The 72,089-nt window shown below is 34.2% G+C and overlaps 1 protein-coding gene across 1 annotated transcript; it reads left to right on the top strand.

Moving 5' to 3' along the window:
- The first annotated feature begins 20,139 nt into the window (after positions 1–20,139).
- Positions 20,140–56,229, top strand: LOC149562112 (gamma-secretase subunit). Its single transcript, XM_089825657.1, has 2 exons — positions 20,140–20,428; positions 55,977–56,229. Exons 1-2 carry the CDS (start codon positions 20,266–20,268, stop codon positions 56,132–56,134), a joined length of 321 nt encoding a protein of 106 aa, XP_089681783.1. The 5' UTR covers positions 20,140–20,265; the 3' UTR covers positions 56,135–56,229.
- The last annotated feature ends 15,860 nt before the right edge of the window (positions 56,230–72,089 follow it).

Here is a 72,089-nt window from a genome sequence, read left to right as displayed (position 1 = left end):
AGAGATTTTTTTGAATTTCTTACATTTTTGGAAAACTCTCTAATTTTTAGTAGGGTTCTCTTCTTTTCATTTCTATTTTTGAATCTGAAATCATAACAAACAAGTCCAATCTTGTTGACTAGGTCAAAATCAAAGAGTAAAAATGAGAGCATTTATGATTAACTTGCACTTTCTTTGCATGCACTTGGTTGGAAGATAAATTGAATTTTTGAGGCAAATCACCACTTTTTATTACAGATTTTTATGTTATTTCACACTAACTTTTGGTGCTAACAAGTTGTGATTACAGGTTGCCATCCTTATGAAAAAAATTTTGAAACATTATATAAAAAGAACGCATGTCAAAGCTTCAAATGCACAAGGGCTACTAACATTGTTTACAGGGCTACCCAAAGCATAAAAACTCAAAATTTTTTGCTTTTTTGTTTTCATGTGTGGCATTGACTAATTGTTCATTTTTCATAGGCACATAAAACTTTTGATTGGAGTCTTTTGGTAATAGGAGAGTATGCTCTTCACCCTTGTGGTGAATCAGAAATCTTGACTTGCCATTTGGTTTCAAAAGCAAGGGGTAACTAAATCTTCTTGGAATTTTTGGGAGAAAATGATTGGAATAGGAGAGTATGCTCTTCACCCTTGTGGTGAACCAAAAATCTTGACTTCTAAAAGTTGATCCACTTTGTGTAGTTAGAATCCTTTTGAGGGCCTGCTCTTGGACAACTTGAGAGGAACGACCCAAGTGGGGACAAGCCAATTACCTGGCTCTTCCAACCCACTATAAACTCAAAGCTACCAAAGACACAAAACTTTGGTAGACGTAGTGTTTGTCTTCGCCTAGTGTGATCACTTATGGGATTTCAACCATAGGAAGTTCACTAGGCAAGAATGCTTAAGGTACTCTTGTGATCGCGAGATCAGTTACTCATCGCAAAGTGAGGTGTCCCGTAATTGGGAGCAAGAGGAACACTATGAATAGAAGCCCTGTCTAAACACCCTAAGTTAGTAACTACCATTTTTAGCCGCTCAACTTCTTGGTGCAAGGATTGATCCTAGTGGACTACCCGGATCACCCCAAGATTTACACTCACCATATGTGTTCCCTTGGTTGTGCTTATGGCACTTCCATGACAAAGCCAATATCTCTTGTGGGCAGCCACTTGGTGTGAGGCGAAGGAGCATCAAGTGTGGGCCAAGTTGTTGAGTAATGAACCATGTCCTTTAGGTAGATATTGCTTGATGTGTTCTCGAATGTGCTAGACCTATGAAAATCTTTTGAACATACACATGATGATAGTTATACGACTTTCTTTTAAGACCTCACATATGCTTGTATCATGCAAGGTTGCTTTGTCCCTTGCTTGATTGTTTGAAGACTATTCCATGTGTCACTATCTTGCTTGGAAATAAATTGCTCTTTGAACATAAAATTTGCTATGGTATCAACTATTGTCAAACTTTGTCAACCAAGTCAAAGCATCAAGTCTTAACATTTTTCTTGTGTTGCTTGCTAAGGGGAGTCTCATCATTTGACTTTGATTTGCTATGTCTCTAGTTTTTGAACATGCTTAAAGTGGCTCTTTGGTCTTAATGCTCTTGGTTTTTTGTCTTCATGGTCTATGTTTTCTTGCTAGTTATTCTTTTGCTGAAATGGTTGCCTTGATTTCTTGACTACACTCTTGGGTTGGGAAAGTTGTTCACTTGTCACCCTGCTCGCTCTATTTATTTGGCTATTTGGGCATCTTGCCTAGCTATTGACTTGAGTCATTCATGTCGTAAGTTTCTTGGACATATTGTTTGACAAGTCACTTTAATCTCTCTCTACTATCTTGGCAAGTGAACACTCTACCTCCTATAGTTTCAACATCAAGTTATCTTCTAGACTATTTTATGCTTGGCTTTGCATCTAAAACTATGGGATCTAAACCTTGTGCTACCAAACTTCAATTGAATCTAGATGATCATGATATCCTCCATGTCACTGAAGAGTTTCAAGATCTATATGTGCAATATAAAGAACTAGATGATCTTTCTTACCTTCATCTCTCTAAGCGCATGATGGAAATGAAGTCTAAACTTGAGAAAAGGTTAGCAGAGAAGATTGCATCATTACATGAATCTTACTTAAGGTCTTTACATGCATGTGAGTCACCTTCTTTGAGGTCATCCTCTTCTTCTAGGTCTACATGCTCTACTTCAAGACATCAAATGTCTTCATCTTCTAGACCTAAAGACCTCTTTAGAGAACAAGCAAGTGATACCTCCTTTGAGCCTATGCTAAAATTTCATGATGGACCTATCTTTGACCAAGATAATGATGAAGACATGGATGTATGCCATTCACTTGAGAAACAACAAGAAGCTCCTAGACATATTTTTGAGAGGACTTTTACTCCCTTGGAACATTCTTATGATGACATTTTGCAAACACTTCTTGAAACTAAGCTCATCATGTTGCCTAAGTCTAGCTCCCATGGAAATCCTTTCTTGGATGCTTATTGTGCTTATCATCAACATAATGAGCATAGTACTTTAGATTGCATTGAGCTAAAACATAAAATCCAAGATCTTATTGATAATGGAATTATTGATACCTCTAGCGACTCATGTGCTGAGGATACTTCTCTTGAGCAAGATTACATTGATGAACCTATGTCTAGTAGTGGTTCCATTACATCTTCCACTTCTTCCAACACTCATGCATCTCCCAACACGTCAAAGCTTTCCAACATGCCTCCATCAAATAAAGAACCTAATGCTTTCCACATTGACTACATGTATCCTCAAGGGCTACCTCTAAAAGAAACTCAAGCTAACCTTCACTTGGCTGCAAACCTTTTCCGTGCTACTAATCATAAACATCCTCAACCTTCATACACTACTATGCCTAATCCAAGCACTACTCCATTCACTCTTCATTCTCCCTTGTCCTTAGAAGTGGCTCCATGTCAAGAGGACTCTCAAAAAGAAAAATCTATAAATGTCAAGAAAGATCAAGATCAAGCACCCTTTCATCTCTTTCAAGATTTTTCCCCTCCATATTCTATATCTTATCCACCTCCTAAGTATGATGAAAACACAACTTCCATTATCTCCCTTGAGCTTACTGAAAATTATGAGAAAAGTTCTCTTCCTATGCTATCCAAAGCTACTTGTCAAGATCAAAGCATCCCCTTGTGTTCTACTTCTCCATATCCACTTCAAAATTGTGCTCAAGCTTCAAGTGCTACTATTAAAAATGTTGTTCCTATCAAAGGTACTTATGAGTCTATTGATGACTTTGACCATGTTGCTCATTCTAAAGATGTTGATATCCCTTCCCACTATCCCTTTGCATCTTCTAAATCTATCCTTGGTCCTTATCCATCTAAGCTAAATCATTCAAACCTTCCATCCATACTGGGGCCTTATGTTCCTCCATCTCCTACATTCACTCCTAGCTCATTCCCTAGGTCTCCTATAATACCTCAAGATCAACAAAGACACTCATCCTTGATGACTTTTCACCCATCTATACATATAAACCAGTCATATCATCCTTATTCATCCACAAATCCCAAGTCCTTTGGAAGTGAGAATAAACATAAGAATCCATTGAAAAATGAAGATCACTATGTCCCATCTAATCGACATGTGAATGCTAAGAAGGAGAATGCACAAAAGAGACCACAAAGGTCCAATATTAAAAGAGCTAAATCAAAGAAAATATGGGTTCCTAAACCCATTATTGAAGAAATGTGTTTTGAAGTATCCAAAGGAAAATCTAAAGCTATATGGATTCCCAAGTCTCTTTTAGAAGACTTGAATATTGAAAATATTTCAAAGTTGACATTCAAGCTTCCAAAGGCTTCTATTCCATCTTCTTCCAAAAATCTACCTAAAAATATTCCAAAGCCTTCCACTCCACTTTTTTCCAAATCTCTTCTACCACCTCATACATCTAAACCTCAAGCTACTACATCCATGATTCCTCCATTGTTCCAATACCCTTCAAGGTGTGTGTCAATGTTGATCTTGTCCAATATTTTAGCTACCCACATGAAATCCTCTAAAGCTTACACTTACTTTCTATACATGAACTATTATCCTCAATATATTCTTCCTACTACCATTTCTCTTTCATCAGCCTATCAGCATCTTTGAGCATAACTTTATATGGTCTTGGCTTATCATGACTTATCTTTCCTATAGGAGCATTATCTACATTCAAAAAGCTTGAGCTCTTTCTAAAAATTCAAAAAAAAGAAGAAGAAAAAATAGAAAAAATCAAAAAAATGAAAATGTGTCTTGGTGAAAACCACTTCTTGTGGGACCTTGGTAGCAAAAGTAAAGAGAAATAAATTTATCCTATGGTGAAAACTACTTCTTGTGGCACCTTGGATAAGTACTATGATGAAAACCTGGCAAACAGGCATCATGCGTAATTCTTCCACCATCCATCTATCCCCTCTTCTCTCTTTGATCTTCACAATGTTAAGCTATCTTTGCATATTGGCTATCTTATCCATGAGATTCTCTATTTGTGCTTTCTCATTCCCTCATAGCCTCCATCTTGAGCTTTATTTTTATTGCTCTATCCCATCGCTATCCTATCTAGTTGACCCCTTGGTCTTGATAATAATAAATGAAACATGGTTCTCATAGGTCTCTTGACATGGCTACTCTTTTGGACTACACACTTCATGCTATCTCACTTGTTGGCTTCATTGCTTATCTTACATGCTATCTTTCTCATTACTTCCATTGCTTATCCAAAATATGCTTCATACGACTATTTCACCTCTTTCCCTAGCTTGGGTACTCTTAAGGAGTCAGTCCTTGAGGATCACTTTCACTTGCTTCATACTCTTTTTTCATCCATCTTTGCTTATCTACGGGCTCGTTGTTCCATCATATCCTATACCTTGCCAGACATTGGGAGAAAATGATGTGATCTTGCTTGAGAACTAGTGATATCTAAAACCTTCTAAAAAAATCCAAAAAATCATATATGATGCTGAAAAAATCCTAAAAATGAGAAAATGTCCTGAAAAAATGATCATCTTATTGAAAACCTAGCAATAGGTGCTTTGATGTATCACCAAAAAAATAAAAAATACAAAAATACAAAAAAAATGAAAAAAGTCCCGAAAAAATCTGTCAAGTGGTGAAAACCTGGAAATAGGTGCTACTTGAAACCCTCGAACCTATGTCTATCAGTCTCAATCATCCACTTCGCTACACATTTCCTGGCTTGGAATTGTTTCTTGTCCTCATCTCGGGGGCATAGCTACTTAGCCTATTGAGGTATTCTTGTGCATTAGGGTTTCTTTGACAACTCACAAAACGGTGTTTCTCAACACTTCTCCCACCTTGACATCAAGTGTTTTTCAACACTTTTCAGATAGTTTACCTACGGTCTCTGATGTCGCGATATTTCTCACTATCAGAATCAAGTCTTGAAGAAATGGCCAAGTGACTTGCACACACGCACTTTAACACTTAAATGACTGAGCTATGCTGATCTTTATCTACTTTGTGTGTTGTCTATGATGATTTCTTTGCCATGTGTTCCCTCCCTAATAGTCTTTCAAGGATGTCATTGACTAGAAGACTGGGGGCATGGGACATATTTTCTTGATTTTTGCTTGTGGGTATACTTTTGTTTTTCTATAGTGTTGTAAGCATTTATGCTGGTCCTATTCAACACGTTGACTTACAAATGTATCATCCTTGACTATTTTGCAAGACCGCACTCAGGGTTTATCCTGGTGCTTATGCCTTGATACAAGTGTAATCTTGCTAAATTAAACTTAGGGAATCTAATCGTGTAGTTATCTTGACTTACATGTCTCTGATCCTTAGATTGCATTTCCACATACCTATCTAATATCGATCATATTCATATCCTCATAGTTATACTAGTGATGGTTGTATGATCTCATGATGTCCCTAATCAATGCTCAATGATGAAACTAAGAGTCTAAATGTTATGCACTTCTTGCTGGTAAACCACTTTACATATTAGCTTGCATTTTAGGTTCATTTTCTAGCTTAGTCTTGCATTCTTGCATATGGGGAGAGCTCTCTCTTCATCTTTTTGTGGACATATCAGCTAACTCCTTTCATATATTTCTTTATTTTCTTCTTGTTCATGTCCTTTACCTTCTTAATCTTTCACTTCATCTCTTTTCTATCTTATCATCACATTATATAAAGTTTTGACCTCTTAAATAATTTCAACGTCCTAGATTCATTTTCGGGATCGAAATCCAAATTTGAGTTCATCTTGATGGTCAAAATTGTCTTTTAAAATTCTACTTTCTTTTGAGCAGTTAGTTGACCTTTTGAGGTCTAATCTCTGAATCATCACTGGGGCATCTTCATTTCTTCATGTCTTCATCATTTCCATACTTCATATCTACTTCAATTCACTGTTTCATGTCTAAAATCACCTTTCTACTCGTTTCGACCTAATTTTTATGCCATATCCTTTAAAGTCAACTCCAGTCAAACTGGGGCATTTTATCAATTTTTTTTATAGTCATTCTTGGGTTCTAATCATCTATCTGTCATCTTGGACATTGCTATATTCTAATTTTCTCATGTCTAGCCAGTTTTTGCATCCCCTTACCTCATTTCAATTTCGATCCCGAGGGGGCAGAAATACTCTATCACTGATTGCTACAACTATCTATTTCTTAGGAGCATTTGTTTGATCTTCTCACTTGTTCTCGATCTATTCACTTTGCCAGATGTTAGAATTATTTTCGGATCCTAACATCATCTTCCTAATGTTCAGTACTACTACTATCAGGCTGTGCATTCAAGACTTGCTATCTATTTCTGCATTTCATTCTTTGGAATTAGATATCTATATCTATCATCACCTACTTGGATTTGATTTTCTTTAATATAATGTGTTCCCAAATCGATCATGCATTAGTCAAAGAGGGGCAAATGTAATCACCTAAAAATGGTCATCTAGACTATTAGCCCCCTTCTCAGCATTTTGGCTAAATTAATTTAATCATTTACCTAAGCCAAATTGCTAATAATCAATTTATTTGATTATAAGCTATAGTTTGACTATGCTATCCTAAGTTCATTATTTGATTAAAAGAACATGTCCCCTTTTAATTAAATAAAAGACCCCATTCTTCTAACCCACTTAAAGTGCACACATAAAGTCCTTTTTCTATTTTGCAATTAAAAGAAAAGGCTTTGTGACTTTTGTCTTATATGACAAGTCAACTTATATTCTATTAGTTGATTTGTGTGTGCACATGGATCACTCCTCTTTTCAAATTCCACCATTGACCATCCACCATCTTCATCTTGATCTCTACCGTCTGTACAACTTTAAAAGGGAGAGAGCTTTCCCCCTCAATCAATCCACATTTTGAATATTGTTATGTTGTAGGTTTTCTAACAGGTTTCTTTGGAGCTTTGTGGAGAACTTCTATTTCTTGTCTACATTCTCTCATCCATGGCATCATGGCATTCTAGCTTAGCTTAGCTTTCATTTTTACATGTAGCTTAATCTCACATAGCTTAATAATGGTATTGTAACACTCTTATACATGTTTTAGCATAGCTCCAGTTTGCATCTCATTCTAGCTTAATTTTCATTTGCATTGCATTCTTGAGGAACTCCTTGGGACATTTGCATTCTTGCATCTTGTCTTTGGAACCTCCCATTGCATGGTTTACTAGCAAGAAGAGTATCTCTAAGGCTCATCTGAGAGCCCTTGAACTTGAAATACACTCTCTTGCACTCCGTGGATAGGGAGCTCTAAGCCGGCATCCGAACATTCTGAACTCATGGAATCGTTTGGATAGAAGGGTTTAGAGTGGGACACTTTCGAGTGTACACCATCTAAACTGGTAAAGTGCCAATAAAAAATTCACATGCTATAGAGTATTCAAATATTTCACAAAATAAGAACCGCTAAAAATTTAATATTTTTCTTTCATAATATAGTTTTGGTGATAAGTATTTCAAGACACTAAAAAATAATGAACCAATCTTTTATAACCTAACATTCAACATAGTATTTTCCATTTATGATAGCTTGCTTCAATAATATACTCTATGTTGAATATTTGTAATACCAATAAAAATGTAACTTTATACTTTAGGTATGATATCCACCAAATATAATTTTGACATATTGATTTAATAATAACTCTAGAAGTAAAGTGCATAGGCTTGGTCTAATATATAGAGCATAATATTGATACAAATACCAAAACATAAGTCACAGATAATAAAATGTATGCCCAAATATTATTGTTGCACCCAAATGAATATATACAACACCTAAATACCAATACACCATTAATTCAAAACAAGGTCTCCTTCATATGGTCCAATGATAAGAATCAAAATGAAAATGTAAGGCTATGACATTCAAATATATATTAATAATACTAAGTGGTCCACACATTTAATTAGTCCTTTCACTAGACCTTTGGTCGAGTCTTTTTGTTCCTAAGAGTCTTTATCCAAATATTAAATATCATTTTTTTTTGTTTCTTTATGTCATCTATAGTAAACAACTATATGTATTCAGTGTCTCTTAAACATTTTAAGCATATATTCTCGCAACAATAGATTTTTGAATGATAATAGTATTGTTGCTAATATAAGTTTAATTATAATTTTCAACATTGGAATATGAAGCCACTAATATCTTGAATAGAGTAATCTTTATTCACCAAGAATCCTTCAAATTTTTAAAAAACTCTATGATTGATACCTCTTTTCTATAATGTGTCTTTGACATACAGGCTAGTAGGAAAGCCAACTTTGATACCACTGTAATATCCCCAATGGATATATATTTCCCTCCAAATTTTTCAAAAGTTATCTTAGAAATCTAAGTAGATAATTTCATGCAATATATTTCAAATCAACTAGCAAAATATCCAAATGAAAATAAATTGAAATGTATAATACAACTAAATCTTTTCAACAATGACAAAATCTAATGGTAGTTATAGAAATTATAGCAAGACTAGATATCCAACCATCTTTCTTTTTGATGCTTCAATTAATGTTTTTAATAATAAAGTAACATATCAAAATTTACTTAATTTTTATAGTCACTCTATTAATAAACTATTTAATATTCTAACACTAAATGAATAACCAAAAGGACTTCAAAAACTATATATGATAGTTCAATGGAAAGCTCTTGATGGGACACTCCAAGTCCAATATTGAAATGCCAATTTTGTTTGAATCTTGCTAAGTTACTATAAATAGTAAGTATCTGGAACCCACATTTAATCAACTTTGATTGGTTTGAAACAATAATTACCTACATAAAATCTTATTGGGGTCCTTGTAAAGTCCTAGTTAGCTCATATGATCAAGGAAAAAAGGGCTAACAACACATTTTGAATAAATGATCTAGAAAAGGGGACATTACAAGTTTCAAGTTCAAGGCCATAAACATTAAGGGTGCAAATAGTATCATAGGGTTTGGGAGATAGAATAAATTATATGATTGAAGAATAAATAGAGTCCAACACAATTATAAAGAATGACTCACCTTCATTTTAAATAAGATTGAAGGGATAAATGACCTATATTTAAATTTATTTGTTTATTAAGTGTAATTATAAAGTTAGATACAATCTATACTGAGAACAACTAAGGTAGGTGCTAAAAATTTATGAAATTATAAACTATTTAGGTTCTCACAATTTACAATGGTACATTATTTTAGTTGTAGGTGTAGATATATGTTATTCTTAGTGGTATTCAATGCAAACACAATTATTTTTAAAAGTGGTGAAAACATAAACATCCATGACCCACAAATGTAAAAACCATCCACATTCATTGATCTTGAATTCATTGCTCATCACATGTTTATCATTTTATCATGCTTTCATTTAGGAATAGCCTCATGAGTCTTTGTAAAGATTGCCCTTGCAATACCAATGCCATGTCAGCAATCTCCATAAAATGTGAAAAAATCAACATGAGTCAAAGTTTTAGGAATATTGACCAGTCAACAGTAGTTGATTAACTATCATTAAATATAACATAAATGATACATATACATATATGCTCAAATCTAAAATAAACTATAACTTCATTACCAGAATACCATGATGTACTGATTATGTTGACCATTTTGACAGAAGCTCCATAACCTCTCCAAGAACTCAAGGGTGAGAATATTGTAGGAGTGCTTTACCACCCTACCACAAAGCTGTTAAACTTCCCCAGAATCTTTCCTAAAATGAAAGATACCCAACCCGACAACAAGGAAGACTAACCAGGTAAAACCAAGAGAAGTAATGGAATTGTGCAATACATTATTTATAACATAGTCATAAAATCTCCATCCATCCCAAAAGGTAACATAATGCACTCATGCAATAGAAAATCAAATGAACACATTCACAGTTTCTCAATATGCACTATCTACACATAGGAATTTACATAAGTTATTTCAATAAAATATGCATTCCTTAAGAGTTATCATACTACAACATTCATAGCATGTGAAATATTTGAGTTGTACGACAATTTTTGAGTATTGTCCCACCATAAATCTCAAGCTTCTCATAAAATTATTGGACAATAAATAAGAAGGATTCATATCATTCTTTCCTGATTTATCAGATGGAAGCATGCTTTTAATTTCCTAAATCACTAGGAACTTTCATCCATTTTGAACAACATTATTCCAAAGTAAAAACGTATGCAAGATTTAAGCATTAACCAAACATATAATCATAGACATTCACTGTTCATCAACTTAAACTTAATACAATAGGATATAATATGTCCAAAATTAAGTTATCAGATAAATGCATCTTTATCCTAGTGACATCTCACTAATTTGGTATAGTATATGTCTGAACATTCACAAGTAAACAATTAAAGTATTGATTCAAAATTATACAACAACAGGGTAACCACTCAAGAAAAAGAAAATTTCGAAGAATGGTTATTACATTTCAAGACAAAACTAAATTTAGTCCAATCAAGAAGTCAAGAACATTACATGTTCAACAATGTTCAAATTTTTATAGTAGGGAAGTTTCATTTCAATTTATGATCAATCAGAGTAAATTTTGTCTTGACTTTGTCAATGAATAAGGAGCACTTTTAAAAAAAACAACAGCCTGACACTTAAAGCCACAAGGGAAATGGTGGAATAAATTTCCCATGTTTGCAGTTTAAGCAGTCAACGATTTGAATGAAATCTAACTTTCAAGTATTTCCCATCAAAATCTAAGTAATTATGGTGAGTGTAAATTTAGTAACTAATATGGAATAAAACTATTGCTCAATGTCACCTATAGAATTCACTCACACCATTGGAAACCATCTTTATCTGGCACAACTAAGACTACAATTGCTCAATGGTCCAATTCTTGCATTAGTATCCACAAATTATTGAAGACATTCAACCGTACACCAATGTCTTTAAGAAGGTTGAGATGATCATCACCTTATTGATTGCAACAGATAAGGAAAATAGAGCCTTTTGAGCTTGCTCCATCACAATAGAAAGGTTTCATTAATTTTGAGTTGGAAAGAAAGATGATTGAGGATGAGGCCAATAAGGGATTACACCTCAAGACCCTTAATGACTCAAAAAGGGAGACATTCACCAATTGAAAGAGGAAAACACAAAAACCAATGCTCACAAAGAAGGAATAGAAGAATATCTACTTGATTACCAAGGATATATGCAAGCTAATGATAGAGAATGATCACAATCAAGACAAGCTATGGAAAATGGAAGGTTCATTAAATATATCAAAGGTTCACTGCAGAGCACAATGACCACAAATATTTGACCAAAACCCCCCTTTACCCTGTCAATCACATTTCCTCAAAAATCTCTACTGCCATATGATCAAAACCCATTTTATGCATGTCCTTAGATCATTGACATCCACAACAACACATTTCTCTGAGGCATTTTGTCATACAAGTCATGCACCTTGTCTATGCTTCCACATTTTGCATACGCGTGAGATTAAGTTTCTCGAGAACATAGAGTTGTAATAATTAAAAATGCGTAGAGCTTGCACAACTATATGTCAGCCAGGAATCCCAAACAGAACTATATTAGATGACTGATACTTCAATATATACCATTTTGTGTAGAAACTGAAACAAAGTCAAATGGTGTGGAGGCTAACAATTAAAAGTAATGAGATAAAAATTATAAAGAAATGGAATTTAGAAAAGCCTTAATTTGGATGAAGATTTATATTGGATTTGCATAATTAGGAATGGTGTGATAATGTCCCGACTGTGTTAAGTAAAAAATCTGATCACCGTAAGGCATACAAATATGTTTATATGTTGTTGTTTTTCTAAACATACAATTAATTTTTTTTTTTCAAGGAAGGTTTGGCTCTCCTTCCTTCTCTTAGTGGCAAAATGATTAGGAATGACATGGCTAAGTAATCATTTACGGAATTCAAAACATCTTAACAGAGTACAATCAGATGAAAGACACCCAACTAAAACTATATATGGATGCAGATTCACATTTAAGTTTCCACAACAATGACTCTGACTCAATAACAATTAATATTTCAACAGTGTACTTTGAGAAAATTTAAAGAAAAGGCACCTAGATTATTTTTCAGTGCCTTCCAAGATCTTGTGACTAATGTATCTCCAAATTCCCCTTCCCATGTTACTGCCTTTTCCTTAACAGAGAAATTGCAGAGCTCTAGAGAACCCAACAGAAGAGCCATCAGGATAATTGAAAAGATGAAAACTGATTCCAAGCAGATGAGATAAAATTTAAGATTCAAGTGATTGGAGGGTCTGAGCACCCCCTTTTCACTGTCCGCTTCACTCTTTTTTAGCTCCCTTTGAAAACCGTTGCAGATAATACATTGGAACTAACAAAAATAAATTTTTACCAATATGTAGAATTGGTTAATTAAAATATAGGTGGAATTGCAATACCGAATTACTTGGTAACTGAAAGAGTGGGTTGTGACACTCTTATTGAGCTCAAATTGAAGAAGGTTGTCTAAGCCTTGTTATGTTAACCCCATTCACCAAGAGAGACTAATAATTAGTATGCTAGAGAGAGCTTTGGTGTTCAAAATACAAATGCATACAAGAGCCTTACAATGTTTCCTTTAATGAATAATCTTTTGTTCTCACATGGAGAGAGGAAGATGGGGCATTCAATGCATCCAACAAAATTATGGAATTGGTTGATGAGAGAGGGGGACACTATCATAATGGATTGTTGTATGAAAAGTTCTTCACTACAATAGACCATGTGATGGGATATGCACTTTGGGTTTATATCGTGCACAAAATATTGTTAAACAAGAAAACATGGACGTCATGCAAAGAGATATCGACAAGCTCCCTACTACTATGACCATTGGTGTATGTAATATTAATGAGGAAGAAAATAAAACAAAATACCAAAAGGTTTAGAGGTTATTTAGAAAAGGAGTAGAAAATGAAAACAATTTGAATGCATTTAAAACATATATTGGTTTTGTAGGCAATATATTTGGTCTAGAACTAATTGGGAGTCTTATAACAATTGATAATGAGTGACATTTCTATCGCATGTAATGAATTTGATGTATTTGTTTTTTATTTATAAAAGAAGGGAGTTGTCCACAAGCACTTATCCTTATAAAAACTAATATAATTTTAAATTTATTATGTACTTTGATTTATTTTAGTCCATCCTTCTTATTTTGTACTAAAGTAAAGAATGTGATTCACATATTAACAAACTTCAAGGGATATATAAAGCTTTAAAAATGTTTTTTTTTTTGTAACATCAAAATATTAATTATATTTGAAAAATATGAAAACATTAGAGATATTAGATTTTCACACATAATGCTCTTGTTTTCAGTTTTGATTGTGTGAGCATTTTTTAACATCAATGTTTTAAGATACACTTTTTAATCTAAGTAGTAAAAAAAGATAATGAAACATTCTCCCTAATATCTTAACAATTTTAACTAATTGTTTCTAAGATTACTATTTTAAAAGATTATATAATTAAGAAGTTAATTTATAAACTTTATAAAATTCAATTTTGTAAAAGATTTCACAAGTACATAATTTTTTTGTAATTCATCTTAGAATTTTAGAATTTCAATTAGGCAAGAGTGGGAGGCTACTCCTAGTTAGTTCCTACCAAGGCAGAATACTTATGCATTCATGTCAATCCAAATATGACATTAGCACCAACCAATCAAATCCAAGAATTTAAAAGATTATATGAGATTTCAAATGTTTATATCTTTTTTTAATTTTTTATTATTTTATAAATCACATTTTTCATCCATTCTATTGGTCCATACTATTTTTAATGGGGGAGAAAATTATTTTTTTTCAACAAAAAACATAAATATTTTCTAACAACTTCATCTTGCATTAATGAATGTATTAATTATAACTTTATCTTTTTCACATTTGTGACAAGTTGATAAGATTTTATTTTTTCAATAATTTTATCTTCCACCTCACATAACATGTCTAATCAATATTAATTATCATAATCTATTAAATATTTTTAATTTCTTATTAGTTCTTGCCAAGACAGAAATACTTATGCATTCATGTCAATCCAAATATGACATTAACACTAACCAATCAAATCCAAGAATTTAAAAGATTATATGAGATTTCAAATGTTTATATCTTTTTTTGATTTTATGTTATTTTATAAATCACATTTTTCATCCATTCTATTGGTCCATACTATTTTTGGTGGGGGAGAAAATTAAATTTTTTAAACAAAAAATACAACTATTTTCTAACAACCTCATCTTGCATTAATAAATGTATTAATTATAACTTTTATCTTTTCCACATTTGTGACAAGTTGATAAGATTTTATTTTTTCAATCATTTTATCTTTCACCTCACACCACATGTCTAATCAACATTAATTATCACAATCTATTAAATATTTTAAATTTCTTATTTTAAATATATTTATTATTAGTTTTACATTGATGTTTATTTTTGACTATTTGATATAACTTGTTCCTAAAATTTCATGTAATGCATAAGTTCAAATTATACTTTTATATATATATAACTAATAAATATGTCTTTTTAATATAATTTCAATATGTTATATTTTTGTATTTGAATTTCTAATTTTTTTAAAACTTTGTTTATTTTAATAAAAGTAGTTAAATTATTACTATTATTTTACTTTAATAAAAATAAATTAAATAATATTAATTCTTAATTATATTTTATAATAGTGTTTGTAATATGTATAATTGATAAGTGTTACAATTTTTAAATTATATTATTATTTATTATTAATATTTTTTATTTAAACAATTTATCATTTAGTTTAAATACATTTAAAACTTAAATATATATTTTAATATTAAATTAATAATTATATTTTATATCAAAAAACATATTAAAGAAATAACCACAAAATATAAATAATTCAATTTTAAAAGATATATAAATTATTATTAGATTTTTATAAACTATGTATTCAAATTAAATAGTTATATTTTATTTCTTATTTATTACATCATATTTATTCATCAACATCAAATTTATATGTATTACATCTATTTATTATTTACAAATGTACATATTAAATTATATAGATATTATTTCATAATTAAAAATTACTTAATTTTATGAAAATTTTGGAAATACAAAACATTAAATAGTAAACCTTCTCTAATTGTGTAAAATTAAACAATTAATTTTACTTATAAAATATTTTTATATTTCAATACATTTCATTTTTTCTTTTAAAAATGTGAATTTTAATATAAAAATTAAATTCTTAGTTTCATTAATTAAAATATAATATATTTTAATTTTTTATTATAATCATGATTTTATTTTGACTATTTGTTTTATTAAGAAAAATAATTATATTTAATTCCATCTCTTTCTCTCCCTCTCCCTCTCTCTCTCTCTCTCACACACACACACATACAAAACTTATGTTGGTATCACTCTATTTTACTATTTTATCTCTCTTCCTCTTCCTCTTCCTCCTCTATATTATCTATCTTTTTTTCCTCTGCATATATGTTTAGGTTGTTATTATTGTATACTACTATTTATCTCTATCTATATCTCTATCTTAGTTTTAGTCCAATGCTAATGATTAAAAATAGCGAGTTCCATTTGATAATCAAGATGAGAATAATACATAGTTGGGGGAGTTATTCCAACTACTCATGGTTGTCTAGTAGCATGCATGTTATGCTTAAACATATAATGCAATACTCCAAATGCTTCATCACTTCTTCAAGTTCTATATTTCAAATATTGGTATGGATATCTTTCCTCATTGCACATAATTTAAGTTGTCAATGTAGAAGGTGCAAATTTGTCTAAAGCATATGTATTGATCGTAGTATGATATTAAGTACATACTACCATATTGGGGACTTTGGCCTCTTATTCTTGGGCTTAAATGCCCAAAGATATAATAATATTGCACAAGAACTTAACAACAAAATATGAGCCATCCTATCAGATCACAAACACATTTCTAGAACAAGAATTTAACAACAAAATATGAGCAATCCTATCAGATCACAAGTGCATTTTTAGGCAAAAATTAATACATTCATAATGTTAATTTAGATTCTCACTCATCTACACCTCTACAACCATTATGTGTTAGGCAGGAACTATGACACATTGCGTCTCTTGTTTTAAATATATTTATTATTAATTTTACATTGATGTTTAATTTTGACTATTTGATATAACTTGTTCCTAAAACTTCATCTTATGCATAAGTTCAAATATATATATATATATATATATATATATATATATATATATATATATATATATATATATATATATATATATATATATATATATATATATATATATATATATCTTTTTAATATAATTTCAATCTGTTATATCTTTGTATTTGAATTTCTTATTTTTTTTAAATTTTGTTTTTTTAATAAAAGTAGTTAAATTATTACTATTATTTTGCTTTTATAAAAATAAATTAAACAATATTATTTTTTAATTATATTTTATAATAGTGTTTGTAATATGTATAATTCATAAGTGTTACCATTTTTAAATTATATTATTTATTATTATTAATATTTTTTATTTAAACAATTTATCATTTAGTTTAAATACATTTAAAACTTATATATATATTTTAATATTAAATTAATAATTATATTTTATATCAAAAAACATACTAAAGAAATAACATAAAATACAAATAATTCAATTCTAAAAAATATATAAATTATTATTAGATTTTTATAAACTATGTATTAAAATTAAATAGTTATATTTTATTTCTTATTTATTACATCATATTTATTTATCAACATCAAATTTACATGTATTACATCTATTTATTATTTACAAATGTACATATTAAATTATATAGATATTATTTCATAATTAAAAATTATTTAATTTTATTTAAATTTTGAAAATACAAAACATTGAATAGTAAACCTTCTCTAATTGTGTAAAATTAAACAATTAGTTTTATTTACAAAATATTTTTATATATCAATACATTTCATTTTTCTTATAGAAATGTGAATTTTAATATACAAATTAAATTCTTAATTTCATTAATTAAAATATAATATATTTTAATTTTTTATTATAACCATGATTTTATTTTGACTATTTGTTTTATTAAGAAAAATAATTATATTTAATTCATTCTCTCTCTCTCTCTCTCACACACACACACACACACACACACACACACACACAACTTATGTTGGTATCACTCTATCTTACTATTTTATCTCTCTTCCTCTTCCTCTTCCTCTTCCTCCTCTATATTATCTATCCTTTTTTCCTCTGCATATATGTTTAGGTTGTTATTGTTGTATACTATTATTTATCTCTATCTATAACTCCATCTTAGTTTTTGTCCAATGCTAATGATTAAAAATAGTGAGTTCCATTTGATAATCAAGATGAGAATAATACATAGTTGGGGGAGTTATTTCAACTACTCATGGTTGTCTAGTAGCATGCATGGTATGCTTAAACATATAATGCAATACTCCAAATGCTTCATCACTTCTTCAAGTTCTATATTTCAAATACTGGTATGGATATCTTTCCTCATTGCACATAATTTAAGTTGTTAATGTAGAAGGTGCAAATTTGTCTAAAGCATATGTATTGATCGTAGTATGATATTAAGTACGTACTACCATATTGGGGACTTTGGCCTCTTATTCTTGGGCTTAAATGCCCAAAGATATAATAATATTGCACAAGAACTTAACAACAAAATATGAGCCATCCTATCAGATCACAAACACATTTCTAGAACGAGAATTTAACAACAAAATATGAGCAATCCTATCAGATCACAAGTGTATTTCTAGGCAAAAATTAATACATTCATAATGTTAATTTAGATTCTCACTCATCTACACCTCTACAACCATTATGTGTTAGGCAGGAACTATGACGCATTGCGTCTCTTGTTTTAAATATATTTATTATTAGTTTTACATTGATGTTTAATTTTGACTATTTGATATAACTTGTTCTTAAAACTTCATGTTATGCATAAGTTCAAATTTTATATATATATATATATATGTCTTTTTAATATAATTTCAATATGTTATATCTTTGTATTTGAATTTCTAATTTTTTTTAAATTTTGTTTTTTAATAAAAGTAGTTAAATTATTACTATTATTTTGCTTTTATAAAAATAAATTAAACAATATTATTTTTTAATTATATTTTATAATAGTGTTTGTAATATGTATAATTCATAAGTGCTACCATTTTTAAATTATATTATTTATTATTATTAATATTTTTTATTTAAATAATTTATCATTTAGTTTAAATACATTTAAAACTTAAATATATATTTTAATATTAAATTAATAATTATATTTTATATCAAAAAACACACTAAGAAATAACCATAAAATACAAATAATTCAATTCTAAAAAATATATAAATTATTATTAGATTTTTATAAACTATGTATTAAAATTATAATAGTTATATTTTATTTCTTATTTATTACATCATATTTATTCATCAACATCAAATTTACATGTATTACATCTATTTATTATTTACAAATGTACATATTAAATTATATAGATATTATTTCATAATTAAAAATTATTTAATTTTATTTAAATTTTGAAAATACAAACATTGAATAGTAAACCTTCTCTAATTGTGTAAAATTAAACAATTAGTTTTATTTATAAAATAATTTTATATTTCAATACATTTCATTTTTCTTATAGAAATGTGAATTTTAATATAAAAATTAAATTCTTAATTTCATTAATTAAAATATAATATATTTTAATTTTTTATTAAAACCATGATTTTATTTTGACTATTTGTTTTATTAAGAAAAATAATTATATTATATTCTCTCTTTCTCTCTCTCTCTCTCTCTCTCACACACACACACACACACAACTAACTTATGTTGATATCACTCTATCTTACTATTTTATCTCTCTTCCTCTTCCTCCTCTATATTATCTATCATTTTTTTCTTCTGCATATATGTTTATGTTGTTATTTTTGTATACTGTTATTTATCTCTATCTGTGTCTCTATCCTAGTTTTTGTCCAATGCTAATGATTAAAAATAGTGTGAGTTCCATTTGATAATCAAGATGAGAATAATACATAGTTGGGAGAGTTATTCCAACTACTTATGGTTGTCTAGTAGCATGCATGGTATGCTTAAACATATAATGTGATACTCCAAATGCTTCATCACTTTTTCAAGTTCTATAATTCAAATATTGGTATGAATATCTTTTATCATTGCACATAATTTAAGTTATCAATGTAAAAGGTGCAAATTTGTATAAAGCATATGTATTGATTGTAGTATGATATTAATTGTAGTATTGATGGTAGTGCCATATTCGAGAATTTGGCCTCTTATTTTTAGGCTTAAATGCCCAAAGATATAATAATATAACTTAATAACAAAATATAAGTCATTTTTATCAAATCACAAGCGCATTTTTAAGACGAGAATTTAAGAACAAAATATGAGCAATCCTATCAGATCACAAGTGCGTTTCTAGGCAAAAATAAATGCATTCATAATGTTAATTGCTAAGATGAGAATTTAAGAACAAAATATGAGGAATCCTATGAGATCACAAAGTGCGTTTCTAGACAAAAATAAATGCATTCATAATGTTAATTGAGAAGAAGAGAAGATCGTGTAAGTAAGCGGAATAATTGGTTCATGTGCAGATGTCGGTAGCGATAGAGGGGTGATTGAGATGGAGAACGAGGAAGACGAGGAGTGGTGGCGGGAAGGGGAGATGGAGAAAGTGAAGCAGGCGCGTAATTTCTTCTACGGCGGATTCTTCCTTCTTCCGGGACTCTGGTTTGTCAACGTATTCCACTTTTGGCCGGCCCTCGCACATCCTCCAATTCGATCCTGTAAGCATTCCATCACATTCAATATATTTTTTAGGGCTTTAAAGGGTTTTTAGTACTTCAAGAAAATTTAGAAGGTTCCAGGATTATAGCGATTGGCATTCACTTGTTACATACTATCTGTTAATACAAATCCTCTACGTTGCTGGTCGCCCGGTGTATCGATCTGAGATAAAATGTTAATATGAAGCTTTTGGAAACCTCCCAGAAGGGATAATTGACTGTTCACATGGCAAGATTCTATCATTTGAGTAAGATAGAAACAAGGGATGAAACACAGCTGATGAGAAAATTGCTTATATTTCTCACTGCCCCTCAAAAAAGTTGAGGGTGAAAATCCTAAAGCAGCAGTTAATTGTGGCAAAGGTGTTTGTGTTGAAAGCGGGTACCTTAGCTTCTATAGATAAATACAATTTAAAATTATCATTAGAATAATGATGATTCATTACGGATACCTTGCGTACAGGTTAAATTAAACCAAAAAAAATGTGTACATATTGCTCACGGAAAATAGTCTTTCTCTAGGATTAGTCTATGTTAATCTAATAAAAAAGTGCACATGTAAGTAGATCTAGCCTAGTGTAACTAATTATAACTTGAAGATTGTTGGAGTTAATGTTCTAACAGTAATAAATAAATAATTGTTGCACATGTGGCAAACCTTGTTTGAGTTGGAGACAACATAAGTTCTCTTTAGGTGCGAGTCTAGAATTTAAGTTTGAATCAATATCTAATTGTAGATGTGTTTGAGTTAGGTGTCCATAAGTTTCAATTAGCTGTCAAGTTTATATCTGTGTTGTCAAATCTAATTAACAGTCATTTAGGAATGTTGATGGGTTAAGATATTGTATAAATATGCATCTATTATTCAATGATAACAAGCTTCATGTTTAGTGTCTTTGTTTTTAATTTGGTGTTCTATTTTTCTAATATGGTATCAAAGCCTAGTTCTTGTTAAATTGCGTCTGTTAAAAAAAAAGCTATCAAGAAGATGAGGCCTGGAGAAGAATCGCCGGATCTTGATGGTGATGATGACATCATTGAAAATGAAGAATTTATTTTATTTTGAAGAAGTCTATGCTCTGAAAATAGGAAAGGATGTGGTAGAGGCTAGATAGATGCTCAATAAAATGAGGTACTAACAGACCGGAGAAACTATACCTCATTGGGGTTATGAGATACACATGTGTGGATTGGTATCCATTAGTTTAGGGAGATCTGAAAATATGGAAGCTTGGCATCATACCTTTATGAGGGTTTTGAGGCATTTCATGGGGAGATGGTGTGTCCAATGGTGTATCAAAGCTGGATGATACCTACATGACTATACCAACAGTTGGGAGTAATTTGGGGAAGTCTTACTCCTCTATGACCTATTTTCAAGGTTTAATTTCTACATAATGTTTCCTTTAGTTATCAGATTAAGTGGGGGTGTTGGAGTTAATGCTCCAATAGTAGTAAATAAATAATTGTTGCACATGTGGTAAACCTTATTTGAGTTGCTGGCAACATAAGTTCGGTTCAGGTGTTAGTCAAAGAGTTTTAGTTTGAATCAATATCTAATTGTAGATATGTTTGAGTTGGTGTCCATAAGTTTCGGTTAGCTGTCAAGTTTACGTTCGTGTTGTCAATCATGAAGTAATTTGTTGTCAATCTAATTAGCAGTCATTTAGGAATGTTGATGGGTCAAGATATTGTATAAATATGCATCTATTATTCAATGATAACAAGCTTCATGTTTAGTCTCTCCGTTTTTAATTTGGTGTTCTATTTTTCTAATAAAGATTTGGATAATAAAACTGACAAATGAAATTTGCGTATTAGAAACATAAATAAATATACCTAGCTATCTAACTAGCAAATGTGCAAAGATTGATGATGATCTGAACTATATATAACTTGGGATGAGGAACAGTAGATGAGGTTGGAATTTTCTGTTGAGTTTACAGGGACACGTTTAGCAGTCCAAAACTAATCCACAAATACAAACATTTCTTGCACCAACAAATCCATCCTGTGTTTCCTACAGATTTCTGCTCTTCAATTCATTTGATCACCCTTAATTTCTTCTTTACGTTTCATAAATATTTGTCGGCTTGATGGCATTTAGAAATATTTTAAGGGCTGTGAATGAGTAACAGAAAGTCAAATTCTCTTAGACTAACCTTCATAAAGTGAATAATGATTGGAAATAGTACTCTCGTATCACACAAATGCTCCTACAAATGTTTGTGCTGAATTAGATTCCCTTTAGTGCACCTATTGGGCTGTGTAATGTGGATACGACTCTCAAGTCATAGATGATCAAAATGAATGCAACACGTGCCTTTAATACAAGTACATAGCAACACACAATAAAATGTACCATGTCAGTAGTTAAAGATCAATGTGCAATAATGTCTATAGACAATCACAAAGGCAAGAGTAAATGATATTGCAATGTATTGGGTCAGCCTATACATTGTCCTAGAATCATAAATTCAAATAAAAAGGGAACATGTTAGATATACAACTTTACCCTAAAGCACACTAGGCAAGATAAATCCTTGTTGAGTTCTTGCAGTAACGAGAGAAATATTGAATATATAATTACTAGGATCAATCAGTAGTACAGTTTAAGAGCATATATTCATAATCATTTTAAGCTGTTTTTTAGCCATATAACATATCTAATTTGTTATTTCGGTTGAACAATAATGTAGCCTAGATATGGAGACATGATAGGGTGCCAAAAATGATCCTCTATGCTAGGCCCAAGAGTGGATATACCATCCCACTTGTCTTCATGTGGCCCTCCACTATCTCATTTGAGATTGTGTACTCAATGAGGATTCCTATGGGCATTCTTCTTCATCACGCTACCCTTATTCACTCTCCTATGGTTGAGACTCCTTTGTATCCATCCCAACAATCACTCAACATAGAGGTGGAAGGAGAAACCACAATAGGGTGTAGAAGTGATCCTCTACCCTAGGTCCAATAGTGGATAAACCATCTCTCTTAGCCTCGTCTACCCTAGATCCAATAGTAGAGAAACCATTTGTCTACCCTAACTCCTTTGTATCCTTCCGCCATCTCATATTAGGTGATGTGCCCTACAAAGTATCCTATACCCATTTCCCCTCCTTGCGAGTCCCCCTTCCTCACTTTGTCATGATTGGTTGTTGCTATTTGAAGATTTATAGTATTACTTATAGTTACATCCAATATATAGCACATAACAAATATATATGTTTTACATATTTTATTTCCTTTAAATTATCATGTTGAGGTTGACCTTGAAGGGATCTAATCTAGATACCAAAAAATCAACACTCCCTCTTAGCTAGGGAGGATTCCTTTTGAACAACCAAGTCTCATGGCGACAATTATCATAGCCGCTCCTAGACGATGAACAAGCACAATCATGGAATTTCTTCCATGGCATCCTCTACACCTACTTGTAGATGGATTCATCATGCCTACTTGCAGAGGATGAAAAAGGTCTTACACCTCAAACTTCCCCTAGAGAAGAGTGCATTACCACCTTGCTTACTCGCAGAGGGTGGTTCCACCATACCTACTCGTAGAGGGTGGACAATGAGGGCTTGTACCTCAAGCTTCTCCTAGAGAAGAATGCATGACAACCTTGCCTACTCGTAGAGGGTGTTTCCTCTTTGCTCCTCAGTTTGATGTACTTCAACTAAATAGCATTCCTTTGCACCATATCCTAGATGTAGGGATATTTGATATCTACATACTTTGTTTTGTTATGAAACACATGATTGACTTAAAGCTCCATGCAATTCTGGTTGTCGCAATGAATAACTATAGGATCCAATGATTGCCCAAACAATTCTACAAGAAGCTTCTGAAGCCACATTGCTTCTTGTGCGGCTATAGTGGTTGCAACATATTCAGCTTATGGCATACTTTGGGCAATATTTGACTGTTTCTTGTTGCACTAAGAAATCATAGCAGATCCCAAACTAACCAACCACAGGTGCTATTTTGATCAGTAACACTTCCTGCCCAATCAGAGTGCACAAGAGCTAATTTCTCCTTTACCCTACTTTACTTTGATGAAATGGCTTCTTAGTATTTTTACCCATAGCACAACCTTTACATGTATCTTCATTAATTAAGTTTAGGCATACCTTTGACCATCTTTTCTAGTGTAGGGAGAGCTCAGAAATGGAGATGCCCAAGTCTTCTATGCCACAACTCGCTTGATTCAGGGAGTTCACGAAGAACTGCTTGAACTGGACAAATTGAAAGCTTGTATTAACTATCATACTGGTGTTAATGACACAAGCAGATTTGATGTTAGATTTCTTCAGCTATGCTAATACTCTTCTTTTGGAAAAGGCAATTTGATAACCTTGATCATCCAAGGCTGATATGGAGATAAGGTGCCTCTTGATTCCCAACACGAAGAAGATATTGCTGAGATGGAGAGATTCAAAAATCAAAGCTAAGGGAAGTAGCACCAAACCTATTATAGGATAGCGTGTATTATCTCCAACGATCGGACATAAGTTGGATTCCTTCCCCACCAAGTCGGAAAGATGCTCCGAATATCTGGTGATATCTCTTGATTCTTCATTATCCTTTAGGCAGGTGTCACTATTCGTAGTAATATTGCTTGACAAGGCTGAAATGAAGAGGATATCTTTGACATCCTTCTGGTTTGAGACTTCATTTAGATTTTCTTCTCGATGTTTTGACTGCAATGAACAGTTCCCTGCATAGTGACTATAATTGTTACTTCCAAATCTCTTAATGTGAGAAAGATCCTTCTTCCTCTTTGAATAAGGAGCAGAATCAGTCCTTTGATCTATTTTTCTCTTGAAATTATTCTTTTTCCAATAGACTCCTTGTTAGATGATAAGGGAGATTGTTGAGTTGGAATTGTTGTTAGATGATTGTTGACATGCAGGTTTTGTCATTGATGTCAACATATGTTCATATGTTGCAGAGACAAGTTAGACAAACTTTGATTATGTGTGTTACAGGCAATTGAGCAGGACAATGTAGACAGTGTACTACATTCTTGAGTATCTGAGCATGGATTTATGTTGCAGAGTGAGTATAGATATTATGTCTATCGTCGCAGAGCTTTATGTGGTGATATGAGAGAGTTGCAATTGATTTGGTGAAGACTGATTGCAGTCAGTAACAAGGAATTATCCCCGAGAAGGAAACTGTATTTTGAGTATAAGTTGTTGGCGAGCAGGAATCATTGTATGCAAGCGTAAGGCATTGTAGAAGACTTTGTCTAGTGCAAGCTTCGGGATTTGTGGTTCATTTGGTTCATGTTGTGATGGTAGCTTGCATATAGCATTTGGATAATTGCTTTTGGTAGCCGATTGGAAGGTTTAGTGTGTTGTTTGGAATTGGCGAGCGTTAATCATGGATCTTGGTGTGTATTTTGATATTTGTAATAGGTATTGTGTATACCTTAGCATTGGTTGGTGTAATAATTTGTGTATTGGGGAAGTCTTAATAGGCTGACATAATTGCTTGTTTGTGTCGTTTAAAAAGGAATTTGTTTCCTTGTTTATTTGATATGGAATGTAATTATATGTGCAAGCCTTGATGCTGGATATTAGAGCATAGTTGACGGTTGGTCAAATGCTTTGATAGAGGTTTGATTGGAATCTATAATCATTCCTTGTGCACTTCATTGGACTGTAAAGGCAATTGAGTTCTCATTCAGTCAATGGAATCTATAATCATTCCTTGTGCGCCTCATTGGAACCGTAAAGGCAATTGAGTTGTCATTCAGTCAACTCATTGAAGGTGGATTTAACCTTTATCAGTTCAGATAGTAAGTCCTTTTGAAGGTGGCTTTAACCTTCACCTTTCAAGCAGTGTGCTCAGGCAATGAGCTTTTTGTTCTCTATCAACTCCTAACAGGGCTGTGAACCTTTTAACAACGGTTCTGTCCTTTAACAGGGACTGATGTACTAAATGCTTTTTATTGACTCCTAACAGGGCCAGGTCTCCTAATTGGGACATTTTCACACTAGTGCATGGTCTTGTGGGCATCATCCCCACTGGGCTTTTTTTCACTTAACAGGGTTCTCCTTGAGAACAAAAATCTTGTCTTATGTTGTTGACTTATATCTTATTTATACTGTTTTGCATTGCTATATCTTTCATTGGTTATTTGGTTGAGAAGTGTATAGTTTATGAATATTGCACACAACTGATTCACCCCACCTTCTCAGTTGTGTTCTGAGGCTTGTTATTTCTAACACTCCTTTCTTCTTGCTGGACTAGGCAGTGAGAACATGGTTGTCTTCTCTATGTGAGTTTTTGATAACACATCTTACAACCAGTCTTGATTCGTCTTGAATGCAATCTACCTTCAAACGGTCAAACTTAGGGATATTTGATCTTGTACTTATCTCTTGTATGCAGGGTTCAAAAAAAGTTGGAAGACCATTGAGGCTAACACGGTTAAGTCTTTGTCATCAACAGCATTTCCAATAGATGAGAGCTGATCTCTCAAATAGAAAATTGTCATCAAGTATTCTATTATGGTCTCTTCCTTTCCCATCTTGATGTGGCAAAGCAGCTGCTTCAAGGCTAGGGTATGACTAGTGTTGTTGATTTTATACATCTCCTCCAAGGCTTTGAACATTTGAATTGCAGTCTTCAACTTGGAGATGATTGGTAACAATGCGATCCTTTACAGAATCAATCGAAATCTTCTGAGCTTGGAAGTCTTTCTTCTTCCATTGGATCTTTTCACCTTCATCTTCAGGCTTGGTAGGTTTTCTGTTCACAAAATTTGCAAGCTCACATCCATTCAGTTCTGAGATAATTGAGAATCTCCATGAGGTGAAGTTGGAAACACCATTCAACCTATCTTCAAGCCTGAGACTCTGCACCATCTTGATTGGAATAGAAAAGTTGCAAATAGGAATGGACAATTACTACGAATCTGATTACTCCTAATCCGAGCCAAGCTCTTATACCATGTTAAATTTAGGATCAGATTAATAGCAATATAGAGATGAGACTAATAAACACAGCATATACCCTTGGAAAATCTTCCAACTTGAAGGTGGAAAACCCAGCAAAGAATCTATAATATTATAAATCAAATGGCAGGAACTTGATTACAAATCTTGCCAACCACAGGGCAGTAGAACTGTAATGGATCGGTAGGTCTCGAATATAGATCTATAATACAAAATAGCTACAACTGAATCATCTGCTGCACTTTTATATATATTTGATCTTCTGTTCCTTTTATTCGATCTGCTCTGCTCCTTATTTTTATTTTCGCATGAATTGATGATTGGATGAAACATTTCATCCTTCCTATATATGTGTCTTTACCTTCCAAAGGACACATCTCCTACCTGGCCAACTAGCATATAACACACATATATATTTTATTGCCTTCAAATTATCATGCTGAGGCAGACCTTGAAGGGACTTAATCTAGGCTCTAGCTACCAAAAAATAGCAACAAAGAACTGTACATTATATTGCTGCATATATCAGGCATACACATTTAGACATATATTAATGCATACCACAATAACAAGAATGTTGCTACCTTCTAGTCAATAACAGGTTCAGATTTAGTCCTGTTTGCTGTTATGCAAATTGCTGATGCTCATCCATGTTCTTTTATCACCAGTTAGCTTCTTATATTTGAAAGGTCAACAGTAAATCTTCCTTTTATATGATTTATCTTCCAACCTACCTCCTCTTCTGACAATCTACAATCACAAGTTATACCTTATGTCTCTTATGAAGGAAGACATACTTTGGAATAGTGACATCCTTTTAAAATAAATTTTAGGTCTTATAATTAACTGCTGTTCCTTCAAAACTGATTGCAGCCTTTCTCAATGTCATTACTGTCTTGTAGTAATAACCTCTGGGCCTTACTAATAGAGGTTACTGTCATCAAGTGATCATGATGACTGTTGTTTTCTTTTAATTCTCGGCACTGCCCTCTTTTGGGTGATAATTGCTACTTTCTCCATGCATCATCATATATATACAAATCTTAGAGGAGTTACTGGCCAACATCAATTAGAAGAAAGTTGGCCAATATTAAATATATAAATTCAAATTGATCTTGCAAGAACATAGTCGGCCAGCTTTGTAACTGTAGATGATTCTCTTGGCCCAGTTGGCCTCATGTTTACTCCCTATTATTATATTTCCTGATTTCGGTCGGCCTTCCTTATGATGCTGTGACCTGGTGTCATCTCATGTGGGGCATGAATATGCAAAGATGCAATCACCTAAGAACACTGAAGCTAAATGCCTCTAGATGGATAGAATAACATAGCGAACAAAGCTCATGAGTTGTGGAGAGGCATGATTCCTCTAATGTGGCCTTGGAGGCACAAACTATAGATAAGAGGGCATGATCTTTCTCAATGTAAATATTTATGTCTTGGTACTCTTTTCTATGTTACACTTATTTAGCTATCCTTACATTGAGGGTATCATGGCTTCCCTTTCGATTTATTGAGTTTCTATTGCTATATCCTTGGAAGAATAATGACTTCCACGCACCTTTTGCGCTGCTATTGTCATATCATTAGCATGTTTTATATTAAGGGCATCCTAGCTTCCTTCTTTTTACTCATCGCCTTCATGTTAAAGCTTTAGAGTTGTGATATAACAAGGGAAGGGCAAGAATTGTCTCTATAAATGTGGTATTAATATATGTGGAATGTTTAAAGCTCCATGAAGCAAAATGTATCAAGAGAAGATCAAAGTATAATCTCTACTAAGAATAATGTAGCAATGTAAGATCAATTGGAAATAAGCAATGATCAAAAGCCAAGGAACAAGCATGGCCATAAGCATAGGGTATAAAACGAGAAGCAATACAATAAAAGGGTAAAAGCTACGAAAGCAAAAGAAAGTACGCAATCCTAGTGTGAAATAAGACAATGGTAAACCAAGTATGGGAATAAAGAGGATTTTAGCAAGGATTGGAAGAAATATGTCAAGCAAGGAAAATGGGACCCAAAATATCTCCTCAAGTGGATAAGCTAAGAATGGAATCAAAGGTAGAAGGTAAAAAAATGGGATATACATATTAGTCTAGTGTTACTATGATTATACAGTTATCTATCATCTGACAGTGACCAATCTCAATCCGAGTGGGGTGCTGGTTTAAAAATTACATTATGTTATAGTTACAAAACAAGAAATAGAAGTTGTCCTATGAGTTTCACTCCCTAAAGGTTGGCATATTGTTACATGGTTAGAGATGTCCATGTACAGATTTATTGAAGTCACCAGGTGTTTGCTCAAAGTTATGCAGTTATGCATGATGAGCAATGCGCAGTGTCCTGTGTGGCGGTGCTTAGCGAGATCATGAGTTGTGTTTTGGGCATACTTGTTGTACAAGAGAATGCAAAGTTCAAGTCACACACAATGTTTTCAAAGGCTTTCATGGCTGCTGAAATCATTTGCTCTTCTTTGAGAAGTGATGGTCTTCGTTGAGTCTTCTGCAAGCTGTTGAAATTAAGCATAGAGCTGCAAACTTGATGTGAACTTTGGCATGTGTGTCATGGTAGTGTATAAGTGCTTAGAATCCAAGTCTGAAGGATGCAAGTTGAAGCTTGCTCAAAAAGAGCCAAAAAAGTATGGCTTGAAGAGATCTACATTTAACATTCAATGCAAATCTAAGTAGTGCAGGAGACACAGCAAAACAATTCTCACTGGTGTGCAATCTTGAAGCATATCTTATGAATAGGCAACTAGATGTTATCACCGACCTTGACTGAGTGAGGTGGGAGGTGAATGGTATGGTGCATTTTGTGCATATTCTGGTTGCATGAAGGAATCTGCTGAGCCTGTTGGTGAACACTCTGAGTGTGTTGTAGAAAATTTTGCATTCTATTTGCTTCCCTTTCCTATTTGTATGACTCAAAGTGTAGTGGTGCACAGTAAAAAATGTGCAGGCTGGCTGAACCGAAAGCATATTTGGAAAGGACTAGGACATGTCGAACCGTGCAAGGTTTGTTGTAGCCCTGCTGGATATAAATCAGGTTGTTGTCCTAAGTGTTTAGGTGTGCACAATTAGATACAGAATAGTGTATAATTGTGTGATTCATGATCTGTTTCTACCCATTTGTTTGTGGATGAAAGGTTGTGTACCAATCTAACTGTGTATTGGATCTTTCTCTTAAGGACTACCAAATTGTATTGATGAATCTCAGGTCACAATCAGACACAATGGATATAGGTAGTGGAAATTGAACTCGTACATGGTTGAAGAAGAGGTGCACAATTTCAAAAATTCCCCTTTTGTTTTCTAAAAGAGACGTTTAGTTAATTATGTGGAGAGAGCTACAGTGATTTGTAAAGTTCAAGAATGACATCGTTAGAGGCCTGAGTACTTGATGCCAGGGTTGGATTCATCTGTAAAAGGTTATCAGACATAGGATAAAGATGCACAATTTGAATCTTTGCTTTGAAATTAAAGAGAAAATTTACACGATTGAGAAGGAAATCCATTTTGAACCAATGGATTGGGTGATGCTGTTGCATTTCTCACTACCGTTCGTCATCCAGGGCTCATACTGAAGTGTTTTAGGCAACACAATGCCAAACACAGTCATATCTCTGTGTTTCAGGTGAGATAATCACAGATTAAAGAAACACTTAAATTGCAAGCAAAATATCTTCTGATGGAGGCAATAATAGATAAAACATATAACAAGAAGAAATGTTCAAAAAGCATTAGAAATTCTATATCCATTACCTCACTGCCAAAAGGTTGGATTTCAAGTTTTTTTGTAGATGATTGTATTCTATACAACACAATAGAAAGTAATGGTCACCCACACACTTTTACTTTCAGGCCTTGGTTGTTTTCCTATAATGGAGAAATTGATGATATAAAATCATTTAATGGTTGTGTATTATATGTGACTTAATGAGAAATTGTTAAAGGTGCATCAGACAGCGCATTTTTATGTTACATACTGGTCTATTCCTTTGTAATATACACACACAAAAAATCATCTCTAAATAAGATGCTTAAGAAAAACATATTAAAGGGCTAGTGATGGCTCTAGTTGTAGAGCTATTGGAGGTCTGAATGATGACTTTGATTTCTGGCTGTTGTTAGAAGGGTTTTTAGATATTAAGTAATGGGTTGACTTTTACATCAAACTGAACGATCATTCTTCTGTTAGGGATTATGAGTTTGAAGGACAACCTTCCTGGGCATATCTTGAATCATCCAAGAGTTTACTAGAGTAAATTTGTCTGTTCATAAAGATTGAACAGAGAATAATATAAGAATTTCCACAGTAAATATTCAATGGAAATTGGGGTATCATTCATAGAAAAACAAAATTTGCACCACAAACCTTGAGGTCGAGAAACGAAAATATGAGTCTTTTACAAAAGATGTACAAAGAGTAATGATTGTCACCACAAGTCGAGCAATTTTACATGGAGAAGTATAATAGATCAGACATGCATTTCGGAGCAAATAAGGACTTGCGGGTCAACATTGGAAACAATTCCTTTGTTCAGAGGAAAAAATGACAGTATATCATCAGATGAAAAAATGTAGATATCCAGGATTATGCAACTGATGATGGATTTGGATGAAGTCCATGGATCTCTGACAATGAAGCACAATTGGAAAAGAGTAGAAGTGAAGAGACAAACACAATGGCGGGTGCAAGCTTAGCTAAAGCGATGATTTCAGTTTGAGGTAACAAAGCAACTATCTCTAAACAAATGCAGTCATATTTATTAAAACAAGTACAAATACAGCAGTTGACTAAGGCTAGTAAGACTTTTTCCTCTCATTCTGCTTCTGAATTTGATAGTTCATTATAGAAGAGAAGGGACAGACTAGAGTCAAAGACCTGGTGTCAGAAGATTTATTCTATTAACAATGAATAAATGTTGGATCTGTGAAGGAGAACAGAGAAGAACTTATGCTTAAAGTTAATATATGAAAATCACTTTTAATGGATAAGTGAAGGAGAACAGAGAGAAACTTATGGGAGTGGGATTTTGTCTGGATAAATACAGATGAAATGCACAAATATTTACATGGATAAATCCTTTGGGATATAAAACACTTGAAAGTTATGGAACCTTATTTATTCTGTTTGGAATAGTCTATAAGGTAGGAGTTAAACAAGTATCAGTTCCTTTTGGAACAATTATTGTGGTGATTCCTCATTTTTGGAAAATGCTAAAGTGGTTCCCTATTTGTGATTTCTCTTCTTTGAAAAGGCACTTGAGGACGTTTAGTGAAATTTCATCACCTTGAAAGTGGTCCATAATTTTGTGAGTTCCAGGTTTGTTCTACCATTGCCTTTCTCTGAACTGAAAACTGTCTAATTTTGAAGAAAGGCTCGCTAATGATAAAAGCTAAATATCTTACTATTGTAATATTTACTTAATGATTGCTAATTTAAGCCTTGAAAAGGCAGTACCTCTAATCAAATGTGGAGCATAAAATAAAAGAATGCTTATTTTTATTATCTTCTAAAGGAGGCAGCATTTTACGTAAACTTAAACAATGGGAATAGAAAGTGTCAGTATTCGTAGGAATGCTTGGTGCCTGGTGGGATAAGCCTGCAAAGAATTCTAAGAAATCAGCATAGGTTCTTCATAGTTAAGAACTTTATGTTGTGATCTGGCGAATCTTGGGTATCTGCTCATCAAAGAACTTTGCATTTTCACCCGGCGACTCTAAATTTGTAAATATCACTCAGCAAAGCAAAATGATGGCCAATGGGACAATTTCCAATTAGATATGCTAGAAAACAAAATAAATGCTCCTCTAGATATGAGCAATTGCTGCCAAAGAGAGGGAGATCAAATAATGCCGTGTAAATCCACTCCTTTGACGCAAATATATTATTTGCTTCTGTAGTTAGCTCTTCGCCATACCCTGACCTGGACAATCCGATAGACAGAATGGCTGCTAGAAGACAATAACCCTTTGACATGAGGGGTTGTGAAAGTTTCTGCTTGAAGCCATTTACCTACAATAGTGGAGATGGTTCCATGACCCCCTCTAGGCCACATCCAGGATATAGTACTATCTGTGCATTACATGATGTTACAGCAAGTCATATGATCCTCAGATTTCTTGCAGCTTGTTTCAAGGGTGAAGGCCCTTGATTGGTTCGGACATTTAGCGCCAACATAAATATCTACTTGAGATGGGTTGGATGGCTAGTTATATAACCATTCCAAAGGGAGTGGAGATATTTTATCTCTATTGGAAAAGATCGTGACTATCAAGAGAGCTTACTCACATAAAAGATTCCCTCATCAGAGTTAAAGGATGGGGGAAAGAATATGAATGGAAGTCTGGTCTTTTGCCTGGTTTGGGTTTCTTATGTAACGTAAAATCTTTTAATTTTAATTAGCTGTAATGAGTCAATGGATGGGAGGAAAGGTGTAACAAACGGTTTTTCATAGCAAAACAAAGACGATTTATACAGAGTTTCACCCAACAAGTTATTGAACAAATAACTGAATTCCTTTTCATAGGACATTAACTGTTTTAACCGTCAACGATTAATTGAAACAACCTTGTTCAACTGAGATAACTATATCAATGATCAATTGAAATAACTAGAATAACGATTAACTGAAATAACGGTTTCAATGATCAATTGAAATAACTAGAAAAATGATTAACTGAAATAATTGTATCAATGATCAATTGAATTAACTAGAATAACGATTAACTATCTTTTTCTACATACAAGTAAAATAATGCTTAACATGAAAAGAAGAAGGGAAAAACATACAAATATTAACTGATGAGTCTTTAGTTGGTTGTGCAAGCCTCGACTTTCGGTAAGAGGAGAAGCATTGATTTAGGCTTAACCTCCCAACTTTGGACCATACTTATTTTCACACAATCTATTGAATCTCAAAAGCCCTCCCTACCCCGGGATCGGGCTTGTGATACTTTTAGTCCAACCACCTGAGCATTTTGGTGTTTAGAATGTCCACATCGTTATGGACAGACATGTTTGAATAATTGGCACCATTGACATCAAGTGATCTTAGATGGCAAAAATGCCTTTAGAGAACTTTGGCCAAGGTTTTTCTGATGGGTTCAATTACCGATCACCACTGTTCGACTTGACAGCAGGGGAACAACAATACAAACATGCATGAGCTATTAAGTAAAATTATTTGGATTTAATGTATCATATCTGATTTCACTTCCATGTCATTGCAGATTTCCTCTCACCTTTTCACCTTTCCATGGCGATACAGCTAGTGAGTCCTAGGTGCTCGAAATCTCAGAGCAATCGACTTCGTCTGTTAATTCATGAAAATTAGATGCTTCCAGCATTTCACAATCTGTGATTGGAGAGATTATATTCTTTAAGACTTGTAGAAATAAAAGTCATTCGATTCTAATTTCTAATGGCAAAAATAACTCATGGTTCCATGTCATGGATACTTTACTATGAGTTATAGTAAACAACTCCCTAAAGTTATTTAAGTGTGAATGAGTATAATCTGTAGCTTATTGATAAGGAAATCGAAATGCAATAATAGTTGCTAATGGAATTATAGCAATATTTGGAAATGATTAACCACATGACATGGTATAATTCTGGAAATCTCTGGAGTCTTGCTAGACGCTTGTTTATCAACTCTTCTTCAAATTGCTTAACCAGGCGTAACCACAATGTATAAATACAACCTCAACTTCAACAAGGGAGGAACAATATATGACAGACTTATAACAAGAATGACACTACTATAAATTGTAGAGATTTCGAATGGAATTTGCAAAGATTTGAATGGTAAGTGGAAGCAGGAAATATGAGCAAGGAAGAACGGGAATAAGGAAGGAAGTCGGGATTGAAATATTATGTCCTCCGTCTCTCTCGACTCATGATATAAATATTAAAGGTTAAGGACTCTTTGGCTTCCAAGAAGCTGTAACATAAAGAAATATCTTGGCTTTCAAACGCCGATTAAAATGCCAAGTGTTCAATTAATTTCAAACAAGAAAAAGAATAAAAGGATGGAAGAAGATTTGAAGGTTATAAATCGAAAAAAATATTATGGTTTATATTTATCTACGTATGCATAGATATATTAATGAGGTGGCATCATTTAATTATAAAGAAAATAATATTATGGTGTTACTTTATGTTTATATCTATATGTACATACATAGGTATATATTATGATAATATGGTGAAAGATCACTCAAAATCCTTTAAGGTACGTATTATATTTTAATTAAGTTATTTTATATTTCTTAAATTATTTATTTAATAGTTCATGCGGGTCTTGTAGTTGTATGCTGAAGTTCAAGTCGCTAGGTTGTTACCAAGGCAATTTTAAAGTCATACCTATCAATCTTGTTCTGGACTAAGCTAGTATCCCATTCCGTTGATCTTGTTTAGCAATGCTTCCCCCCTTCATCTTCTCTTGCAATACTTCCAGCATAATAACGAGTTCCATAATAATTTTTCATATAAATATTTAAAAAAATTTAATTATTAACCATAATTCCAAAATCAAGCAATTGCTAAACATTACATGACAAATAATGGATAACAACCATCTTCATTAATAGTTAATACAACGGATATAAATAACTACTTACTTCACATGACTATGAAGGAAAAATTTGTTCAATCAAACGACTATGAGCAAATTTAAAATTAGTTCAAAATTTGGAATATAACATGCCCTCCCCCTTAAATTTTTCATTGTCCTCGATGAATATCACAATAAAATCTAAACAATATCTATTCAGATTATTTCAAGAAAGCAAAGGTTCAGGTTCTAGCCTTGGAGAAAAGATGAGGGTATTTTTGAAGATTTCGTGATAATCTTCCCAGGTGTCATCATCTTCTGCATATTGATCCCATTGGACCTTGCATTGATCTACCTTTGATTTCGTAAGTGTAGATTACACACCTCGAGTACGCTAAGTGGTTCTATTTCCACCACCCTTGGTTCTCGCACTTGTAATAGGTTTCAATCAATTATATGATCATGACGAGTAATGTATTTTTTAAGGTATGACACATGGAAGATGTCATGCATCCTTGCAAGGGCTGGTGGTAAGGCAATTCTGTAGGCTACTGGGTTCACAATTTCCAATATTTCAAAGGGTCCCACATACCTTGGGGATAACTTGGCATTCTTACCAAACTTAATAGTACTCTTTTGAGGTTTTACTTTTAATAACACCTTTTCTCCCACTGAGAATTCCCTAGGTGTTCTTTTTGCATTTGCATTCATTGGCTTCCTTCAATCTTTGACGAATTTGGATTATCTGTTCTTCCATTTCTTCAAACATTTCAAGCCCAACAATAATTCTATCTTCCAATCAATTCTAGCTCATAGGAGTCCTACATTTACAGTCATATAGAGCCTCAAAGGGGGCCATTTTAATGGTGGATTGGTAGGAATTGTTATAAGCAAATTCTACCGAAGGTAAAATACATTTCCCACTAGCATTGCCGATCCATATAGTAAACTTTTAATGGATCTTCTAATACCTAGTTTACTCTTTCTGTTTGACCATCTATCTTAGGACGATACGCTGAACTGATGTTTAGTTTAGTACCTAATGCTGAAAATAATGTTTGCCAAAATCTAGAAGTTATCCTAGCATCTCTATTTGAAATAATTTTCTCTGGAACTCCATGCAATCTGAAAATTTCCCTTATGAATTTATGAGCGATTTCTGGTGCTCCATCAGTTAGATTTCCTGGTATAAAATGAGCAAATTTTGTCAATCTATCTACTACTACCAGAATGGTATTGTGTCTATTCCGTGTCATAGGTAGTCCTTGTATAAAATCCATGGAGATTATTTGCCATTTTCATTGTGGTACCTCATTTGGGTGTAAAAGACCGGTTGGGTATCGATGTTCTGCTTTTACACTTTGGCATTCTAAGCATCCTGCCACAAATTTTGTTATCTTCCTTTTCATTCCTTTCCAAAAATATAGAGGTTTTATATCTGACAAGTTTTTAGTTACTCCAGCGTGTCCTGAATATGGAGCTGAATGAGATTCTTCCAGAATCATTCTCTGAAGTTCAGTTTTGTTAGGTATATAAGTCCTGTTATGATATCTTAACAATCCATGCTCTTCTATCCTAATTTCTGAATACTTGGGGTCTTGTTGGTCTCTGATGAGAGCTAGGTTGATCTCCATATAAAATTCATCATGCTCTAGTGTTGTAAAATTTGGTTCTTTAATTTGAAATTTATAGTAGCCAATACAAAAATGTGTCTCCTCCTATTTAAGGCATCTGCCACTTTGTTTTCCTTGCTCTTGATATAACTTATGTCAAATTCATAGTCTGCTAAAAATTTCGGCCATCTCCTTTGTGTAGCATTAAGATTAGGTTGAGTAAAAATATATTTTAGGCCATGATGGTCGGATCGTAGATCAAAAGGTTTTCCAATCAAATAGTGTCATGAACAATAGCTGCTAATTCCAGATCACGAGGGATGTAATTTTGCTCATAATTCTTCAATTTTCTAGATTCGTATGCAATTACTTGCTCATCCTGCATTAGCACACCTCCTATTCCTCTTGATGCATCAGTTATAACAACAAATTTCTTTTGTGGGTCAAGTACTCTTAATATGAGTGCTATGGTTAACTTTTCCTTTAAGCATTCAAAAGCTGATTGACATTTTTCCGTCCATACAAACTTCCTTTCGTTTCTCTAAAGTGATGCAATCGGGTAGGCTATCTTGAAAAAATTCCTAACAAACTTCCTATAGAACCTTGCCAATCTCATGAAACTTCTAATTTCTATCACATTTTTAGGTATAGGCCATTCCTTAATCGCTTTGATTTTTGACAGATTTACAACTATTCCTTGAGCTGATATAATGTGTCCTAAATACTGAATTTCCTTTTGATAAAAAGCGCACTTAAACAATTTTCCATATAATTTATGTTCTCGTAACCTTTGTAAAATGTTTTCCAAATGTTCTTGATGTTCTTTCTCATTCTTTGAATAGATTAGAATATCATCTATAAAGACCAGCACAAACTTATCTAAGCAATCTTGGAATACGCTATTCATTAAGTTCATAAAAGTTGCTGGAGCATTGGTTAACCCGAAAGGTAACACTGTGAATTCATAATGCCCATACCTAGTTTTGAATGCCGTTTTGTGAATATCTTCGTCCTTAATAGAAGCTGGTGATATCCTGACCTCAAATAAATTTTTGAAAATATTGTTGTGCCTTTCATTTGATCAAAGAGGTCGTCAATTCTAGGAAGTGGATATCGGTTCTTGATAGTAACCTTATTGAGCATTTTGTAATCAATGCATAATCTCATAGTTCCGTCCTTCCTAACAAACAATACTGGAGCTCCCCATGGTGATACACTAGGCCAAATCAGTTTCTTGTTTAACATATCTTGTAATTGTATTTGCAACTCCATTAATTCTGTGGTGGTCATACGATATGGTGCCTGAGAAATGGGTTCTCCTAGTAACAAATCTATGGTAAAATCAAAGACTCGGGATGGAGGTAGATTGGGGAGTTCTTCGAGAAATACATCCTGATAATTCTTTAGGTAGGGATATTTTGCTTCGAAAGATTCCTTTAACTTTTCTCTGTTTTCCCCATCTTCAAAAATGTAATCATCTCCATAAGTGGTGTTTATAGGATTTCTCATATCAACTCTTACTGCAAAAATCTCGCAACCTTTTCTTCCACATTTCTTAAGTTGCATGGCAGATATCTGTTTTGATTTAATTTCATGTTTAATTCTTATAATGCTTGCTAGTTTGCCTTGGTCATACAAGCAATCTACAATTTTAGCAAGACAATCCAGCTTGGCCTTATGCTCACTGAGCCAAATAATGCCTATAATAATGTTGTAAGACCCAAGAGGTGCTACATACAAATTCAATTCAGTGGATAAATTTGGAAAGTCAACCCGAGCCTCAAATAGACACTGCTCTACCTTAGCCCTTGACTAATTTGCATGCTCGACTATCCATGGTTTTGCCATAAAGCTAGATCTCTTTGGAAATCTACTTAATAGTTTAGGCGATATAAAACATTCAGAAGCTCCAGTATCAATTAAAATAAAGATAGGGTTCCCATAGATCTTACCCAGAGTTTCAATTGGGCCTATCTGTTGTTTTGCTTGTCTATTGTCAAGGGCTGCGTGGATTCTTTGCTGGTAAACATGCTGCTGTTGTGGAAGAGGTGGTCGGTGCAGCTGATTAGTGTTGGGTTTGACGGGGCATTTACTAGCATAATGATCTCCCCCACAATTGTAACATCCCGAAGGTGGCCCCTTATTTTCATTGCTCTTATTAGTTTTACTTGTACTGAAATTACTTTTAAAATCCTTGATTCCATTTCCTTTTGATTCTGGCTTGCTAAACTTAAAATCCTTAAACTATTTCTTTTGAGATCCAGTATCTGTACCTTCTGTATTCCAGTTTTCTTTCCTTTTACTATCTCGAATGGAGTCATCTCTCTTGATTTTGTGTTCCTATCGGACAACCTTCTCTAAAGCTTTTTCCATGGTTTGAGGAGTGAGAACATCAATTGCTCCTCCTATTCTATTATTTAATCCCATGATGAATTTCTTCACTTTTAGATTTCTATTTTGTTGATATGGTGGTACATACTTCAGTAGTTGGGTAGATTTCCCCCAGTACTTGTGTATAGTCATGTCTCCTTGCTTTAGGTTTTGGAAATCCAACAATTTTTGGTCATAAAAGGTTTGAGATAACCAACGATTCCTAGAAATGGTTACAAATTTTTCTTAGGTAATTTTAGTTGTTTTAATGTTTTGTTCAACCTTGGTGTTTCCCCACCATGTAGCAGCTTCTTTAGTAAAGTGATATATTCCCCAAACCGGCTTTTGAGGTTTTTGAAAAGTTCCTAATTTCAAAGTATTGTTCCATTTCGGTTATCCAGGCCTCTGCATCCTCTCCAGATTCAAAACCAGCAAATTTAGGTGGTTTGATCTTCTTAATATTTGCGGATAGATCACTCACTATTTCTTGTTTCTTTTATTTTTCAGTTTGAGTGTGTGAAGAAGTTTTCTTGTTGTATCCAAAGACTTCTGTCTCTGTTCTGAGAGGAGGTGATGATGCGTTTCCTCTTGGTTATTTCCCATCTGGGCTGCCATCTCATTCATTCTTTTTTCCATATTATCCAACTTCAGTTGCGTTTCTTGCAAAATTTGAAGTAATAAATCTATGGATGATTGTGTTTTCATAGACCATGTCATGACATGCAACATTCTCATCGTTGCTCATTTTGTTTGTTTACTGGTTTAACCTGAAAATTTACAAAATTGTGTCAATTTATTGTATACATATTTTAAAGTGTGCCTACAACAAATTAAAAGAGTTTTTGAGTGCATATAACACATGATTAAACCAATTTATTCAATTAACTTTAAATTTTTTGTTGCTACATTCATTACAGCCTTATTTACAAAAATTTCCTCTACTAAGGAGGTTTACATTATGGAATTTAATTTTCAGCATTCAGTTTCAATTCAGATTTGTACATATCCCACACCATTCAGGATTTGTGGAAATGTAGAAGAGAGTTGCCTTGACGAGCATTCTAGTTTTCAATTAGTTTGTTCCTATATGTTGCTTTATTAGCAGTAGTCCACTTGACTCTTTCTTTATTCGTTGCAAGGCTTGGTTTAGAGTTTCATTGTCTTGGGGCATAGAGAAGCAAGTGTAATCGAAGTTTGGCATGTTTTTAATCAAGTACAAGAAGATGTGATGTCGAGCTTTCTTGCGGGGTGTTTTACGTACTTGCATCTTGTACATTTATTCTAAGAACTTTCAGGTTTACTAGTAAGTAGTGTGCCCTAGGTTCAATGTCGAATCCAGTGCTCTGATACCATATGTAACAAACGGTTTTTCATAGCAAAACAAAGACGATTTATACAGAGTTTTACCCAACAAATTATTGAACAAATAACTGAATTTCTTTTCATAGGACATTAACAATTTTAACTGTCAACGATTAACTGAAATAACCTTGTTTAACTGAGATAACTATATCAATGATCAACTGAAATAACTCGAATAATGATTAACTGAAATAACGGTTTCAATGATCAATTGAAATAACAAGAAAAATGACCAATTGAAATAACTGTATCAATGATCAACTGAATAAACTAGAATAACGATTAACTATCTTTTTCTACATACAAGTAAAATAAATACTTAACATGAAAAGAAGAAAAAAATATACAAATATTAACTGGTGAGTCTTTAGTTGGTTGTGCAAGCCTCGGCTTTCGGTAAGAGGAGAAGCATTGACTTAAGCTTAACCTCTCAACCTCAGACCATATTTATCCCCACATAATCTATTGAATTAGAAAGACCCTCCCTACCTCGAGATCAGGTTTGGGATACTTTTAGTCCAGCCACCTGAGCATTCTGGTGTTTAGAATGTTCGCACAGTTATGGACATATTTCTGAATAACTGGCACCATTGACATCAATTGATCTTAGATGGCAAACATGCCTTTAAACGACCTTGGCCAAGGTTTTTCTAATGGGTTCAATGACCCGATCACCACCGCTCGACTTGACAACAGGGGAACAACAATACAAACATGCATGAACTATTAAGTAAAATTATCTGGATTTAATGTATCATATCTGATTTCACTTCCATGTCATTGCAGATTTCCTCTCACCTCTTCACTTTTCCATTGCTATACAGCCGGTGAGTCCTCTCAAAATCTCAGAGCAATCGACTCTGTCTGTTAATTCATGAAAATTAGATGCTTCCAGCATTTCACAATCTGTGATTTGAGAAATTATATTCACTAAGACTTGCAGAAATAAAAGTCATTTGATTCTGATTTCTAATGGCAAAATTAACTCATGATTCCATGTCATGGATACTTTACTATGAGTTATAGTAAACAACTCCCTATAGTTATTTAAGTGTGAATGAGTATAATTTGTAGCTTATTGCTAAGGAAATCAAAATGCAATAATAGTTGTTAATGGAATTATAGCAATATTTGGAAATGATTAACCACATGACATGGTATAATTCTGGAAATATTTGGAGTCTTGCTAGATGCTTGTGTATCAGCTCTTCTTCAAATTGCTTAACATGTGTAACCACAGGGTATAAATACAACCTCAACTTCAGCAAAGGAGGAACAATATACGACAAACTTATAACAAGAATGACACTGCTATAAACTGCAGAGATTTCAAATGGAATTTGCAGAGATTCGAATGGTAAGTGGAAGCGGGAAATATGAGCAAGGAAGAACGGGAATAAGGAAGGAAGTCGGGAATGAAATATTATGTTCTTTGTCTCTCCCTACGCATGATATAAATATTAAAGGTTAAGGACTCTCTGGCTTCCAAGAAGCTGTAACATAAAGAAATATCTTGGCTTTCAAATGCCGATTAAAATGCCAAGTGTTCAATTAATTTCAAATAAGAAAAAGAATAAAAGGATGGAAGAAGATTTGAAGGTTAGAAATTGAAAAGAAAATATTATGGTTTATATCTATCTACATACACGTAGATATATTAATGAGGTGGCATCATTTAATTATAAAGAAAATAATATTATGGCATCACTTTATGTTTATATTTATGTGTACGTACATAGGTATATATTATGATAATATGGTGAAAGATCATTCAAAATCTTTTGAGGTACGCATTATATTTTAATTAAATTATTTTATGTTTCTTAAATTATTTTATTTAATAGCGCATGCGGGTCTTTCAGTTGTATCCTGAAGTTCAAGTTGCTAGGTCCTTACCGAGGCAATTTTAAGGGCATACCTGTCAATCCTGTTGACTGGACTAAGCTAGTATCTCATTCCGTTGATCCCGTTTAGCAATGCTTCCCCCGTTCATCTTCTCTTGCAATCACCCGTGAAATACTTCCAGCATAATAACAAGTATCATAATAATAATTTTTCATATAAAATATTTAAAAGAATTTAATTATTAACCATAATTCCAAAATCAAGCAATTGCTAAACATCACATGACAAATAATAGATAACCATCATCTTCATTAACAGTTAATACAATGGATATAAATAACTACCTACTTGACATGATTATGAAAGAAAAATCCGTTCAATCTAACAGCTATGAGCAAATTTAAAATTAGGTCAAAATTTGGGATGTAACAAAAGGCTCCCCTGAAAGCATTATGTTTTAGCTGAAGATTGCCTTACACTGTGGGGAAACTTGTTCCTCAGCTTACAAATATTCTATTTCATTAGATATATAACAGCGACCACATTAGAATTTCTCCTTATTGTCAGTTGCTAGCTATGAATACTCTCACATTCCAAGTTCCTAACAAATATAATCTGAAAGAGGTTACTGATGACAATATGAAAATACTGATGGATAAGCAACTGCCTCTGCTATATATGCTGTTGTCTTTGTTATGTGTACTGATGCTTTCAAATCAGCAGATGTCTTTTAGAAAGCAGTGTGCCCAAAATGTTTAAGTCCTCTTCATTACAGTAATATTCTGGGCCAGCATTCCAATAAATTGCAGTATGGTCTTTAATTCCATAAGATAGAAGTTAGGAGGATTGCTTCCACTAATTTTAGTTCATGTTCCCCTCAAGTTCAAGCACTTTCCGAGGATGAAGGGCATTAGAAAAGGATGATCAGGTGCACCTTTCTTCTTGTTTTTGTTCTTCACAAGAAAGTTGAGTGGACATATCTTTGTTTTCTGTCAATTTGAAAGAAGAGGTTAATTTAGAGCATTCTTCTGCAGGTTGAAGGATTAGGACAGCAGACCAGGTTGGTGCGCATTTCTTGGAATAGTCGTAGTTTTAATTCGTTTCATAGTTCTGAGTGTTCTTCTAATGATAAAGAGAAGATTAAAACTTTTGTAGGAGATATTTCAAATTTTAATATGAGCATTTCCTTGGGAAGAGAATAGGTAGACCCATGCTTTGGGTCTGATAATGATTAATGAACAATGCATGCCTCTTGATGAGAAAGAGGCACTATGTGTTGAAAAGGAATTTATGAAGTGTTGTCATGTCTGGAATATGTCTTGAGGCTATTATAAATTATAATCCAGATTCCTTCCACTGGGCTATGAAGATTCGGATGATTATGAGAAATGCTCTCTAGATGGGAAAGTGTTAACTACTCAAGAAACTCCCAAGAAGACCAGAGAGTTGATCTTAGCAGAGATTATTGAAGCTGAAAATATGAATGGATTTTAAAATGCTATGGATTATCTTTTCTAATTTTCATACATATAAATAGGTCCTCCTTTTGAGGAGCTAATTTGGCCATTAATGCAGGAGACATGGAAGCTGTTTGCTGGCTGTTTTTTTTGATAGTATAACCTGGTTTTAATGTCTAGAAACCTGAATGTAAAAAAATGAAATCAAGACTGGAGCAACAAAAGAAGTTTCCCAGCAACCCACACAGACATGAACCAACATGAACCACAAAGACATCCATAGAGAACAGCAGCCCACACTACAATGAGGCCCACTGAAAACATCAATAAGCCAAGACCTCAAACAAGTCACATGAGCCAACATCAAAAACTCCAGAGAGAGTAACAAAGTAGCTGCCCCTCCTGCAAAGGACTGGGATCAGGCAAAACAAACACCAAAATTGCTGAAAGAAAAACACCCATGGCTTTATCCAAGGCTGCCATGCCGAGCACCAACAGGTCCCACCTTATAAAGCAACATCCATGTAAAGTTCCCTTTTTGGGACGTTAGATATCATTTTAAAATTGACTACCAGAGCATAGACTCAAATTATTAAAAGGTCAATCTAATGTTATAAAGAGGGCAAAAGGTCGAGGAGGAATAAGACGAAAAGTCAGAGGGAAGTTGAAGAGTCACAAGGGAATAGGATGAAAGCCAAAAGGGAGTCGAAGAGTCTTAGTTTGTGTATTAAAGAGGGGAAGAGGCTCATTTCTGGGCATGCTTAATTTATGATTCAGTTTCAATTTTCTCTCTTGTGAGAGTTATTTAGAAAGCTTCAGCTTTCAGCTAGTATGAGGATGTAGCTCCTCGTGCTGGTAGACAGTGGATGCAATCCATTGTCTGGGAGACATCAATTCAGATGTTTCATTCACACTTATAGGTTCTTATTCTAGCATTCCAATCTGATTGTTAATCTGTACTTAAGATTGGGTTTTTGTATTGGTTATTGTATTGCTGTTGTGTAATGCAATGACGTGTTTAGGAGTTGTATGAGAGTTTTCTGGTTTTATCATTGTGGGTCTGTAATGCATTTCTATATGCTTGAAATCTTGAATATTATTCTGAAAGAAACTGGTTATTAACTTGTGGAGAATCTTCTGGGTTTATTATTGTATCGTTTTACATTTGCCTACATTTGAGTTTGAATATTATATTCAAGAAGAAGCTAGTCAAATTTCTGTGGGGATTTCTACTGGTTTCAATTGTGTTCATAATACTCCTGCATGTGTTTAGTTCTGAATATATTCAAAAGGTAAAAACGAGTAAATATCTGGTTAGGGATATTTCAGTGGTATCAGAGCTATCAAACCTGCCATCTTGTTGGGCAAAAGCAAGTTTTTTTGAAACTGGATTCTGAAGCTTACATCAAGCACAACGAGTGACCATCACTAGTATTTTTGTGCAAAGTAATTGCAGAGATACGATATCTATAGATCATAATCCTTTTCTCTAAAGGATTTGGGTACAAGGATTGGAAATTTATTTACACATCCCCATGAGTTGAGTCGATGATAGCTATGTGCCTTAATGTTTCAGATCCATAATTGAAGTTAGGAGTGATACATTGAATCAGTATAGAAGATCCATAACTGAAGTTAGGAGTGACACATTGAATTAGTATAGAAGCTATGAGTTTTTGAAGAGGAAGGTTTTTAGATCGAATCTTGGTACACGAGTATCAATACTGGATAACAAAGATGCACGACATATGAAGACATATGAGGTTGCTCTAAAAGAATTAAGGTGTAGAATCACAGTCAAGGTCGGCTCTCAATAGTGAGTATTCTACAACGCCTCCATTGGAAGATGATGGCTATCAATGTATAGAATCCATAGATTAATAGTATCAAACATTACGAATGAATTGGAACAAGGAAAGCAAACAACTGTGTATATTGGTAGCGTCTAGAGATCATGTGTTTCAAGCAGGTCGTAGGTGGTATTGAAAGTGTTAGATGACAATAAGGAGGAAGTCAGGTATAAGGCAATCCTGTCGAGAGTGGAGAAAGTGAGTTAACGACAGAGGCAATAGGCAAGATGGTGGCATGGGTAACAAAGGTCCGATTCCATATAGGTGTCCGGTCTTACATCCACATTCACATAAGTGCCAAACACACAACAGGAACAATAGGTAGCAGTCTGGGTTTCACGGCCAGGCAAAAGGTTTGAATGCCACTTTGTTACTGTAGCTTGTCCACGACATTCACTGGAGATAGGAAGCACCAGACTCAGCCAAGAGGTAGCCATATCCTTCTTCATGACAAACATCGGGGATTCTCTAAAGGTGTAACTCTCCATTCAGTGATTGCGGGAGAAAGATTAAATAAAATCGTGAAATGTTTGTAGCATCTTCTCATGCCATATTTGATGTGTCTTGATATCGTGGAGAGGAGATAAATTTAAGTTGGCATTGGCTATTTTAGGCATACGTTACTTAGTAACAATAGAGCAAAATCGAAACTGACCATTGGCGTTACCATAGGGGAGTTTATACAGGTGTGTTATTGTGTTTCAAAACAATTGGTGGAATATTAGGTGGTGTCGTGAATAAAATTTGTGGTTATGACAACTGGAGACTTCAACTATCGTTCCTAAAACAGAGATAACAAGCAGAGTTGGGGTCCACATTTTAATCAACCAGCAATAAATCAAAGTTGGTGGTAGTGTTAAAAACTTGACTTCAATCTTGGCATTTTCTGACAGTGGAAAGAGACAAATGGCACGTGGAAGTAGTTTCTGTTGGTGGCAGAAGGTACTTGGTCTGTATGATGGACAGTGCATGCATTGGAAAATAATGCATTACTTTGGTAATAGAGTTCCCTAGAATTCGAAAGTTAATTAACTTGAGTCTGGTGCAGAAGTCAGAGTTATCATTTACATGCCCGTTTAGGTAAACAAAGATTGTTTGTATGCTTAGCCTACATGTTGATGTAATGGCAACAGTAAGTTTCTCCAGTCTGAGCATTGCTATTCTAGTGTTGGCACCATTCAGAATTTAGGACAAACATGTTGATTTCATCTGCAGAGAATTAAATGAAAATTGACATGTTAAAGGTCGTGGAATCAGAATTGAAGAAGTGTTCTGGAGGAGGCTAAAAGATGGATTAAAGGTTGTTACTGAAATTTTTGTAGGAGTTGGATTTTCAAATATAACTAAGAACTTCCTGGCTGTTGCTGCTGAGCATGAGAGAGTGAAAAATACTTGCAGGCCTTTGTGAAGAAATTCATGGGCTTTATCAAGGCTCACTTTGGGGAAGTAGTTGTTATTGTGACAAGTGTACTCGTCCCACTTCCAGAAGAAGAACAAAAGGAGTTGGAGGAGTTCAGTCGAAGATTAAAGGAAATCTGTACACGAGGGTTCGGTAGAGGAGATATTTACAGAAAAAGAAAGAGAGAGGTTCATGCAGATATAATCCAAAGAGAATTGTGAGTTTGCGAAGGAAGATTGATCAAAGTATTCTTGGAAGTTTACTCCTAACTTCTTCAGACAATTTAATATTTTGTCTGTATAATTAAGGGGAGCCTTTTCTGATAATGCATGAGAAGTATGAGGTTGTAAGATTAAAAGAAAGTGAAATTTGTAGATTGGTCTTAACAAGAGAAGTCTAAATCAGTCTGATAAGGTCAATTAAAATTTGAAGGGATAGTAGAGACAAATTTCGAAAAAAGAAATTCAATTTTTCTGAGAAGAATTTCATCTATAGAAGGAAGCAAGACATCTGTTGCAGGGGTTTGAAGCTGAAATGGACATTTAGAGAAGGCAGTCTCAATCTGCACGCAATGTTGTTAAGCTTTCCATTGAGGATGCTATTTTAGAGGTTACAAATAGAGCTTCTGAAACTAAGTACTTAGGATGTGATACACTTTAATGTACATCATCAATTGTGGGCTTGCTTGTGCATGGAATTGCAGTAGCAGAAGCTTCAAATGGAGATGAAATGGAAATTATTTTGGACAAGGCACCATTTTATGCGGAATCAGGTGGTCAAATTGGAGACCATGGATTTCTCACTTTGCAAGGAAGTCGAGAAAACATTAGCCAAAGCATCGTTAAGATTAATGGTGTGCAAAGGTTAGGAGGAAGCCTTTTTGTCCATAGGGCCTTGGTCAAAGAAGGGAGAATAAGTGTTGGTACTGAAGTGGGTGCTATAGTAGATGCCATATTAAGGCAACACACAAAACACAAACATGCAATGTAGAGAAAATGTGACACCTTGAATCAAAACTAGAAAAGAAAGCAACTTCCTTATGATTGGCAAATATCTGGGAAAAGAATGACGATGCTTAACTAGCCACGTCAAGTGTTCAACAAATCGAAACCAAAACGAGTATTACAAAACAGAGGTACTGGATATGTATGTTGAGTACAAAAAACTCCCTTCAAAGATTAAAAAAGAATTAGCCTTAAGTGATTGCATGGATTTCCATCCAAAACTCCAAAATAAGACCTATTTGGCAAAAAAGAAGTATTTTGAATTAGCTCAGGATCTCCTTGCAAAAGACCAATGCAAAAATTATGTATGAAGAATTTATAGTAGATCAAAATCATCTAATAGAAGACCTTGAAAAAGAAGCGCAATCAACCCCCATTGATTTGCAACCTTCTGGTGATCACGCAGAAGAGATGACATAGAGTGCAAGTTTCTATGTTGGTGATTTGGAGATTAGCTTTGTCAAGTAGGTGGATGAGGTTGGTTGCACATGAGGTAATAGCAGATTGAAAATTTTGTGTGAAGAACCATATATTTCCTATGACCATGACAGGAATTCAGAGGAACAATCCAAGATGACACTACAAGACAATGAGTTGTATCAACATGATAATGAAATGCATGCATTTAGAAACCAGTTAAAGGTTAACGAAGAAATGGTTGTGGCATTTTTGGTACGTTATGACAACACTCACCAGATGATTGAGGATCTCTATAGGAAAGTTCAAAAGGGAGTGGAAGAAGAATGACTTGTTTCTGATTTGCAAGTGGTTAAAACAACCCTTGAAACTGTGAAATCAAAATATATGTATTGGCTTTCCGACAGGGATAACCTTCTTAAGGTTGCTAGAACACGTGTTGATTAGCTGAATAAAGAAAGGAATGACATTAAGGAGCTCAATAGAGAGCTTAAGGAAACATAGGAGGCATTAAATGATGCTCGATTTTTCTTTCAGGAAGTAGAAAATTAGATTAGGATCACGAATCACTCTCGGGAACATGAGGGTAAGGTGAGGCAAGAGTTTTTCAAAAAAGTCATTTTTGAGCTTGATAGCATTCAGCAAAATTATGATTTAGATGGTTGTCCTAAAAGACCAAGTACCAAAGTTTCAGATCACATTCAGCTTATCGATAACACCGTGTTTGAAGTAGAGGCTGATTGGATTTCAATAATCCTCCTTTTGAGATAAATGAGGACTTTCCTTTGGACTATTGTGAAAAGGATGATTCTGATTTCAGAATATGGAAGCTTGGTACGATCCCTAGCAATGAATATGGGTCACAGGAGGGAAGTGGTGAATTGACTACAGTTGTTCATTGGATCAGTCCTAGTAGGATTCTTGATTTCACATCATACAGGAGTTGGTTGGATTGCATACATTAGCCTTTGGGTAGTTTTTGGTGTAGTATTGAGGAGAGCTATGTGTTGATCATAGGGAATGCTCTTTCAGCTTTATTCTTATTCATAGTACCTATGTACTCAGAGATTCTCCAAATTGAAGATGACAGTTTGGTATTTGTTGCACCTAAGGTGTTACACTTAGTTTTTGAGCGGCTTGTTTATTACATCATCTATTTAGGTCGGGTTGTCATCATCTACTGAGTTATGCATAGTTCACTGATACATATCTATCTTATCACATCGACTGGTTATGACAACAGGGTTTGAGATCCAAGTGTTGATCATATGTATTTTTGGCTTGTTGAGGACCTTGTTGTAATTCTATTCAGTTTGAGATTGGATTCAGTGGTATCAGTGATGATCAAAGTTGTTCAGTTTACAGGTGCAAAGTTTTTTTTGAGAGTTATATGGGATCTAGAGATCCGGTTGAGAGAGATTGCAGAGTGACACCTTGCTTTGCAGTGTGGCTAGAATTGTTTTCATTTTGGGCTATAGTGCTACTTGCAAATTCGTACGGGATCCTGATACTAATTGCATGAGGACAAACAATTTTAAGGAGGGGAGATTTGTAATGTCCCCTTTTTGGGACATTAGATATCATGTTAAAATTGACTACGAGAGCATAGACTCAAATTATTAAAAGGTCAATTTAATGTTATAAAGAGGGCAAAAGGTCAAGGAGGAATAAGACAAAAAGCCAGAGGGAAGTTGAAGAGTCACAAGGGAATAGGATGAAAGCCAGAGGGGAGTCAAAGAGTCTTAGTTTGTGTATTAAAGAGGGGAAGAGGCTCATTCCTGGGCATGCTTGATTTATGATTCAGTTTCAGTTTTATCTTTTGTGAGAGTTTTTCAGAAAGCTTCAGCTTTCAGCTAGTATGAGGACGTAGCCCCTTGTGTTGGCAGACAGTGGACGCAAACCCATTGTCCGAGAGACATCAATTCAGGTGTTTCATTCGCACTTACAGGTTCTTATTCTAGTATTCCAATCTGACTATTCATCTATATTTAAGATTGGGTTTTTGTACTGGTTATTGTATTGCTGTTGTATAATGCAATAATGTGTTTACGGAGTTGTCTTAGAGTTTTCTGGTTTTATCATTGTGGGTCTGTAATGCATTTCTATATGCTTGAAATCCTGAATATTATTCTGAAAGGAACTGGTTATTAACTTGTGGAGAATCTTCTGGTTTTATTATCGTATCGTTTTACATTTGCCTATGTTTGAGTTTGAATATTATATTCAAGAAGAAGCTAGTCAAATTTCTGTGGGGATTTCTACTGGTTTCAATTGTATTCATAGTACTCCTGTATGCGTTTAGTTCTGAATATATTCAAAAGGGAAAAACAAGTAAATATCTGGTTAGGGATGTTTCAATCTACCACCAATGACCCCCCGAATCAGTCAATATGGCTTCTAGATGCCGAATACCATCAACACTGTAAACTCCTTAATGCCACAAATTCCTACAAAGAATAACAGAAATATGACTGGCTGTCAGCCATCCCCATCTCTTGAAGGTGCTCCTAAATATGTTCTGCATCAATTTTATTGCCTCATCTGGAAAGTCTTTAAACTAGCTGCAGGATACCGTCCTGGACCTCTCTTCAAGTGAACCCCTTTATTTTCTGCCTAGTCCAAGACCTGATTACCTATCCTCTGATTGTGATAAAATTTCACCCCCTCGAAATCCTCGATTAAACTTCTCGCCACTTCTATAATTGTCTCCTTTATCCAATTCTGTATAGGTTCACTTTGCACAGCCCCAATCACAAGGTTTGAATCTCCTATACATAACTTCTCTAATCCCTTATCTCTTGCTAGCATCATACCTCATAACATAGCCCTAGCTCAGCCATGTTGTTAGACTCAAAACCAAAATCAAGAGGATATAAACCCTCAGGTTGACCTCTTCTGAAAACTCCCCCAGCACCCTGGGATTACCTTTTGTTGCTCAATCAAAATTGGGTGTAACCCAGCCAGTTTCCAGGGTCAACCACCCGATCAGTAAGGCCTTGTCCAAATGGGGGAAAGAGTCTCGCTCTGTCCTTTGAAATCTAGACCAAGCATTTGCCCAAAATTTTCCTGTAGGTTTCATGTCCCAAATCTCCTTATGAATCTCTCCTAATTCTCTAATAGAAGTTTCTACCCAGTCACAAGTCCTCTCCACTTATTTTCCTCCCTAAAAGTTCATCTATTTTCTGCAATCCACAGATTCTGGATTATAATGGCAAGTGCTACCTCCCAGCTAAAAGAGCAAGGGCTATCAATCTTGAGAGCCCAAGCCGCCAAAGAGCTCAGCAGCATTTTAGGAAGATTCAAGATAAGCCCAATCTAGCCAAAAAGATTCCCCAAATGACTGGCAAATCTACAGTGAATAAATAAATGGCTGTTCTCCTCATTCGTGCAACACATGATGCGTCTAGAAGTCCCAACCTTAACCATCAGTTGGAGTCTTTCCCAAGGCACACATTTTCCAGGGAATCCAAATAAAAGCATTATACTTAGGGATGCCCATATTATTCCAAGCTTTTGTAACATCAATCAGATTCTCTGATTTGAAGAAATATTAATTAAAGGCTTCACTAACTGACTCCTCATAGCTTTTATGGTCACTTCAAACAACCTTATCTTCCATGACAATACCAAGGATGGGCCAAAATTCAGGTTCCTCTTACTGCTTAGCACAGGACTTGTTCAAATCTAATAAGATTCTACAATAGGAAGTTTGTATCCAGCGATTCTGAAACTTGCAACCTATGATTCTGAATTTCTTAAAGTCGGCATGAAATATAATAATATCTTTTTCGGTTAGAATTTGAAAACATGTAGAAATCCAAAGAACAGTTCATTGTGCCCTAGTTCATGCAGTAGGAAAAATAAGCTGTCATGGCTCCAAGTTGTGTTAAAATGGATTAAAAAAATTAGGTTTTCACTTTTATCCCTCATACTTATCACTTTGACCATTTTTTGGCAATTTTAAGTGATTTTTTGACCCGAAATTTGTTATGTGCTAATGAAAAAATTGGTCATGAGTTTATTTGTGACTCATGGCCAACACAAACATGTGGATATTCATGATTTTAGCAATGTTTTTGTGATATTTCCAACTATGGTGTAGACCATAGATGAGAGTTTCAGACTATTCAAAAACTCAATGATTTGAAAAAATGCTTAAATTTCAGTGGCAAGATTTATCCAATGAGTTCATAAATGAGTAGAAAATGTTTCCTATTAAATTTGATAGATTTGAATGCAAATGGAGTACAAAAATGGCATTCTCATGTGGAATCCTAATATAATTGTTAGCTGACAACTATAATGAATTTATGATCATTGCCTTTGATCATCATGATTCCACACGATTCATAGATTGCATATTTCAACATTTTACGACTTCCACTTCCCCAGTTTAGTTGAAATTTTGGGAGAGGTTCTATGTAATGACTCTATTTTCTGGTTCTCTTGTAGTGCAGTTAGTGTTGGTTTTCTGGGTTGGTGACAGAAATATATTTAAATGTGCAAATAAGCATGTCTTTTTGGTGTTTTCAAGTGAAAAAGGCATTTTTTTTGTCTTTAACTGGGCATCAGCCTGTGGATGCGCCTGGAAGTGCCCGGGTGCCATATGGATGCCACCCACAGGCACCCGGTTTTGGAAGGATGCCTCCAGAGGCACCCAGATGCGAATGGATGCCTGTTTCAGGCATCCGTCCGCATCTGGGTGCCTGTGGGTGGCATCCGGATGGCACCCAAAGGGCACCTGTCCGCCTTCAGGTACCCAAACGCATCTGCTTCGGCCTCCACTGTCTGAGCAAAAGTATTGGTATCTGAGCAAAAAACCTCTGTTGCCATGTTGGAGTTGGCATACAGAGCATGAGTCACAAAAGATAAACCCTAGCATTATGCTAGGTACATTTGATGCATAAGAACAAAAGAACTAAACATGTAAAAAACTCTAGTTGCTATCCCTGTAGATGGTATTCTGCACAACACAGGACTTGAACCCTTTCCCCTTGGCCTTGCCCTTGATGGATGCATTGCACATTATAGAAAAGGTTTGTGTTGATTTGGTCAGGTAATTACTCATTGGGATCTTTCCCTTAAGAGTCCAACATCATCCTGAACTCAACAAAGGAATCAACAATAAGGCTGTTCCTGGCTGCAAAGATAAGGACATTGGCATGTGTAGAAGACTTAAGGAGAGGTCGAGAGAACAAGCAGGAACATTGTCTACTTCTGCTTCATCATCATAACAGTTATTGCATCAGACAACTTTGGCTTCAAGTTTTAAATGTCCTTGAGATAACCTTGAGCAATACCCAACACTAATCCTTCCTCTCTCAAGATACCCATAATTTTCCATGGGAAAATTGAAGCCACAATTTTTAGGTGACATTGTGGAAATTTCAAAAGAAGTTTGAGTCCTATCACCTTCCTGATAGTGCTTTCAAGTTTCAACTAGTGGAGTGTTGATGATGAAGATCCCTCTAAGGTGTTCTATATCAAGTCCAGCAGTTACTGGCATTTCCCATTTACCTGGCATAAGATATGCTCTTAGGTTCATGCCTGAATGTGATTTCTAAGATATATTACTCAATATTTTTGATATCATTCCTGAAGTGATTCCTTGACCGACACACCTCGCACATCACATATCTGGCATTATCAACGTCATTGCATGATATCAAAAGAGAAGGAAGATATCATGGCCATTTCAAAGGATAGCTGTCCAAGCCCTCTTTTTCTGGTAGTCCCAAGGGTATTAATCTATAATGTTGCGAGGGCAGCGAATTGAGCGCCTAGGTCCTTGGGCATGAGGGACAAATTCATTTGCCTCAAATTTGTATGAGCAAGAGTGATATCTCATACAATGAATAATTTTCAGTCTTAGTTAATGCTTCATGGAAGTTCCATCTCATTTGACTCCTTGCACATGGATATACTTTGGCTTATGATTTTGTACTTTCTTTTATCTATGGCATAATTTGCCGATGCTTTTTTGTATATGTTCCCTTCTCTAAAACAATGCTGCTTTGTGTAGGAGTTTAGCAATTTTGATTTTCCCTGGACTTGTTGCATGATGCTCTTGATTTTCCTGCTTGCTAAATGTTTATTTTGTTTTGTGTTTATATAAGCATTGTAATCTCCTTGTATAATTATGTTTTGAATATCATTTGTTATGGATACTTGACGGCTGAGGGGTAATGCTAGAGCCTCATCTTATGAATCTCTATGCTAATAGCATTTTTTTCTCTTCCTTGATGCTCTCTCCCATCGTAGTTATCCCCCACCCATATCTTAGTATTAGTCCAATGTTACACAGACTCCTCCCAACCCTATCCTTGGGATGTGGGGACACTTGTTTCGAAGTCCCTATCTGTGCCACCCATCAGCCACCGATTGCTGTCTGTCAGCCGCCCATTGCTAAGTATTCTCTATCAATGACAGGTGAAGTTTCAGCTTAAATATTATATTTCTTGTCTATATCACAATATATTTTTGCTATATGATTTTTTCTGTGTTTTCTCCTTATGTTGTTCTACTCACATTGTGTTCTGCATCTCTGATAGAAGGAGAAAATAATCTTCTGTAACATTTTTTCAATATTCATCAAATGAGAACTTACTCCTCGTAGGTTAATAAAACTATAGTAGCTAAATGCAATTGCTCTCCGAGTTTAAACTACACACTGATTGTTTTTTTTATGTGCTTGCAGATGTTATTTGGTCAGCCATTGGATGTGCTGTATATACTCTGTTACTTGTGTCATGGGCCCTGACATTTTCTGTAGGTGGTGAACGTCTCTTTGGTTCTGTTTGGAAACATCTTGCAGTTTATGATCTAGCTGATACCTATGATCTTATTGGATCATGAAGAAACTTGTTTTCAATGACATTAGTATATTTATACGCTTCATCTCTTTAGTTCCGTTTATAATTGATGTGAATAAAATGACATTTTTATTCAAATTCAAGTTTCGAGGTGTTTTCATTGTTGGCATTGATAATTTCCGTGGATTAAATGATATTTTATTTCAACTTCACGTTTTGAGTGCATTATAAGAAATTGCAAGCGAAAAAGGAGCTTATTTAGCGCTGATAAAAAGGAATTAAGTAGTAGCATGTATTACAAAAATAATAATCGTCAGAACCACACCCTTATTTTGCAGGAATCACATGTATTCTAGATTATTGAGGAATTCAGTATGTTTTGATCTATTAAATGCTAAAAAGCATGAGACATTCAGTGATTTCACTCTTACATATGCTATAAACTAACTATATATCATAGTAAATCTTTTTCACTTACTGTGACAATTTTATACTTGTATAGATGCAAAATATACAACCAGATAATTGAGACTATTTGTTTGAAGAATATGTTGAGCAGAATATAGCTGCAGTCATTATTTCATTTTGCTTCTAGTCACACAGAATTGTAAGTAGGAGGAAGAGTCACGTTCATTTAGTTGTTAAGAGGAGAGGATGTGAATATCAAGAATCATCTTCTGCAATCACGATAATGATACTGATTCTTAGAAATCTTTCCTTGGATATCTTTGAAATACCATTCTCTTTTGGTTTTTTTCTGGTTTAGTACTCTTGGCTGGATAAAATAAAATTATATTTGTGTTACCCGGTCATCAAATGTTTCAATATTGAACTTGTTTATCCCCTGGTTATGTGTGAAATACATCCCATTTTAATCATTGAAATGATCATTTTATCTCTAAGTTTTTGTGAGTTTCTAAATCTTCATATCTCCGGCTCGTTCCCAGCTCTGCCCAGCACTTGAAATTTTCAAAATCCGACTTCTGAGCCCCAAGTTATCGCAGGTTAATGGAAAGACCCAAATTACGCATTTTCGAGTTTATCATTAACCATTAACCCCTCAAAGAGGTTAATGATAACTTTCAAATCACGCATTTTGGAGTAGGTTAATTAACCTCTCCAAAAATGCATATTTCTTAACCTCTCAAACAGGTTAATGACAACTTCTAAATCGTGCATTTTGGAGTAGGTTAATTAACCTCTTCAAAAACGCGTGTTTCTTAACCTCTTCGAGATGGTTATTAACTTGTTTGAAAATTTATCTAACTTGTTTGAAATTCCTCATGAGAAGTCAGATGTGTAAATGGGGGCAATTGGCAATAACAATGAAAACGAATTGGATGGAGTTCTTGAAAATTTGCCATGTGCAGTGAGAGGTGTTTTAATTTGAGTAAACATTGTGGAAGCTTTCTTGAAGACTCAAATTAAGTTTTTCTACTGTTGTACGCTAGATACCAGCTTGGCTATACAACATGGCATTGAGGGTGGTATATGGGACGTTGGTAAAGATTCCTCATATAACGAGATAATATTATTGATAAGTGCTTGTACAGCCGCTTCAAGAGAATTCCTTTGAAGATCTTTGATACATATTCTGCATCTTGCGAGTTAATAATGTCTGCATTTGCCATTTTTGCGCACATCCTACATAATTTTGTTGACAAAGCCAATCGTTTAAGTCCATTGCCATTGGATTTCTCTCCACAAAGTCTAGGCTAAGAATGTTTTTGAAGAAGCAATAACAGTGCGCCACCTCACTCAATACATACCTAACTCATGATTCGGCTTTATTGGAATCAATCTCAATTTGCGGTTATTGTTTCCTCTACAGTGGGAGATGTTTCAAAGTTTGGTAAGCTATATGTGAGTTCTGATGCACTTTTTCCCACGTGATCATTTGGAAGATCATGCCGTTAGTTTCATATCTCTCAGCGTCATGTTAGCGATTTGAGATATTTGCATAGCTTAATAGTGGCATATATATACACAACTCTGTTATATAGACGAGTAGCGGCATATATGCATACCAACTTACCAACTTTGTAAAACGTAAAACAAAATATAGGTCGTGGTACTCATGTAACCTGAGTGCATTGTCTTCCCCACGTGAGCAATTAATATGCTCATGCCACCATCACTCCAGCTAGAGGAGCAGTATTTACAGAAACAAGAGATGCTATTAAAATGCCACCTCCATTATTTTCGTGGATAAAAGCACACAACTATTTGACTAAATGCTCCAAAAGCGTTGCTATGATATCTAAGGATCACCGCCACGATTTGCCTTCTATTCGTGCATGGGATAGGAGCATTTGAAGTTGGCAAATACAAAGCTTGTGAACTGTTTGATGGAATGACCCATATATACCATTTCATGGGAATCAATGAGCATAGCCGCGAAGGGAAGATGAAGGCACCAAGTCATGGATGAAGCCGAGGGTAGAATCTGTGCTACCATATTTGAGTCCTGCGCTTAATGGGGACGCCTTGCTCGGTGGTGCTATGGGATTCTAAATGATACTAGAGTGCAATTTGTAAATATCATCAGGATGCCACGACAACTCCAGAATTTTGTTCAATATAAAACTAGGGGCGCAGATACTTGGTGTTGCTGCAACTGACAAACTTGTTGCTCAAGGTGTCATGTAGATTACTCTTGGAGGAAATGACTACGTCAACAATTACTTCCTCACACCGATCTCCCTCAGAGCCATTCAATACAGATTACCAGACTACACTGACGAAACAAATATACACAACCTCCTAGAACTATGTCACGATGTTTCGCTTCTTCTGGAATCAGCTAGTTCTCAGTTGGCTATGAATATGGGACATAGAAATAATATAGTATTAGAGATGCTGAGAAAAGGTGAAGAGATCAGAGAGACTGATATAAGTGACCGCATGGTTGGTTTTGTATATGACAGATTGTCAGAACCAATTCAAGAGGCTTTGCTAGATGTTACAACCTACTTTTATAATTGGAAAGGAAAAGAAGCGGCCAACATAGTTGGGAAGGAGAAATCCAGAGCTCAGAAAGCATGTATAAAGAAGAGATAATTTATGATAAAATTGGAAATTTTATAGAATCTATATGTTCAGGGAAGTCTTCGGAACAAATGGGGCGTCCAGTGAAAGTAGGTTTTCAGATTTTATTCAAATATTGAAGGAAAACCGTGTTGATCACCTTATCGATAATAAATTGAATCAAGTACAATAGGATCAACTAAAGAGCAATGTGTTGGCCATCTTCATAAGTGATCTAAATACACCTGAATACATAAAATTAGAATGTATATACAAAGAGCTCAAAATCTAAAGGCCACAATTTTGAAAGTAATCTGGATTCCTTTGTTTAAAAATGGAATTTATGGGCTTGGTACTTACGCAAGTGCTATTCAAAACATGAGCTGGACAGTTCTTCCTAATCCTAATATAATGGAAATAAAAAAAATCCGCTTTGTATTATGTTTGATGAAGAAGGAAAAATTGCAAATCATAATGCACTGTCTGCAATGATGTTATGGAGTGGAGAGGAGCCATTCAACCAAAGCAAGATAGATCAAGTCCTCTCTAATATGCATGTTGAATCAAGCTTGTACGGATGAAATACATTAACCAATGTTTTCTGGGATTCAGTTCATCTTACAAAAACCGCATATAAGATAGTTGCTGACCTTGGATACAATGCCCCATTATTATAGTTTAGTTCAACTATACCATGGTTCGCAAATATCAAGTCAATGATTCGAGCTTCTGAAGACATCTTTCAAGCCATACATTTCAATTAGTGATCTTTGTCATTTAAGGTTAATTTTGTGGAGGTTAATTAACCTCACCCAAATCACGTATTTGGGGGGTAGTTACTAACCATAGAAAGGTGTTTATCAACCCTTGTATCTATATAAGGGCTCTTTTGGGTTTTGTAATGAGACTTTTTGGTTTTAAAAATAAGGGAACACTATGCTGAAATTTTGATCAAGAGATAAATTTTGGAAAGTATGTACACTTTTTATCTCTGAAATTGAAAAATTTCTATTGTCTTCTTGGTGCAAGGAAATGAAATGAGATGTGCTTTTGGTTTCTTATTCTAAAATCAAAATTGTTACATGTTGTAGTAGACATTCTCATGGTATTGTGCGAGTGTTTATGAATAATGAATGTGCTTGGTAATATTGGTTGCTTTCAAGCGTAGTTCTTGATCACCTTTGTTATCATTCTTGTTTACCCAAGAAGGTTGTGAGGGCGTGTGGTGCATTTGTCCTGAACGGCTTTCTCTTGATCTTTGAAGTTTTAGATTCTTTATTTAAAAATCTTTTAAAAATTATATTATACGAGGGAGCTGCCCCTCTAAACGTAGAGGAAGGCCGCATACCAAGGGCCTATCCAACTGTTGTGAACGGTTTGCCACACACTCCGTTGGACAAATTCTACTATGACAAATCTGTTTACCAACAATTTGATGAATATTTTTTTCTAGCTACGACATTATTGCTCTGAAAAAGAATATGAGGTTGCTCTGAATGCTGAAGTTTGTTAAAAGAAAAACTAGTTGAGACCTTCATTTTTGAAATGCATATCATCTACTGTTGACATCTTTTAGGCCACCTGTAGATTAGAGATATTCTTAATGTGCTTGCTCATTCTCTCTTTGATGGGGCTTCCAAAGTCAACCTTGGAGATGTTTGGAATTGTAACCACATAAGTTGAGGAATTTTTATCATTTCCATGTAGGGTTTGATCTCCCAAGTTTATTTTGTTGCAGAATCTATAAAATGTTTATAAAGAAAGAAATAAGGGAAAGTAATTTAAAAATAAATAAATTGTTAGAGAAGGGGTAATTTTGTTAGTTATTTACATGTCAAATAATTAATATGAAAATTATAAATATGTTAGATACATTAATTCAAAATTTGTTGTGAAATATAATTAAGATATTTTAATTTTCAATAGTAAATCAATAAAAAATTCAAGTTGATCTCAACTTTTACACACAGAGACATGTTCTCAGACACACACTATGCATGCATATATGTGGGTGTGCCACACATATATACATGCATGTATGTGTCTGTGCACATATATATACACACATATAACAACACAATTTTATATGTAATTTTTTGTGATTTAAAAAAATATATTTCAATGATTCTATCCATATCAAATATAATGGTAGTATAATCTTAAATATGATAATATTGTAATGTATGGTCATATGTATATGCTCTCTCTCTCTCTCTCTCTCACACACACACACACACACACACACACACACACACACACACACGTGTGTATATATATATATATATATATATATATATATATATGTGTGTGTGTTATATACACGCGCATGTGTGTGCTACATACATGTACACACACACACTTTTACATGTAATTTTATGTATGGTTTTTTTAGAAATTTATATTTCAATGATTCTATCCACATCAAATATGATGGTAGTACAATTTTAAATATGATAATATTGTGATGTATGGTCACATGTATATGCTATTACAATAAATTGAGACTAATAATATATTTAACATTGGACATTTATTTTATATATAATTTTCATTTAAAATCTTCACAAAAAATAATGTTTTATTTTATTTTTGGTGTTTGTCGAGTGTTAAAGGGTGATGTGATTTGTTTTGATTTTCATGACATTTTCAGTGAGAAATAATGGTTAAGTAGGGAGGGATGGTTACATGTGATGTGTTGCCTCCCATCCAATGTATTTGCAACCATGTTTGCATTGACTTTGATGTATTGCAGATCAAAATTATTCAGTAAGAATTCTAGCCCATGTCACTACTAAGGATTAACAAATTTATTTGTGTGAAGATGTACTAGATGAAGGTCAAAGTGAAGACTTAGAAGTGTCTCCATTACAAAAGTTCTTGGACCATTTTTGCAAGAATGGTCCAAGAACTTTTGTAATGGAGACACTTCTAAGTCTTCACTTTGACCTTCATCTAGTACATCTTCACACAAATAAATTTGTTAATCCTTAGTAGTGACATGGGCTAGAATTCTTACTGAATAATTAGATTCTTGTGAGATTCATGTTTGAACTTTTAGTAGGTCTTGGTGCTAATACACTTAGCCATGACAAACACCTAATTATATTAGATATCTATTTTTTTTGATGCATGCACACAATCTCCTCAAGATCATAACCCCACTCTAGTTTCAAATACTTCAAATAGCTTCATACAAGTCCTAATACATCTAGGAACTCCTACTATGATCTTGGCAATCCATTTATTCTCCTCTATAATGAGGTGATCCTACCAAGTTGAGGCTTCTTCCACTTACTAGCTCTTCTCCCAATGAACTCTTCAATGCATCTTACTTCCAAGTTTCATGGGCTAACTTACATGAGTGTAGAGGCTTAAAAAACCCTAATTTTCTTGATGAGGTGTGTAAATTATATTACAGTCCAAATCTTTCCTATCGACCTCCTTGTTTTGGCTTAGTAGCCTTGTAGCCATTTTTAGGCCTTAATTAGGTCTCCAAACTTAGTTTTTGGACCTTAACACTGCAAACTTCCAAAGGATGCTCCAAACTAACCCCCATTCAAGATACCTTTTTTGATGTCTCACAAGATTTTCTTGGTCCCATACTCTAACACCATCTGTACATGCCCTAATTGCATATTGAGGGTTTTCAATGGTTCTGAGACCTGTCACTAGTCTTTGCTCTCAAGATTTCAACCAATGGTTTCAATCAAGATTAGTCTTCATCACACACCTCCTTAAGACATTTCCCTAGCTTGATGAACAACCAACTTTGTTTTTTGATTTCACTCTTGCAAGTATCCATCAAATAACCATGAACAACACCTATCTGACTCTCTGTCTTGCCACCATCGATTGTACATGCCCTAACTGCATATTGAGGGTTTTCAATGGTTCTGAGACCTGTCACTAGTCTTTGCTCTCAAGATTTCAACAAATGGTTTCAATCAAGATTGATCTTCATCACACACCTCCCTAAGACATTTCCCTAGCTTGACGGATAACCAACTTTGCGTTTTGATTTCACTCCTGCAAGTATCCATCAAATAACCATGAACAACACCTACCTGACTGTCTGTCCCGCCTAGGGCTTCATGTTAAAAATAACAAATTGACTCATTTGGTATCTAACCAAAAACCACATATAGTACAATGTCCCTACTTTTATTTCTCAAAGGGTCGTATAGTTTTAACGGTGAGAAATGAAATAAGAGCTCATTATGTACAAGTACCCTAGTTTTGACCAATGACTAGTAGGATAACCAAGGAATTTTAATTTTGCCTATCAAAACTCAACACCAATACGTACAACTATGTACATATTTGAAAAATAGAATAAACTAACTACTGAACGCAAGAAAAAGTGAATTTCAGTCCATCACAACACAAATGTTCAATTGCAAAGGCTTCACAATAACAATTTGCTAGTTTTCTCTTTACACTTTGCAAATCCTCAACATCCAACCATACAAAATGATTTTGGAAGGCTTAAATAAGTTTGTTAGTACCATCCCAACTAATTCTTGGGCATTGGCAACCACTTGTACATGTTACTCAAATCTTGTCAAAAGTTGTCACAATGTTGCACAAATTGTAAAGTTGTCAACATGAGGTGTAAAGGGTTTCAGGCACCCTTCAAAACTTGTTTTACTTAATCAAAAACTTTTACAACTTCACACAAACTCATGCTTCCTTACAATTTGATGATGCAGAATGATATCTTGGGACACTAAGACTATTTAGACTCCATTCAATCCCTCCTAAGCTCTAGTTCATCATTTTGAATTCTAGGCCCAAATTGACCGTTTTGACAACTTTTTGCCCATAGAAAGCAATTTTGGGCATCTTTAGGCCAAACTTGGCATACCATTACATTAACTTCACAAACACACCAAAAACATTTAAGCACACATTTGAGCTTGTTATTAGCCCTTATTACATTCTTTGACCCACTCATGAGTCATCAAGCCAAAATTTTGACTAGGATGTTTGAGAGATCAAATTTAGATCCATGCCCCTCTTCTTGAACTCTATTTTTGGGACCCATGTAGCTTTAGTGTCAACCATGCCCTTCAATTTGATTAGGTGATCCATAGCCTTGTGTCTACTTTTTTTACTCACCCTTGACCTTAGCATCTTCTCTGCTTGTGGAGTTGAATTGTCTAGTTTTGGCAGATGCTCTGCTATTTCAGCGAGATTTGTATCCTCTTGGGTATTTACTATCATTGGACCTTTACAGGCTACTAGGTCTTCTAAATTAAACACAAGAGATAATTAGGGAAGTCTGCAAGGGCCAATTCTTTTCATCTAGAGTTTGTTAGGTACTCCCTTTTGCATTCTAGCTTTTTAAAGGTGAATCATGACAAGGTTTGCTACTTGAAATTGCAAATCTCTTCTCCTTTCATCAACTCTCTTCTTTATCTTGTTAATATTGTCACTCAAAGTCTGCTTAACAATGTCATGAATCTCTTAAATGATAGAGAAAAATTCTTTGCATAATCACTTTTATTTGTTACTTTTTAAGGTCCCTGAGTTCACAAATATCCTTTGGGTGCATGCCATAGACAACTTCAAAGGGGCTCTTTCCCCTGGTTCTTCTTTGAGTGTTATTATAAGCACATTCAGCCTGTGGAAGAACTTGATCCCATGTCTTCCCATACTCCTTTGTAAGGCACCTAAGAAGATTACCTAGACTCTTGTTAATCACCTTAGTGGAAGTAGATCCAAAGGAAAGGTTGGTGCCTAACTTCTACCATAAAGTTTTCCAAAAATGACTCATAAACTTTGAGTCTCTTTTTGAAATAGTGCTTAAAGGTAGACCATGGATCTTTTCTACCTCCTTGAAGAACAAGTTGGCAATGTGGCAAGCATCATGTGCAGTTTTACGTGACACAAAATGGGGCCCTTTTTTTTCTTTTGCTGAACTTGTCCACAATCACACATATACCGTCAGATCCTTTCTTTTTCTTTAGTAAACCAACCACAAAGTCCATGCTAAGGTATTCCCAAGGTCTATTTCGAATAGGAAGAGGTTGATAGAAACCAACATTTGAGGATAGTCCTTTAGCTTTCTAACAAATAATGCAAGACTCCACATACTTCCTCATATCCCTACTCATTTTGGGTCGATAATAGCACCTTTGAACCAATTCTAAGGCTTTGTTTACACCAAAATGTCCACTAAGAGATCCAATATGCTTTTCTTGGATTAGGTTCTCCCTCATTGAACCTCTAGGCACATAAAGCTATCCTCCTTTAGACAATAGTCCTTCCTGCAGAGTATAGTTAGGAAACTCATTATGAAAATGGTTTTGAAATTTTTTGCAGTCCTTGTATGGTGCTAAGAAGTCTTCATCATTAGAATATAGCTTCTTAAAACTATAAGTGCTGATGCTTCTTAGTTGTATCTCTTGGACTATCAAAACATTTCTACTTATAGTATCTGCCACTTTGTTGGCTTGTCCCTTCGATTGCAATGGCTGATTTTATTTTTGGAATTTAGTAAGCTTAGTGCCTAATTATTTGTGTACGCTACAAATTCTTTTTGACGTAGGTGGTAGTCCCTCCACTTCTTTATGGTTTAAACTAAGGCATATTACTCCAAATCATAGGAATAGTACTTCTTCTTTGCATCATTGTGATTCTCATTGTGAAAAGCAATTGGCCTATCTTCCTGGCTAAGGACTCCCCCTATTTGAACATGATTGGCATCACACTCAATGGTGAATAACTTCTCAAAACTAGGTAAGACAAGGATGGGTTGTGAGGATATCTTCTCCTTCATAAATTCAAATCCCTTGTTTGCTTGTTCATTCCTTTGCCTTCATTCCACCTTTATAGTATCTAACACTGGAGCACATATTTCACTAAATTGTCTAATAAAATTTCTATAAAACTGTGCTAACCCATATAAGCTCCTTACCTCTATGATAGATTTTGGAGTAGGCCAATTCACTATTGCTTCAACCTTGCTTGGATCCATTCTCAAGTTTCCCTTTGAAATCAAACTTCTCAAGATTTATTGATAGCTTTTCATCATGAAACCTTTGCAAAACACATTGCAAATGTCTAAGATGTTCATCTTTGGTTTTGCTAAAAGTTAAGATGTCATCAAGATACCACAAATTAACCTATAAAATCTTGCAATACCTCATTCATAAGCCTCATGAAAGTAGAGGGAGCATTTGTCAAACCAAATGGCATTACAAGCCACTTATATAACCCTTCAATGATTTTGAAAGTTTTCTTCCACTCATCCCTTCCTTGATTCTAATTTGAGATACTCACTCTTAAGTTCAATTTTGGTGAAATACCTTGGCTAACCTAAAAAATCCATGAGGTCTTCTATTCTTGGTATGAGAAACCTATATCTTATGGTAATTGTGTTAATTTCCCTAGAGTTAGTACAAGCCTCCATGTTCCACCCTTCTTTGGGACTAAAATGCTGGGAACTGCACAAGGGCTTACACTTTTCCTAATCAACCCATGATCTATAAGTTCTTGCACTTGCTTGGCAATCTCTTCATGTTGTTGTGGTGTCATTTTGTAAGAAAATTTATTAGGAAGTGATGTTCCTAGTATGAAGTCTATTTGATGATGTAGCTCTCTTAGGTGGAAAGGTAGAAAGACTCCCATCACTGGCCATGTCTCTAACCCAATCCAAGATTTCTCACACCTCCTTTGGTATCTCAGGTTTCTAATATACCTTCACCTCTACTAGTTTCACCATTATGGAATATCCTATTCCTTCGCCCTCTTTTATGGTACTAATGAACTCCTTTTTCACCTACTAACAGCACATTAGGCCCCACTATTTGACTTTCCCCTTCATATAGTAAAGATTGGATTTTGAATTCAACCTCATCATTCTTGAAGGTATAGGCATTTTTCTTCCCATAATGCATGACTTCTCTGTAAAACTTCCATGGCCTTCCCAATAAAAGGTGACATGCAGCTATAGGTAGTACATATAATAAGACTCTATCCTTATAATTTTGTATACTGAAGTCCACCCAAGCTTGTTCATTCACTATGACATGTTAACCCTTCTTTAACCAAGTTACCTTATAGAGGTTGTTGTGAGGTATCTTATGCAAGTTCAATTTAGGAACTGCTTCATCAAACACTATAGTATCATTAGAGCCATAATCTTTAATGACCTTACATACCTTGTTAATAATCTTGCACTTAATTCTAAATAGAGTTATTCTTTGTCTTGAGCATATGTAACTCTCTTTTCTCCTCTTTGTGTGAATGACCCCTTCTCTGGAAACTTATATGCTAGATTTCCATATTGGTTGCATGTGTTGCACCTCATAGGTACAAAGTAAGAACCCTCTTCCTTGTCCACTATACCTTCCTCTAAAACTACTGCTTGAACCTCTGACTCTATTATGACCACGTCTTTCACTAGTTTCTCCACTTCTCTTAGTGATCTTGGACTCTCCTTATGTCATTTTCTCTATTCCTCTACATACAAATTTACCTCTATGTCCTCTACCATCTCTTCCCTTGCCTCTTCCTCTTGTGCCAGATTCATGTCTTCCTCTTGTGCTAGATTCATGTTTCTTTTTGAGTTTCTCCTCTATCTTAAGGACTATTTGGTAGCATTTTTTGATTGTATTATGATCCATAAATTCAACTCTTGTATATTCCACCTTAAGCCATTGATATATTTGGCTACCTTAATGCTTCCTTCCTCTATTATATTATACCTCAAGTAATGTCTTTGGAATTCCTCTATGTGTGTGGTTACATCTGTATCTTTTTACCTCAAATTTTGTCTCTATACAATTGTATTTCATAGTCTTCAAGAAGGTATGTCTCTTTAATATTAGCTACCATTCCTTTCTAACTAACTACAAAGCTTTTTCCTTCTTTTCTCTCTCTTAGTTTGGACAAACTTCCACCAGGCTACAACTACTCCTTTCATTCTTTCTTTAGCCACCTTGACCTTTTGGGCCTCTGCTACATTTTCACACTCAAAATAATTTTTCATTCCTCCAATCCATTCCATAACAAGCTTTGCTTTCATTTTTCAACTAAAACAGGGCACACCTTCAAGGACTTTCTCACTTAGGGCTTTGATAACTTTGAAGAAAGGTTCCTCATGCAATACTAGATTAGGTACGTGTATCTCATCTTCTATGGACACCTCCTTGAACTTCTCTTGCTCCTCCTTCTTAGTGACCTTACTTGTCACTTCATCTGTCTTCATAGCTACCTCTTCAAGCTTGGCTTCCAATGTTGCAAACATATCCTTCAACTGTTGATTCTCATCTTCTAGATCATGTAAATTCCTAGCTAACTCCACAATTTTCACCATCATGGACTCACCAATGGATTCAAGGTCTTACATACACCTAAAATCTTTCCCAAGTATTTCTTTCTTTGATACCAAATTGATAGCATCTCCCCAGGATCATATGCCCACTCTAGTTTGACAGACTTCAAATATCTTCATAAAAGTCCTAAGATATCTAATAACTCCTAATATGATTTTGGAAATCCATCTATTCTCCTCTATTACAAGGTGATCCTACCAAGTTAAGACTTCTTCCACTTACTAGCTCTTTTTCCAATGAACTCTTCAATGCACATTACCTCTAACTTTCATGAAATAAATCACATGAGTGTGGAGGCTTAGAAATATCCCTAATTTTCTTGAAGAGGTGTATATATTCCATTACAATCCAAATCCTTCCTACCAATCTCCTTGTTTTGGCTTAGTAGCCTTGTAGCCTTTTTTAGACCTCAATTAGGCCTCCAAACTTAGTTTTTGGACCTTAACTTTGAAAATTTCCAAAGGATCCTCCAAAATAACCTCCATTCAACTTAACCTTTTGGATATCTCACAATTTTTTTTTGGTCCCATACTCTAATACCATCCGTACATGCCCTAACTTTATATTGAGGATTTTCATGGATTTTTAAGGGTTCTAAGACCTGTCACTAGTATTTTCTCTCAAAATCTCAACAAATCATTTCAATAAAGCTTGATCTTCATCACACATCTTCTTAAGACATTTCCCTAACTTGGTGAATAATCAACTTTGCATTTTGATTTCACTGCAGTAAGTATGCATCAAATAACCATGAACAACACGTAGCCAAGAAGCTCTCTGTCTCGTTGAAGGCTTCATGTTAAAAAAAAAAATTGAATCAGTTTACCTTCAACCAAAACCCACACATAGTACATTGTCCCTAATTTCTTTCCTTGAAGGGCCATACAATTTAAATGGTGAGAAATGAATTAGAAGCCCATTATGTACAAGTTCCCTACTTTTGACCAGTGATTAGCAAAGAACCAATAAATTTTAATTTTTTCTATTAAAACTCAACAAAAATCCACAAATCTATGTACATAATAAAAAAAAAAAGTAAACTAATTACTAAACACAACAAAAAGTGAATTTCAATCCATCACAATACAGATGTTGAAGTTGCAAAGACTCTGCATTAATAGTTTGCTAGTTTGCTCATTACACTTTGCAAATCCCCAATATCCAACCGTACAAAATAATTTTGGAGGGCTTAAATATATCTATTCTTACGATCCCAACTAATTCTTGGGCATTGGAAACCACTTGGACATGTTACTTAAATCTTGTGAAAAGTTGAATGTTGCACAAATTGCAAAGTTGACAACATGACAACTTTTACAACTTTTATTTACAACTTCACACAAATTCTTGCTTCCTTCCAATTTGATGATGTAGAATAATGTAATGGGAAATTATAAGACTATCTAGACTCCATTCAATCCCTCCTATGCTCTACTTCATCATTTTCACTTCTATGGCCAAATTGGCCACTTTGACAACTTTTTGCCCATACAAAGCAACTTTGGGTATCTTCAGGGAAAACATGGCATAATCATTACATTAACTTTAGAAAAACACCAAAAACATTAAAACACACACTTGATCTTGTTATTAGCCCTTATTACATTCACTTTCCCCCTTATGAGTCATCAAGCCAATTTTTTCACTAACTTAGGATGCTCTTGCACCATTATATATATATATATATATAATGTATGTATGTATGTATGTATGTATAAATATATGAATGTATAAATATATGTTTTTATGTATATATATGTATGTATTTATTTATATATGTATGTATGTATATGTATAATTATATATGTTTATATATGTATAAATATATATGTATATATGTTGTAATAGTCAATTTTATTTTACTAGAGGTATTGAATTTATGACATTGAAACACACACACACACACACACACACACACACACACACACACACACACACACACACACACAAACACAAACACACACACACACACACACACACACACACACACACACACACACACACACACACACACACACACACACACACACACACACACACACACACACACACACACATTTTTCAATATCATAAATTTAATACCTCTAGCAAAACAAAATTGACCATTACAACATTTTGTGGACCATTTGTACTCATAACTATTAGAAAAAAAATGGTTTCGATATTTGACATATAACAAATATTTTATCAATAAAGAGAGATTTTTGTTCAAATCAATTATCTGGCATGATCCTCATTACATTTTTATTCACTTTTATTTTGGATTGGTAATGGGCTGAAACCTATATCAACATGGGGCTTAAGTAGTATCAAACCCAAGACCTCCCAAATGTGAGGGTCACAACTTATCATTGCACAGTAGGGTGTTCCCTATTTTTACACACTTTTATTAGTATATTAGTCATGACAAATAACATTGAATATATATCATCAGCTTGGGAATGCATAAGACCCACAAACACAAAACCACTCTCCTACCTCTAGATAGTCGCCCTATAAAAGAAAGACCTCATAGCCAAAAAAATTAAATGAATGAAGGGTTATTAAAGATGTTTATAATAGGAGGTCCCTCCATTAGCCCCAATGTTTAGTACATTGGAATCAATAAAAGGGAATATAGAAACACTCACCATTCATCATAATTTCGTATTTTAATGGTGAAAGCCATACATGTAAGTATAGTGATGTGTCATATTCTAATTGGGTGAAGGCCATTGGAGTGACAAGAACAAAAATAACTACCATATTTGTGAATCCATGTATTGGACAACCAATTGATCCCAAAATACTAAAGTTGTCCATGAGATGGTACACACATGCTCAAATATGAAGTTTATGTTACATAAGCACATGAGTTAGTGGAGCATGAGAGAATTCATGAGTGTAGGTAGATGTATGTCCCATGATAAACTAGGAGCACATTGAGCAATGTAGGCCCCAAATGTTACCCCGCCTCTCATTGCTCCTCCTACAATACAATCTATAAATATTGTTGCACATGTTTCCTTACACACTGTTAGGGTCATGCACTCTTTGAAAATGTATATGATGATGATGTTGGTAGTGGATAGGGTGATGATGCTGGTAGTAGATATGGTGATGATGTTTGCAGTGGATATGGTGGTGCTACAAGATCCTCCTTGAGACTACATATTTGTGCATTACATACTTTCATTATGTGCAAGAAGATATGCGTAGGTCCCTTTGGACAACTTGATGAGGATATTATGACACATCTACTTATGAGATGCATGATATGGGAAATATAATAGATTACATGATACATACAAAAGGGCACCTTGGAGAGTCCTCTCATTTGAGAGCCAAGTAGGCACATCCATCATTCATTGAGAATATTGTGGAAAGACTTAATTATATTATAATTTTTTTTGATAAGTAATTATTATAATATAATTGTGGTACAATTTTTTTTGATAAGTGATATACTTTATTGATTTAGAAATAATTTACATTTGCAAAATATAAGGCCTAAATGCTTTGATTTCCAAATCCCACCCATACATTGCAGCCCAACAAAAATTATACTACCCCTTCAAACATTATCATGGACACAAACATTGCAGCCCAAAAAAACATACTTCTCCTTCAAACATTTACATGTACACATAC

Source organism: Cupressus sempervirens, chromosome 4, assembly GCF_028749045.1.
Source record: "Cupressus sempervirens isolate cs-2001-9-10 chromosome 4, ASM2874904v1, whole genome shotgun sequence".
NCBI classification, from domain to species: domain Eukaryota; kingdom Viridiplantae; phylum Streptophyta; class Pinopsida; order Cupressales; family Cupressaceae; genus Cupressus; species Cupressus sempervirens.
This window is presented reverse-complemented; position numbering and strand designations above follow the sequence as displayed.

Bases quoted from the DNA above. Each gene is read 5' to 3' on its own strand.
- LOC149562112 (XM_089825657.1), top strand. From the start codon at position 20,266: ATGGAGAACGAGGAAGACGAGGAGTGGTGGCGGGAAGGGGAGATGGAG. The intron at 20,429-55,976 runs GTAAGCATTCCA...ATGTGCTTGCAG, and splicing joins ACATCCTCCAATTCGATCCT to ATGTTATTTGGTCAGCCATT.